At 36.9% G+C, this 72,089-nt stretch overlaps 4 protein-coding genes across 6 annotated transcripts in view; 3 read left to right on the top strand and 1 right to left on the bottom strand.

Moving 5' to 3' along the window:
* LOC128016181 (sodium channel protein type 2 subunit alpha-like) overlaps positions 1–1,511 on the top strand; it is a 41,142-nt gene extending 39,631 nt beyond the window's left edge. Inside the window, exon 27 of the mRNA XM_052600645.1 lies at positions 1–1,511. This exon is cut by the window's left edge and continues 2,674 nt beyond it. The gene's annotated coding sequence lies outside the window, so the exon portion shown is untranslated.
* Positions 1,512–12,622: 11,111 nt separating this feature from the next.
* Positions 12,623–40,593, top strand: xirp2a (xin actin binding repeat containing 2a). Of its 3 annotated transcripts, none has more exons than XM_052600643.1 (10): positions 12,623–13,148; positions 22,405–22,501; positions 27,771–27,901; positions 28,676–28,810; positions 28,928–28,993; positions 29,116–29,182; positions 29,289–29,392; positions 30,627–39,720; positions 40,185–40,318; positions 40,578–40,593. In XM_052600643.1, the coding sequence occupies exons 1-9, from the start codon at positions 12,963–12,965 to the stop codon at positions 40,277–40,279; spliced, it is 9,975 nt and encodes a 3,324-aa protein (XP_052456603.1). In that variant the 5' UTR covers positions 12,623–12,962; the 3' UTR covers positions 40,280–40,318; positions 40,578–40,593. The 3 variants fall into 3 exon arrangements, with proteins under 3 accessions (XP_052456603.1, XP_052456602.1, XP_052456604.1); XM_052600642.1 differs by having other exon boundaries at positions 12,624–13,148; positions 28,925–28,993; XM_052600644.1 differs by lacking the exons at positions 12,623–13,148; positions 22,405–22,501 and adding an exon at positions 23,674–24,802 and having other exon boundaries at positions 28,925–28,993.
* Positions 40,594–43,530: 2,937 nt separating this feature from the next.
* On the top strand, positions 43,531–51,646 carry LOC128016179 (beta-1,3-galactosyltransferase 1). Its single transcript, XM_052600641.1, has 2 exons — positions 43,531–43,735; positions 48,951–51,646. Exon 2 carries the CDS (start codon positions 49,863–49,865, stop codon positions 50,850–50,852), a length of 990 nt encoding a protein of 329 aa, XP_052456601.1. The 5' UTR covers positions 43,531–43,735; positions 48,951–49,862; the 3' UTR covers positions 50,853–51,646.
* A 316-nt stretch (positions 51,647–51,962) lies between these two features.
* atp7b (ATPase copper transporting beta) lies at positions 51,963–71,671 on the bottom strand. Its single transcript, XM_052600640.1, has 21 exons — positions 71,151–71,671; positions 68,117–68,924; positions 67,239–67,448; positions 66,951–67,114; positions 65,717–65,878; positions 65,524–65,600; positions 65,125–65,308; positions 63,787–64,020; positions 62,955–63,046; positions 61,666–61,793; positions 61,084–61,238; positions 58,182–58,316; positions 57,876–58,070; positions 56,769–56,951; positions 56,338–56,563; positions 55,457–55,594; positions 55,064–55,206; positions 54,268–54,471; positions 54,053–54,170; positions 53,867–53,969; positions 51,963–52,872 (listed from the first exon to the last, which is right to left on the bottom strand). Exons 1-21 carry the CDS (start codon positions 71,328–71,330, stop codon positions 52,626–52,628), a joined length of 4,086 nt encoding a protein of 1,361 aa, XP_052456600.1. The 5' UTR covers positions 71,331–71,671; the 3' UTR covers positions 51,963–52,625.
* Between the last annotated feature and the right edge of the window lie 418 nt (positions 71,672–72,089).

Below are 72,089 nucleotides of genomic sequence, written 5' to 3'. Positions count from 1 at the left end.
TTTACCTGATACCAGGTGCATAACAACATGATTCCGGAATGGCAACAACCAGGAATAATATTGAAAACATATTGAAAGCAAATATGTTTATTTAGGCAACTTTTAAATTGACAGCTCATAGTTTTTTTTCCCCCTTTTACAGAAGATTAAATATAAGTGTTTTATCAAAAAAGCTGTATATCTTGGCTTGTAAAGCCTCCAGATGTTGGCACAGTTTACTTCTTTTGTAAGTGCCTCATTTTAACCTTGATTTTAGCTTATTTAAAGTGTGAGTTGCAATTATTTTCAGTGGTAATCAATATTATGCAACAAATGCTGTTCATTGAACCCTAAATATTCTGTTAAGTTGTACACCCCATATTGAAAGCATATATATATATATATATATATATATATATATATATATATATATATATATATATCTGTTGCTCAATTGGTAGAGCACTGCTTTGGTTGGGGGTTCGATTCCCCGGGAACACATGATATGTAAACATTGATAGCCTGAATGCACTGTAAGTCGCTTTGGATAAAAGCGTCTGCTAAATGCATACATTATAATTTAATATATGAGACGAGACAGATATTGACCCCTTCGTGAGATCACTGTACCATAATGTCAACAGACTTCAGGAAGCCTGAATGTACACTGAACATGATAAGAAAAGGCAATGTAACCCTACTGAATGTCTCTGTAACAGCCACATACAGTATGACTGACCTTCTCATTTTATTTTGAACAAAAAGAGAGAAAGAAAGAAAAAAAAACATGCTTATATATAGGCCTATATATATCTTCCAAATCTAAAACCATTCCATGCATAGGTGCAGGTCAACCTGTCAGTGGACCTCTACTGAAAAACAATTTTCCCTCGTTTTGAAGTTGCCTCGTTGTCTTTCTGTCAGGGCAACACCCTGAGTTTGGCTGAATAATGCGATTATAACATGAGCTCTTCTGTTGATCTTGTGGTGGTGATTTTGTATGTATATAATGGCACGCTATATCTCACCTCTGTACTCGACTCTGTAGAGGAGCACTTTCACACACCACTTAAATTGTCATTTGGATGCATGTGATCGATGTGCGAGAGGTGCGAGTGTGAAAGAGAAAAAGAATATGAGAGCTTATTTATGTGAGAGAGATCTATATGTGTGTTTTGACTGTATGTACTGGGGCCACCATCGATGTGCTTTATTCTCATTCTCTTTATTGTTTATATTGTAAATAGTAGTTTCAAGCTTATATTATTAGTTTTGTTTTGTTGTTGTTTTTTATTTTTAACTAATTTATTTTGTTTACATTTATTTTATTTTTTTTGCACAGTGCTAAATGTGAAGGCCAGGTCCTGGTTTTAAATGTACATAAAAATTTATGAAGCAATCAGTGGTTGTCATATTTCATTAATAGTGTGGTTGTAAACTGCATGCACTATATTAACCGACTACATGGTGACGTTATTTTAAAAGCCAAAAGAATAAAGATCATATTTTTTGTACCAAAGTGAAACTTATAATATTCGTTGATTGCACTTTCTGAAAGTAGGCCTACATCGCTAATATCATTTCGAGAGAGAATCGCAGCAGAGAAGTATACATACTTTTTATTTTATTTTTTACTTGAAAATGCAGATGATTTGCAAATGTGTACTACCTTTTGCTTTGAATGTGCAATATGCGGAGCAGAGTTTTCAGACATTCACTGTAGTTTTCCAAAATAAAGCACATTTTGGGAAGCAAGTAACCAAAAAGCCTAAGACATTTATTTTGGAAATGTTTTTTTGTCAAATATGCAGCATCTGTCTTCGGTCTGTATATCTGTGCCATTCAATAATTAATCAATTATACAAACATAACAAATAGCTAGCAGTCAATATAACCTCTGCTGGAAAAAAAAGGAGAAGATAAATAGAAGGAGGTGTAAAAGAGAGGTAAGAACCTCCCAAACAGCAGAAGGTCTAAATTTAGTATGTTCGGTGAGACTTCTGCAGTCATTTTTCTAGTGGCCTTACTGCTAGACTCTCATTTCAACAGACCCAAGACTGAATGTGAGTGGGTGTGTACTTGAGAAACACTCTGTGATCAGGAGTGACCCTGCTGGAGTGCTTTTCTTCCTGTTGCCTGGCAACCTGACATGACGGTACACCCTTCAGTGACTGAGCACACGGCGTTTACCCATAATGCTCTGAGGTTTTCAGCAGGCTTTCCCCAACCAACACCAGCATCTCTCATCCCCTCTCCCACTCTCACTCATTCATGCTTTCTGTTCAGTCACAGAGAGAGACCGGCTCGCCTTTGTTCCTGAGGGATTCCCTTTGAAAGGAGCTGTTTGATTTACTGTCTTTTATGGCGAGGTCTGTCTGGTGAAGGAGATAAGTGTGCGTGTTTATGTATGAACTGATAAGGTTTAAAGAAAAGGAGTCAACATAAATTTTTGTATCAAATAAAAAAAACAAGAATAATAATAAAAACAGAAAAATAATAAATGGTACCATCACAGATGAGCAGATTAAAATCTTGACCTATTCATAGAAAATACAGGGTGGGGTTGGTGAGCGATCCTGGTACCAGTGCCATTTTAATAAAGTCTCATTCTAAGTAGTCCCAGGCGCCCTCTTGTGGTTGAAAGAGGGATACACGTGCTGTATGATAGACGTTTGCCCTTCACCGGCAGCGGGCGTTGTACCACATGACCAGGAACAGCGTTTCTAATTATTTCTTCTTAAAGTGACCATAGCCTACACTTTTACCATGTTGTGTTTACTAAAGTAATACAATTCTATTATCAGTCAAACAAGGTGCTTCAGAAATTGTTGATGGTCAACCTGTGCTGATGGTTGATGAGTTACACTATTTAAGTTTCCCCATTCTTTTTTTTTTTCAATCATGGGTTCCAAAAATATAAGGCAAACTGCTAAGCATTATGTTTTTTGGTAATTCACTTTGTCACAAAGATTTATTTTTATTTTTATTTGTTCAATACAGTATAAAAGGTGGAAATTGTGTGGTCTACACTCACAATTTTGTGTTGATGTGTTTAAAACAAATTTATTGGTATGTAATTATACAGTATGTTAGATGATGTCTAGTATTTACAATTTTCTGAATCTAAGGTTTTAAGATATTTTGGTATGTTTTTATTATTATTATTATTATTTTTACCTAAAGCTTTAAATAATTAATAAACCTATAATATTTAGCTATAGTTAAAGCTCAGCACACATTTCTGAAATCCTAACTTTTATGTGCCTAGTACTTGAACCTATAATGTTGTGGCCATGTTATGGTGCACATCACGGAATGGCAACATGACTGTCATGTAACATGACACTTCAGATTAGGAAACATAGTCACAGAGTTATCCCTCAGTAAACATATGTTTAAAAATAAAACGTACCTTTTATTTATTTTCTATAAAAGCTGAGTATTGATTGTAAGGTAGTTGTTGTAGTATTTATGCTTAGGTATTGGGTAGGGTAAAGGGATCAAGAATATGGTAATGTAGAAAAATGCATTAATATGTGCTCTATAAATACTAATAAACAGCCAATATGCTAGTAATATGTATGATGATAAGCGACTAGTTAATAGTGTTCCCTAATCTGAAGTGTTAACATTTTTTACTGTGTTTGTGTGTACATGTGTTTCTGAGTCATGTGTTACATTTTCCACCAAGTAAAATGTAGGGAAATAAAATAAAAAGCATGATGATGTTAAAAAATAAATTGAAAAAAAAAAACAAGTGGGAAAAACCATCTCACCATCTGCATTTGTGTTAAAGGAAAGTACGGGCATTTTACCAAACTCAACAAGCTGGAATAGAGTGTAGAATTTTTCCTCTTCGTTACACATAGCTAAATGTGTTCCTAAAAGTTCAAGTTCACTGTTTAGCAAGTCCCATGAGAGAGAAAAAAATATACAAGTGTGGCATAGTATTGCATTAAAAGAACCATGCATCTAACTCTTTGAGCTGTGAATTTCACATTGCAAGAAGTATAGTGACTAAGTAGGTCAAGTCAAGTGTGGAGAGAGACTGTAAAGAGAGAAATAGAGAAAGACAACCTAATTCCACAAACACTGCTCTTTACTGGTGAGAAGCAGCAGTCTTATCTCTGTTCTGTAAATGCCTTGACTTTGATGAACTGAGATGACATAGATTCAAAATATGCAATATTTTACACTACTATGTTAAGAAATAGGAACATTTCCAGTCATTGTATTGCATTTATGTTACATTTACATTAAGTCATAGCAGATGCTTTTGCATGACAATGCCTGAACACCAATAGATATTTAAATGCAATTTAAAATGGTTCCAAACACAAGAGCACAGTTTTGTCAGGAACTCATCGTCACAGCCACCCCAATCATCACCAGCACCTGACTGTCATCAAGCACAATCCCAATCACCGGAGTACTGATCACCTGCACCTGCACCTGGTAATCACTCACCAGGATAAAGACACCTTGAACTCAGTACTCCAGTGTCCGGTCTACCATTCACTACCCATTGAACTAGTGCCCGATCCCTTTCTACTAACCTGTCTTTGCTATGTCCTCAGATATCCTCACGATGATCTCCTGTGAACTACATACGCTGACTCTCCATATGATTATCTTATCATCTGGTGTGGATTTGAGAGTTGTATGAGTGGAAGACAGCATTCATCCCTCCTTCGGGACACCATGAGTACTGGGTGCTACCTTTTGGCCTGACAAATGCCCCAGCTGTCTTCTAGGCCCTGGTTAATTATGTATTGAAAGACATGGTTAATTAAGCCTAATTAATCCGCATTTTGCCAGCTCAGTTACATCCGTTGCAGTGCCGGAAGCAGTTTCTTCTATTGGCGTTAACTGTGGAGACATTGCAGCAAAAGTTGATATTTTAAATTTACTTTTTTAGAGAGTTTCCCAGGATTACTATGAAGCAGTCAGCTGTCACTCCTAACAGCAAGTTTTGAGTTACAACAGCACTTTGAGGGTGCGTATTATCATGCTATCAAATCTAGTTAAGACCTAATTTCTTACAGTTCATGATGGTGCTTGTCTTTTCATTATTTGTTTTTAATCTATGTAGATAATGTGCATACTTAAATACTTAATGTATTTTGTGCTTGTTTGTGCGATTTAGATGATTGGACTATGAATATTAACTGAATAATTTCTCAATTTCCAGCAGGAATCAGGTTACTGTCAATGCAAGACGTGGATTCAGTTTGCAGGTGCCAAAAATCAGATTATTAAACCGTCTTGAAGCTCAAAAAGGAAAACAAAACACAAAAAACAATCTAGGTACAGGGCAACCAGGAACACATCCAAGTGCCTCCTGGATGATGAATTCCAATAGGGAAAATCCACCAAAGCAACGCTGAGACAAACTGACAGAGAGATTGTTTGGAGCATAACATGACAATCTGACAAAAAAACACACACACAAAGAGACTAAATAGGGAAGGAGTGATTAACAATGCAAAGCATGTAATGGCGTGGACCAATAATAAGATAAATAATGGAACAATAGGGAGGGGAAGGACATCACAATGACACAGAAGCACATGGTATGTGAAACAACAAGACACAAAAAAATTAAGGGAAGAACAGACAGATCAGCCCAGGGGCATAACATTACCCCCCTCCCCAGGAGCATCCCCTGGCGCAACAGGGAAGGACCTTCCATGCTGCCGGTAGAAGTCCTCGATCAGTGACAGATCCACAATATCCCAAGCTGGGACCCAACTCCTCTCCTCTGGACCATATCCCTCCCAGTCCACCAGACATCCAGCAACCTCCTGACAGTGAATGATGGGGAACCATCCACTAGATGGGGAGGGGAAGGTGTAGGGGCAGAAACAGATTAGTTAAGGTGAGAATGAAACACAGGCTTGCCCCAAGAAACATGAAAGACTGGGTGTACCTGACCAAGTGATCAAGGTAAATCGAGCTTTACTGCTACCAAACTCAACACCTTGGTGATCTGATATGACCCAAAAGAACCTGTTGGATAACTTGCAAGAGGTCACCCAGAGAGGAAGGTCCTTGTTTGACAGCCATACTCTGACCACATACGTAGCGGAGACCAGGAATTTGGTGACGGTCAGCCGCTGCTGTAGTTTGTCTAGAAACCCGAGCCAAGGCTTCCTCAGCCTTCCTCCAGGTGTGGCGCCACTGGTGGACAAAGGCTAAGGCTGACAGAACACAGCTGAGAGCTTGTTCCAGATCCTGGTTTTTCCACTCGGATTGCCAATTGGTCTGAGCATGAAAACCTGACGACAGACTTGTAGTGGCCCCGATCTTCCGACAGAATTCTTTCCAGAACCGGGAGACAAACTGTGGCCCTGTATTGGAGACCACATCCAACGAAAGATCATGAATCCGGAAGATGTGATCTAACACCACTTGAGCAGTCTCCTTGGCTAAAGGCAATTTTGGAATGGGGATGAAATGGGCTGCCTTAGAGAAGTGGTCGACCACCGTCAAAACTACGGTGTTACCCCTCGATGGTGGAAGACCAGTGACAAAGTCAAGGTCTGTGTGTGGCAGGGGCAGGAGAGGATGGGCAAAGGGTGAAGCAGACCAACAGATTTGAACTCATGTTCTTGGCACAAACTGAGCAGGCAAACACAAACCGCCTCACATCCTGGGCCATTGATATCCACCAGAATCACTGGTGGATGGGATAAAGGGATAATGGTTCCAACTGATGCCCCCATCCTCTAAAGTTTAAAAAAGTTTTTTGGAGCTTGGATGATATGAGAGAGAGAAGTTGAACCGGCCAAAGAAGAGTGCCCATTGGGCATGGCATGAACTCAACCTCTTTACTGAACAGACATATTCCAAATTCTTATGGTCCATCCACTCCAAGAAGGGCTGTGCTGACCCCTCCAAGCAGTGATGCCACTCACCCAAGGCCAGCCTGACCACCAACAGATCCCAATTCCCTACATCATAATTCCATTCTGCTGGGCTCAGGCGGTGAGAGTAGTGGGAACAGGGATGTCCCCATCTCTAGGGGACAGCTGAGAAAGGGCCGCACCAATTCCAATCTTAGAAGCATTCATCTCCACAATTAACTGATGTTCAGGGTCTGGAAATGAAAGAACATGAGCAGAAATGAATCAGGACTTGAGGCCATCAAAGGCCCCCTGAGCTTTAAAATTCCACCTAAATGGGCACATCTCCTTCTGGGCATATCAGCGAGGCTGTAAAGCAAAGACTAAGGAGCACTGGGACAGGAAGGCTCTGGAGGAGTTGGGATTCCCAGGAAGTGGGTTGTTAGCATGAAATTTAGGGTCATGACGGAAAGAGGAAAAACAAGTGGTGTCCTCAGTTCTATTACCATAATTCTCCCTGAAAAGTTTATGGAGCCGGGCTCCATTTGAGCAATTAGAAACTCAACCTACTGGAATGTGGATATTAGGTGGGGGGCATGCTGGCCCAGGAGAATGCCCAGCTGGGTAACTGCTGATCTAAGGGGATCTCCATCTGCACCTCCACCTGAGTCCATAATTGGTCAGATCAATCAGTCAATGCGAGATGTGGACTCAGTTTCAAAAATTAGTTTATTAAACAGTCTTGAAGCTCAAAAAAAGAAACAACAACAACAACAAAAAAACAATCCAGGTACAGGGCAGCCAGGAACAGATCCAACAGTGCCTTCTGGATGATGAATTCCAATAGGGAATTTCCACCAAAGCAAGGCCAAGACAAATTGGTCCGACAGAGAGGCTACTGTTCCAGTGTCAAGCCCAGAGAGGGCTTCTGTTCTCTAGTTGAGCCCATAAGGGGCCAGTGATCCTGAATCTGGCCCAGAGAGCGCTTCTGTTCCAATGTATAGCCCAGAGAGGGCCTCTGTTCCTGAGTCAAGCCCAGAAAGAGCTCCTTTTCCCAAGTCAAGCCTAGAGAGTGCTCCTGTTCCCACGTCAAGCCCAGAGAGGGCATCTTTTCCTGAGTCAGGCCTAGAAAGAGCTCCTATTCTCACGTCGAGCCCAGAGAGGGCTTCTGCTCCTACCTCTGGCCCAGGGAGGGCCTTTAATCTTGAGTTTGGCCCAAAGAAGGCTCCTGCTCCCAAGTCTAGCCTAGAGAGGGCCACTGATTCCAAGTCTAGCCCAAGAGAAGACCTCTGATCCCGAGTCAAGACCCGAGAGGGTCTTGTCCCCAATTCTAGCCCAGTGCAGGCTCCAGCCACTGACCAGGGTCCAGTGTAGGCTACATCCCCTGACCAGAGTCCAGTGCAAGCTCCAGCCCCTAAGCAGAGTCCAGGCTCCAGCCCCTGACTAGAGTTTAGTGCAGACTCTAGCCCCTTTCCAAGGTCTGCTCCTCCAGAGCTTCCTTCAGCGTTCCCAACTCAGCCTGGATCTGGCTTTTGTCACAGAGATAAGCCAGGAGTGCTATCCAGTTCCTACATCTCCTACTGCCCCTGTCCCAGTTCAGGAATACATTACAAGGAATGCTGTCCCTAAACCTGTTCCAGATAATGAGACTCAGCTCTGGAAAAGGCAGACCTTAAATTCTCTCCTGTGAGTCAAGAGCTTGCTTTAGCCCCAGACCAGAGTCTAACGCCTGACCGTAGTCTGCGAATATTTCAGGTCTACAGTCTAGCACAGGGTGGGCTTATTTTTCCGAACACCTGGGCACAGTTCAGTGCTGACTTCAGCCTCAGAACACAGACTTATGTCAGCTTTCATCCCACAGCTCAGCCAAGATCCCGCTCTCAGTAATGAACTCAGCCAATCTCCTGATCTTGCCATAAAGTTAAGCCAAGAATTCACTGTCCGTGAATCTGCTTAAGAACTTGTTCCAGTTCACAAGTTATTTCTAATGAGCTTCCTCCTGAAGGCCAAGGGGGCCATTCCGGAACCAATTGTATATCTTACCATGGCCAGGGAGGCCATCTGTGAAACCGCTCCCTGCCCTGTTGCAGTTGTAGTATCCATTGGTGATCTGTCTGTGCACTATGTTCCAGTTGTGCCTGCTCCTCCCTGGTGGATCTTGGCTCTGTCTGCTCCGCCCTAGTGGATGTCAGTTCCACCCTGATTGGCTTCATTTGCTCCACCCTAGCTAGATTCCTACTCTGCTGGCTCTCCCTTCATCCCCTGGATCTTCATTGCATGGACCTGGCCCTCCAGTCCCCCCGGTTCTGTCTCTGCTCCACCTGTCTGTTTTTTGTTGTTGGAGCATCTGTATGCTGCTCCTTTGGTGGAAAGTCACCAAGTGAGACAGCTCTGCAATACATTTCCTAGCACTGCTCTTGCCACTCACCTGCATTCCCTGGTCAGTCACTCACATCTGACATCTATCAATGAATCGTCCTCACCTGTTGTTGTCAATCAAGCACCCAATAAGAGAACACTCACTCCACATGCTTTTTTCTGTTCTCGAACTTCCAATGCATTACTCACCTACCTACGTTTATTTACTTACTTGACAGTTTTGTAGTGATTGACTTCATGCTCTCCAGCGCTCCTACAATCTTCTGCTCTAGCATTCCCAATTGGAAGAAAGGAAAGGACACGTAAATCCACCAATCTAAGCTACTCTACTCTATCCGCTACCTGGATTCTTCCCATCTTGCTGGTGTTTTGTCTTCTCCTGATGTTCAGGAAATGTTTAGCTCTTTATTAAGTTACTTATATATACATGTTACATTTCCATAGTTGAGGTAAGTCGTTGAAGTCATGGCCTAATGGTTAGAGAGTTGGACTCGTAATCCAAAGGTTGCGATTTTGAGTCTCGGGCCGACAGGAATTGTAGCCGGGGGAAGTGAATGTACAGTGCCCTCTCCACTCTCAATATCACAACTGAGGTGCCCTTGAGAAAGGCACTGAACCCCCAACTGCTCACCAGGAGCTGCTGCATAATTGGCTGCCCACTGCTCTAGGTGTGTGTTCATGTTGTGTATGTTTTCATGCTGTGTGTGTGTCCACTTTGGATGGGTTAAATGCAGAGCATGAATTCAGAGTATAGGTCACCATACTTGGCTGTATGTCACTTTCATTTTCTTCACCACAGTGCAGATAAAAAAAGTCATTTATATTTACATGTTTACACAACTGCAGTGCAGGTAAAACTGTATCAAAGTTGTTTATGTTTATGTTCACATTACCACCCTGCTGATAACGCCAAAGTATCAAGGTTCATAATATTTACATGTTTACATTATTCAATCTTTTAATTAATTTCAATTAAATGATTATTATAATTTAAATTTTCTTTTAGATTTCAATTACAATTCTTAAATCTTAAATAATTTGAAAAACAACAATTAGTTTTGAAAAAAAAAAATTTGAGAGTTTGCAAAGGACTGTCTTGTCAATCATTTATTCACCCTCATGTCATTCCAAACTTTCTTTATTCCATGGAACACAAAATAAGACATTTTAAAGAATGTTGGCAACCAAACTGTTTTTATGACTTCCATTGTATAGACTAAAATTCACACAGACATTTCTTAAAATCTCTGAAATCCACTGACGAAAGAAAGTCATACAGGTTTGGAATTACATTAAGATGAGTAAATGATAATTCTATATTCTAATAATAATAATTTTCATTTTTGGGTGAACTATCCTTTTATGTTTTATTGTTAAGTTTGCATTTAGATGACTGCTTATAATTGTTATTTTATGGTAATGTTTGTGTTCCATTAAACCATGAATGAGTTACCTTTAGCTGGTTGTTTCTGTCTCTGTACTGTAGTGTGAGTGTATTATGTAAGATGAGTGGACAGGTCTGTAAGTGAGCTGTGTTTCTGTGGGTTGAATAATGCATTTCTGTGAGATTCTCATCCTCTCTCTCCTTACAGCCATGTCTTAATTCTCTTATCATTAGTTTACATTAACTTGACCCCATCATTCCCTCTCTTTCATTATCTCTCCTGATCTTTACTTGCAGTCTCCTTTTCACCTTACCAACCATTCCTACAGTCTCCTCTGTGAACTACAAGCATCCACTTGTCATATGTTTTCACCTGCCTGTGATCCATGTTTCAGCCGTCTGAACATGTCCTGCCTGGAATTAATTTACTAAAGAAATGCTGGTCACAAAATCCTCCCCCAAGTTTAAGTTTTTGTTTGTTTGTTTTTAAACAATTTCCTTAATTTATCCGTCTGTCTGCAGCCATTTCCTGTCAGATAATTCAGTCTTGCATAAATAAAAATGAGTTTACAGTACAGCATCAGGCTAATTTTGCTGCTTACAAGTTCAACTATATCAACAGCATCTATGGTATGCTGTTGATTGCCACGGGAAATAATTTCAAATGTTTGTAAAAACAAACTGAAATATGCATGACAGTAATACAATGTCCTAACCAGGCACAACATGATATGATGTCAAGAGATAAAAGTTCTCTCTTCCATGAACATTTTTTTTTTTTGTTATATCTAGCTTCGACCATGACAGGACACTTTGTACTTTGTCCATGTGTCCATGTCTATAATGTCGAGTTAAGGCTGCCGACTGTGAAACCTAATTGGTCTAAATTCAGCTTATAATTAATGTTTTTACAATTGAACTGTTTTCTATTTTAATATATGATTAAATCCCATTTATTCCTGTCATGGCGAAGCTGAATTTTCAGCAGTCATTATTACAGTCTTAAGTGTCACATGATCCTTCAGAGATAAGCTGATTTTCTATTTTATGCTGATTATCTTAATAATAATAATAAAATATTATCAGTTAAAAACAGTTGTGCTGCTTAATTTTTTTCCAGAAATATTTTATGAATAGAAAGTTCAAAAGAATGTCATGTATTTTAAATATATATATTTTTTACATTATATATGTCTATACCTGCCACATTTGATCAGTTAATATGCCCTCATTGAATAAAAGTAAAACATTTTAAATACATAAATAAATAAATAAAACATATCTTACTGACCCTAAACTTATAAACTGCAGTAACTATATTATAAAAAAAAATATTGTAGCTGGTAACTTTTCTGTCATGCCTGGTCAGGACACAGTACAGTCGTTGTGTCTTAGACATCAAATTATTTCATAATAATATAATTAATAATAATATAATAAAATTTAATATTGTGGTTATTGTGTACAGGTATTGTTTATATAGCTTGTATGTAACTTAAAATATTCCTCAACATGCAAGGATGAATTACATTATGAGTCACTGCAATAATAAAATAAAATAAACTGGTATAAATGCAGAACTATATTTCAACTTTATAAGCAACTAAATGAGCCCAAGTTGCATAATAGAAAGTTTAAAGTAAAATGTGTAATTTGGAGATATGAAATTGTGATTCTAATATAACATTTCTGCAGCTGTTAAATGTTATGTGTCAAGCACAATATGTACAATACACCTTTTATTATTATTATTCTCTTAACTCTCAGGCAAAAACCATGTGTTTCCCCCAGATTCCCCTTGGCCTCATCTCCTAGAACCTTAATCTGTGCTTGTTTAAGTATATGGCTTTGTGTGTGTGTGTGTGGAAATTTATGGCTGTGTGCAGGATACAGTCTCAGGGTGGGTTTCTTTTTAGGAAATGTGTGTGTGTTGAAAGGAAAGGGTGTTGGTGTCGAAACCATGAGGGGGCTGTGGTCAAGTTTCCATGATTTGTTCAGGAGTGATGTACATTTCCTGTTGGCAGGAGTGTGTGTGATTATGTTTTACTCAACTGCAGTGCTTACGAAACCATTAACTTTGGCATTCTGAGTGTGCGTATGAAGATAGTGTTTACTGGAAGGAAATTCATAGCATGAGTTCACAGAGACCTTTTTTTCTTTTCTTTCTTTTTCTCCTCCTTCAAGGCTGTCCTCGGTTTGTCCGTCTGGTTCGGCCTCCCAGACACCACAACTGTGCCACGCACTTCTTCTTCCACAACCCTCTCTCGCTCTCTTTTCCTCTCTCTCACACCGTGTTTCTCTTCCTCTGTCCAGTCTCTCAGTAGTGGTCCTCTCTGCTCTCGTGGAGAAGGCTGCACTATCTGGTTTCTTAAACAATGGAAATTCAATCAGGAAATGAACCCGAGGTGTTGAAAGAAGGAGAGTACACTCGTTCGTCTCCTCTCACCCTGCGGCCTGCGGACGCTAAAGAGGACCTGGGGGAGAACAGGCAAATTGAGAAGTTTGATATCCCACTCAACAGCCTGAAGCAAATGTTTGAGAAATCACCGGCACAACATGGGGTGAGTCTTAGAGTGAAAGAGAAAGAATGAAAGAATGAGAATGAAAAGAAGGCCAATTGAGTTCTTGAGTCTGTCTGTTGATGCAGAAAGATAATGTGCGCTTTTTCGGATATTTTGCTGGTGGCTGCAACATGAATAAAGAATAAACAGATGGAGAAAGAGGAGAGAGAGAGAGAAAGAGAAAATAAAAACATTCCTGAGACATTCACATCTTATATCTCAAGCATTAAAAATATAATTTGAAGATTTGTATCACTGATATTTATTGAGGGTCTATTTGTTTCCCCTTATCATTCTTTGTTTTGTTTTTTTGTCCTTTTTGTTTTAAGTATTTATATGCAGTAACAGATAATTCATTGAAAAATGTAAAATGGTTGGCCAGATTAATTAGGGATATTTTTGAATAAACTCAGGATTGTGAGTTCCCTGAAGCATACATCAGGTTAGAGAGCTATTAAAAAGTTTGAGGTCTGCAAGATTTGTTTACCCTTTTAAAAGTCTTCACCATGGCATTTATTTGATCAAAAACAAAGTGAAAACGGTAATATTGTGAAATAGAATGCATTCCTTTGATGGCAAAGGTGAATTTTCAGCAGCCTTTACTCCAGCCTTCAGTGCCACATGATGCTGAAATAAGTTTTTGCAACTTGCAAAAACTTGGGATTTTGTTCTTTTAAAGCATACTAACGCATTAATCAGCTATGTTATCAGAGCAACATATCCACTTTCTCAAACCTGATCATTGGCAGAATAATTTGCTCAAAAGACCAGTTTAAGCTTTCACGCTGCTTATGTTGAAAAATTTATGTTGGTCTTTTCAGGAGGGTAAACTATTCAAGGGGATCCAAGTGTTACTGTAAGTTACCATACTTATACCAAAGAAGGGGTTTGAAAGATTAGTGTTTAACAGTCACAGTTCAGTGAAGTGACTGATGGCTGAGAATTAAAAAACAAATTGAGACAGGGATGAGAAATAAAGAATGAGAACTGAAACAGCAGACATGAAAGGGGTCAAATATCATTTAAGAGAGACAGTATATTAAGAGAGATGATCAGTTTAAATGATGCGTTTCATAGTTTGGCAGATTGCTTTGTGCTGGAAAGCTCTTCTTTTGCTGGCTTTTTACATAGGAACATTTAATCCATTAAATTAAATTGTTGTGAGGTCACAGAGACAGAGAGAGAGAAAAGTCACAATCTGGGAATGCAGAGAACTTGCATCAGTGCACACACACACACACACACACACACACACACAACAACAACAACAACAACAAAGCTACATACATCCACAACAGAAGCAGCTACTGGCAATAAACTTGTGGGAAGCAGAGAAACTGTGTGTTGACATGCTCTCTCACACACACACACACACACACACACACCAACAAACAAACACGTTTCACAATGTTATTTAAAACTTATTTTGAGAGATCTTTCCGCAACACTGGCTTTCGTATAAATAACCCTATCATTTGCATGTGGGTAGTGTGTGTGTGTGGGGGGTGGGGGGGGGGGGGGCTTTAGAATAAAGCCAACAGAAGAAAATGAGAGAGATATAGAGATAAACATATAAAGAAAGAAACAATTAAATAATTAGTTCAGCATGGTTTGGTTTTACTCATTCTTGCAGGAACACACACACACACACACACAAAAACAAAAGTTTTGAGTCAAAAAAGAAGAGGTTACAAGTTATGTTAAGTTGTGGTGATGACCATCATATTATTTGGAAACTAGGCCAGTTAGGTTTAGTTGTATTGTTGTAAAATCTCACTGTGTATTATCTGTAATGAACAAAGTCACATGGAATATGCAATGGTAGAATTGCAATACCCACACCATTCACAAAGTTCCGCTCTTTCACTCCCCATTGCTTGTTCATTTATTTAAACATGCTAGTTTAATATCAGCTACCACTATGAGTGTAGCAGCCCAAGTTTAGTTTAGAGTTTAGAACACATTTCACCCTGTGAAGAATATCCATGCATTTCATTCTAAAAGGAGGTTTTCCCCAAGATTTCCCCACTTTTGGTTTCCCCAAAAACCTTTCACTGAATAGTTATTGTTTTCTTTGTGTAAAGAACTTTTGAGAGCACATCTCAAAGAACCATTTTTAACCATAAAGAGCCTTCTGTGCAATGAAAAGCTTCCATTGATATTAAAGGTTCTTCATGGAACCACAGATGCCAATGAAGAACCTTATTCATTATTTTCCCTGAAAATGCTTTATAGTATAGATTCTAATTAGCTCAGGAATAATTAATCACTCTATTATTAGTGCTCAGATACTTTCATAATTGCAAAATACATTGAGATATAATGGCACAGGTATTCAGATATTCTTTCATGTACATGTACATCAGAGTAAAATGGATTATCAAAAAGAAAAAAAAAGTAGGCTGAGTGATTCTGTGCATGCAGTAGGTTGTTAATTGGATTTTAAGCTTGTAGTCATTTGTAAGGACGGGGCAGGGTTTATGCAGGGAATAACATTTTGATAAAAAAGATGTCAAGGTCCATAAAAAGGATAAAAAAATACCAAAGTTACTAAAGTGATCTATAATCTATAATACTAAAATGACACTTATTGTCACAAACTACTCTTCCATTGTGGATGGCTGATATCAGTTTGAAAAAAAAAAATCATACAAAGATGCACAGCATTACTGCATTATGAATCTATGATAAATAGATAATAATAATAAAAAAAAATCCTTACCTCACTCACTATTTAAAGGGGGGGTGAAATGCTATTTCATGCATACTGAGTTTTTTACACTGTTAAAGAGTTGGATTCCCATGCTAAACATGGACAAAGTTTCAAAAATTAAGTTGTACATTTGAAGGAGTATTTCTGTTCCAAAAATACTCCTTCCGGTTTGTCACAAGTTTCGGAAAGTTTTTTTCGAGTATGGGTCTGTGTGACGTTAGATGGAGCTGAATTTCCTTATATGGGTCCTGAGGGCACGTCTGCCGGAAGAGCGCGTGCTCCCGTATTGAAGAGCAGAGAGAGCACAACAGACTTCACTGATCAGAGCGAGAGCGTCGCAAAATGTCACAAAAGGAATGTGCACACACTACCAAAGAAAAAACAGCATTAAGGGACCAGTGGATGGAGTTTATTTTTACAGAGCATCAACGGAGTTGTGCAAGTGTTTGTGTTTGTTCCCTGCATTTCTAAAATGCTTGTTTTACAAACAAGGCCCAGTTTGACGACGGATTTACGTATCGTTTATTTCTTAAAGATGATGCAATCCCAACGAAAAAGGGTCACGATTGTGTGTTGGAACCACAGGCGGTGAGTAAAACTGCTTCAAATATCTCTGCCTCCTTGTTAGTGCGTCCGCCTCCCATCGGAGACCCGGGTTCGAGCCCCGCTCGGAGCGAGTCCTTGCTGCTGCTGCTTTCGTTCAGTTTCAGCCTTCACAGCTGTCACAGCTTCCAAACACTCTCAACGCAACTGGCGCTCGTGATTCTTTAGCTCCGCCCACACGTCACGCCTCCAGGCGCTCGTGTTTTTCCGGGAAAAATCGGCACAGACTATCTTTCTCTTATGAATATAATAAAACTAAATACTTTTTGGAGTTATGAAGGATGCAGTACTACTCTATAGGTACTCAAGATTAACAGGATGTTGAGTGAAAACGAGCATTTCACCCCCCCTTTAAGATAGATAATAGGCAAATTGAGATTGTTTCTTTAATAAAAATGTAAGAATTTGGTGTTAGCCATCGTGGTTACCTTGAAAGGAAATAAATGGCATGTATTTTTATGGTTCCACTAACTACCAACTATGGTATTTTGATGTCTACTCATTTGTAATGGAAAGCTTGTGCCTAACAGAGAACAGACGTAATCTAGGATCCTAGTATGTGACTAAGGTGTAGATTTTGTCATCCTGGTTTGAAACACATGCCTGGCCCTCTGATCAGATGCTTGAGTCTTGATTGAGGGGATTTTTGGACAAGAGCTGAGCAGAATGAGTGACTGGTGTTCCTGATTGAGTGACTAATTATTGGCTAGATAAACACAGGAAGCTAGAGATCCATCTATTGTTTCTATCTGAAACATGACCTTTCCACCCCACAGGGGTTATTAATATTTCATGATCCCTTTGCAAAGGCACACACAATCACACTCTTTCTCTCTGTCTCTCTCATTCATTATTACTTACTTAAGGTGTACAATCATGATTAAAGGCTATCAGAATGAGACTGAGAAACTTTCGTTCCAGACATGAAATCCTTCTGCTGTTATTCATTAGCCACTTTAAAACAGAAAGAAATACAAATCCTCACATCCGGTTTAAAGTCTAGCTGGAATTTAATTAAGGTTCATCCAAGGTTTACGTGACAATCACTGTTGTTTCGCATTCTGTCCAGGAGATGTCACTATAAGCAAATGTAAGGCTGTAAACGTCTCTTCATAATGAACAAAAAATCTGGTGTTTGCACTTATAATACATTTAAACAAAAATATATTTTAATTTAAATTGCAATTAACACTCTGTACTTCAGTATATTATGTACATAATAAGTACTCTCAAGTGTGCTGAAGTGTACTTCCTTTTAATCATTAGAGATGTTAACATGAGATCAATGTGATAAAACTGCTTACTGAACTTGTCTATGCAACATTACATCCATGTTTTCCTGTCATGTCGATGTAAAGCTGGTACATGTAACTGTAGCATGACGTGCAATGATGCAGGGATTAAATAACTGTGAGAAAAATCCATCCACAGGAATTGGTTGGTAAAACTTAATTACACATTCATCTACCTAAAATTGCAGTCCCACAGCTACAATAAATTATGAATTACTATGTATACTACTTTCCATTGTAAATCTATTACTGCAGTTTTGTTTGTGTTTATGAACTGAGTTCCAAGTCTGAATGATTTTTTGTAGTAATCAACAGCAGTGTCAAACCTCAGTACAACTTGAACCAGCAACCTTTCTTTACATTTAGTTTTAAATAGACATGAACTCATGCTACAGGCTAAAGCTAGCTGAGCGTTACTCACTGCCCTGCTACTGCTAAATATACCCTACAAACACAGTAACTATAGCGCTAAAAGTGTAGAAAGGCATCAGATGCTGTCATCTCACTCTTTTATAGTTATCCCTGTGCAATGTGTAGCGTTCAGGCTAAAAGCAGCTCCTTGTGACTGTTTTTGGCTGCCTTTAATGTTTAAAAAAAAAGAAAAGAAAACAGAACTGTCGGTCAAGGCCTGGGGACAATAACTCAGATATTTAGACATTTGGATGTTCACGCACTGTCACAGGATGTTCGGTATGTGTTTTTGTGTCATCTCATGTGTGCATAGTAATCATACCATGTCTTCACTTTATGTAGATTAACCTGCAACCTTGCTCAGACTACAAACCCTGTCACCCTCCATCATTCATCTCCTGTGTGTGCATGAAAAAAATTGTTTGGAAAATAGTTTGTGTTAGCAAGAAATATGGCTATGTATCTGTTGTGTGTGTGTGTGTGTGTGTGTGTGTGAGTGAGTGAGTGAGAGAGAGAGAGCTGCCCTGCTGCCTTGTTATTCTAACTCCGGGTCAGTGACTCGTGTTTAAATATGTCCACTTATCACAGAGACAGGAGAGTAATGGGATACTCTCAGTGGTGCTTACAAAAACAGGAAATCCCCTTACACACACAAACACACGAAGGTGACCAGATTTCTGAAATGAAAACCAAGGACATATCTGGTTAAGCAGTTCAGCATATTGAATTTTAAGTTGTACAATGATGAGCTAGGACCCTGTCATACTACTAAAAATTACATTTAGTCATCAGCATACACTTAAAGACTGTTAGAGTGTTTATAGGTACTTACTACAAGTTTTATTTTAGTGTAATTCATATACTATTATAGGTTATTATAGTATTATATTTTCAATGTCATTTTAGTATTTTATTAGATTTTATCTATTTCTTCAACTTAGTTCTTAACAACTTGTTTTAGTTGCCTTATAGTTACCCTGTATGTTATTCTCTAACTTTGTTCATTAACATCTGTTTTCTTATGTTTAATAAGCTCATTAGATAATATTTCACTTTATAGGCCACACATAAATGGCAACCTCTAAAACACACAAGTTACAGTAATACCATGCTGTTGCCATTTTGGACAGTATTATCAGTTTTTTTTAAACTACCATGATGGTAGTACCATGGTATTCTCTGAAATAGTTTGAAATACAATGGTTGGTGACTTTGGTATTAATTAGTACCAAAATGTATCCAAGTACTGTGCCATGGTATGGCCATCTGATACCATGTCACATTACTTTTTGTAAGGACAAAAGAAAGATTTGATTTGTCAATCCCTTTTTTAATTGGCATTAAGTTTTAATTGGCATTAACTGTCAACATGAGAAACCTATTAGAATTCATTTACAGAAGCTAGCCTTTAATTTACTTGCAGTGTAACTGATAAAGTGAAACTACACCTTTCAGTGTGTGTAAATGAAACCACCTGTTCTGTTGGCCAGGGTGAACTTTGACCTCCTTGCTCAGTATTCCCCAGACTCTGTGTGGGTGTCTTATGCCAGATGGGCTAAATAGTGAAATATGACTCCACAGGACACAATCAATGTGTGAGTGTCTGCGTGTGCACTAGCATGTGTGGAATAATGTTGATTTTCCCTTCCTGATGTCCTGAACTGTCTTTCACAGCTGCATGAGTACTTTATGGAACATCTGATAGGGGAGGATTTGATTTGCAAATTGTTTTATGAAGCAAAACAGACAGAGAGGGTGCTAGAGGGTGAAAATAGCATTTTATATATATATATATATATATATATATATATATATATATGCATATTTATACCCCAGTTCAAAAGTTTGGGATCAGTAAGTTTTTTTATGTTTTTTGAAGAAGTCTCTTCTGAAATATAATAAATAAAAATAAAATACAGAAAATAAACATATAAACAATATTTTGAAATATTATGGCAATTTAAAATAAAAGTTTTTATAATTTATTACAGTCTTAATTGTCCCCTGATCTTTCAGAAATCAATCTGATTTATTATCAATATACTAATCAACGTTATATTGTTACAAAAAATATATATATTTTAAATAAATGCTGTACATTGTTTGTTTTGTTTTTTGTTTTAATACCAAAAAAATATCACAGTTTCCAAATATATATATATATTATAAAGCTGTTTTGAACATAGAAAAAGATCAGCATATTAGAAGGATTTATAAAGGATCATGTGACACTGAGGTCTGGAGTAATGATGCTGAAAATTCAGATTTGCATCACAGGAATAATTAAAACTTTAAAGTATAATAAAATATTTATATTTAATCATTTAGAAGATGCTTTTATCCAAAGTGACTTACAAATGAGAGTAACAGAAGCAATCAAAACAACAAAAGCGCAATAATATATGTGTTCTACAAATCTTGGTTGTAAACCATTATTTAAAAATTTCATTTTCAAAAATGAAGATATATGTATGTAGATATATATTATGTGTGTGTTTGTGTGTGTATATATATTTCCCCTAAGTTAATGGAATAGTTATCCACATAATGAAAACCATCATTTACTCATCCTCATGTTAATTTAAACATTTTTTTTCCACCTGTGGAATACAAAAGGAGTTATGTTCCATACATTGAAAGTAAATGGGGACCACACAAAGCTGTCATATTTCAAGACTTGAATTATAGAGCATTAGTCAGATTAACTACTTTTATAATGCTTTTATATGCCTTGTTTGTCCTTTTTGGAGTTTCTGGTCCCCATCTACTTTCAGTGGGAAAAAAAGCAGAACAGACAGACATTCTGCTCAATTTCTCCTTTTGTGTTCCATGGAAGAAAGAAAACTTGAAACAACAAATGAGGTTTAGTAAATAATTACAGAATTTCTATTCAGTCTTATTTCCTCAGAAACTCTGCGGATATCAATACATTACCTGACGTAGCAACATTAAGTCAACATCCTGAATCTATGGAAGCCAATTTCTGCCAAAAAAAAAAAATAATAATAATGTTTTTTTTTTATCTCACAATTCTGACAAACAAACAAACAAACAAACAGACCTTTAAGATGTAAAGCCATAATTCTGAGAATTCTTTTATTTTCTTGCAGCTCTGACTTTTCTTCTCTGAATTGCAAGTTTAAATCTGGTAATTTTGAGACATAATTAAATTTTTATTCTATGGCAGAAACAGGCTTCCATATGAACTAATGTGAAAGCTGGACACCTTTACATGTTTTTTTTTTTATTTATTTATTTATTTTATTTTATTATTATTATTATTTGTCATGATTTTTCAAGAGCATAGCCAATGATGATGATTAGAAATGCTGAGCTCTTTTTACTTCACAGACTATGCAAATTTAACAGCTTTGAACGGTTAAGATACTTGCAACAAAAATGAATAAATAATAATAAAATAAATAAATAAAAATAAATAAAAATAAAATATTCTAAAAAATAAAAATAAAAATAAATAAAATATTCTAACACTACATTCTAATGTTCATATAAATACAGCCCAATGTATTGTGTTAATATTAAACAATTTTCTTCATTGATTTTTCACATGCACTTATTGAATTATGCACTGAATTGTGTTGTGTTTTAGGTTTGAGGAAAATGTCAATAAACTTACCGGAAAATATACTAGTAATTTTCTGCCAGAACATTACCTGTATTTCTCTATTTTTTACAGTGTAACTCTTCATTTAAAATACTACAACTTATGCACTGTTGATTGTATTTTATGTTGATTGTATTTTTTTATGTGTTTAATGTGTTATGGCAGAATATGTTTGCTTTTGTCGCATGTCTAATGATAGTAATATTCAAAATACATCTATACTGAAAATAAACTTAAATTTTATAAATACATTTCCTGTTTTTGTATGTAAATTGTTGGTCGTTTATTTCAGTGTTTTCAGCATCCTCCCCCTTTATGTTTCTCTTTCAAGGGAATTACTTTAGACTTGTCGACAGCTTTCAAGCTTCAGGTGAACTCTAGCTTATATAACACAAAACTGGGTCTTGTTGATATACTGGTAATGATAAATAGACAAAACAAACACGCACGTGTGGTTAATGTAATACAGTCTCTATTTCCAAACTTTGGTTCGAAGTCTCGTGAAACTGCCGAATGCAAATGAAACAGACTAGAAAGTGTTCTCTAACCACACCTGCCTCTCTCTCTCTCTCTCTCTCTCTCTTTCTCTTTCCTTTTTTTCTATCTCTCTAGGAAGCGAATAGTTCATTTTCATCAAGTGGGAGAGTTGCAGAGAAATATAGCGGTGTAGGAGAAAAGATGTCGAATCAGGACTCAAACTTTGGTGGATGTGAGTATCTTTTGGCTTATAATACTTCTAATACAGTAACAGTTTCGATTCAATTGAAAACACCGTAAGTTTGTTATTCACCATAAAGATGTTTATGTTGGGCTATTTAAAGACTGATTCAGGAAATTTGAAACTGTACTGTTTGCAATCTCTTCATTTTTTCACATGATTTACACGTTTGTGGAAAGTCAGTGTGTGTGTGTGTGTGTGTGTGTGTGTATAAAGGTGACATGATTAAAGACTCCACACATTGCTGTCTAGCATGATGACAACTGTGATGACAGACTTCAGCTTTAGTGTGTGTGTATATGTGTACTGTATGTACATGAGGTTTCTGCTGCAAACTTGTTCTTAAGGCATGCACTTGTTTCTGTCTTTTTGAGTTTAATCAGATAATAGTCTTAAAAGTACCCCTATTAGACCCAAACCTGACTTTACAAATCTTTAACCCGTTTTAAAATATATGCAGTGGCAATCGTATGCTAGTGGGGGGCCTGTGTAATTTAATAGGTGTGTTTTGACAGGTGAGTTGATTTGTGTATGGTCAGTGTCTGTGTGTGTCTGTCTTTGGATATCCCTCTTTCATTCTTTAAATCGGGCTATCAGCTCGTCTTTTAAATAGACAACCTTGTATACGACCAGTCCACACAAATAAACATACATTCACACATGCATATCCTCCTTCACTGGATATGTTGATGTTCATCGCTCAAGTGTGTTGCATTCTCTTGAGTGTTTGTGTCTGACATCATGTGATGCATGGCTTTAATGCCATCCAGGAGAATTAAAAGAAATTTGATATTTGATATGCTTGTATATTTCCTCCTCTGTCCCCTCACATTTTTTTTTCTCTTAACTTTTTGTATTTACTTTTATAAGGGCTAAAGCTACCTAGATTTTTTAATTTTATAAGAGAATATTTTTTACAACATAAAAAGCACAGAGCCCCAATTTATGTCCAATCGTTCAATTTCATCATATCAGGGTTATTAGTTTACTAAAACAAAAAATAAACAAAAGCATAAACAAAAATAAATCAATAAAATTAAACTATAAAAAACAAGTATAAAATAAAATGAGAACATAAAAACGTGTTGCTTATAATAAATATGGTTAATTTTATCACTTATGATAAAATAAACATGTAAATAAAGAAAAATATATGTATTAAAAAAAACTTTCTTATTTTTATTTAATTTAACTTGACTAAATAACTCAAACTAATAAATAAAACTGAAGTCCTGACTTATTTCTGACTCTTACGCCAACACATACAAACAAATGTAAGATCTTTCTGGAAGTGCTTTATATTAATTAGAGCTTTGTAGTAGCTGTCACCTCCTCTTTAAATGGAGAAAGTTCTGTTGAAAATTGTGTTTATCCTTATTTATTCACCCTCGTATTGTTCCAGGTTTGTATGTTGTTTTTTCCATGCAACACAAAAGGAAAACATTTTGAAGAATTTTCCAGACAACCAGTTTCCATGTCTGTTTAGTTACAAAAACATAATAGGCACCACCGCGGTAGACCATATGACTTCTGTGCTACAAGTCTTCTAAAGCTACACCGTAGCTTTCTATAATGAACAGACTGGAATATAATCCATTATTTATATTATTTATTTATAAATCAGTATTTATTGAGATTAATAGTCACGTTTTAGAGCTGTTCCTCACACAAAGCTGATTACTTCAAAGACTTGGAATATAGCAAACGCAATGTATGGACTACTTTTATGATACATTTATGTATTTTTGTGTGATTTGTGGAGCTGTGGTCACTATGAACTGTCACTGTATGAAAAAGATTTACGTGGTGATTTTACCAAATATTACTCCATGAGGGTAATGACTGAATCTTCTTTTTTTGGGTAACTATTCTTTTAATTATTTAAAAAGATGCTAACTTTTTTAAAATTTATTAAAGCCAAGGATGAATGACCCTAAAATCTCTCAGACAGAAGGGTGCCTCGCCCCCTCAGTGTCTGTCTGTCATTCTGTCTGTCTGTGACTTCAGGTTAAGGGCATGCTGAGCAGCTTATCTAAAAAAAGGCCTAGCAGACTGGCAGTCTTTTAAAGAGGAGGAGGGTAATGTTGGGGCCTCTGAAATACAACCAGCTGTCCCTGCCTTCCATGACTCAGAGGTGAACCGGACAGTAGACTGGAGCTGGTCTCCAAACATACACTCACACTTTTACACAAGGACGCTGGGTGGGATAGGGATCTCCAGGTGGGATCTAGATTGTCCAGGTGACACTATAGCAACATTGAAGAACATAGAGGAAACTTCAGACCTCTGTAGGTGAGTGCGCTTCAATGGAAGTGGTTTCTGATGTTTCAGATGTCTGTTGTTCTTCTTTACTATATCACTGGAGAGGAAGTTTTATTTGGAAAATGCGTGGCTTATAATTTAACCAGTTTGATGAAGAATTATAGTAATCAGTGCTACTCATTAACTCATTATTTAATAATAATCTCATAAAACATTGATTCTGAGCCTTTTTTTTATTAAAATTATAAAATAGGTTAACTTTATACATTTGCAGTATTAAAGTGCAAAAGGCCAGTGGTCTATGCGCACGTGTTCAGGAGTGCTCATTAAGATTGCATGAAGAGGACACATGGCATATTGTTACTTCCTAATGGAGTTAAGCAAAATGAATATTGATGAGTATTATTTATATAAACAGAAAGAGTTCTTTTGTTAAACCAAAGACTTTCAGATTTTCCAACACCAGTTGTTTACTTGGCTATTTCAGCCAGACAATAACTCTCAAGTTTTAGGTTTTAGTTATTCAAAACGTATTATGCTTTTCATTTAACAATGACAATGCGCTACAGTTGAAGTGAGTAGTAGCAGTTGGTTCCAAGAATTAAAAGTTGTATGAACGATTATAAGGACAATGTGAAGAAAACTTGAAAATGAGATGAGTCAGACAGACATGTGAACTCATCTAATGTGCATTGTGGTTGCTGTGTGGCAGTGAGTGTAATAAATGTTGGTTAGGTCCATGAGTGTCTTAGAATAGAGTCCCAAAGACCGGGCTTTCTGCATTTAGCCTGTAAGCTACTGCTGCATTCCATAGACTAGTCTAGAATATTACAGGCCTGCTGACATAATGCTTACACAGATTAATCACACATTTAGCAGATGTCTAATACTGCTAATACTGACAAAGTAAACCAAAACCAGAGCAGTAATTTATCCAAATAACAAATAAATGAAATAAAACAATCAATATACACTACTTCCTATTTTTGTTAGTCATTAGTGACATAAAACGTCAGAACTGTGGCAGATAATGTTATTAGAGAAGCAGAAATCTGAATGATAGGCAAGTGACTGGTTTAAAGATTGCTATGGTTTTGTATTTTAGCACATCACTCTTCCTGGGCACCTCATACTCTTTCTCCCTCTGAAATATGAATCTAACTGCCTTGATTTAAATAAGTCTTCTTTAATTGCTGTGGTTACTTCACGTCATGGTATTGGACAAAAGTCTAGAAAGCCGCCAAACCCCTGCGGTTCTAGATACTTGGAGGTTTTCTGGAATGTTCATCATCCCTCTTGCCTGCTGATGTCTTTCTCTTCTCATCATGACAAACGAGTGTGTGATCCCTCTGTCTCCACATTCCCTTGTCTGTGTGTTTGAAAAGTGTCAGATGCCCTCAGGTATATAGTTTCTGTTCAACAGCTACTAAAGCCTGCTTATTCTGGATGTGAATCATCTCTATCCCTCTCATAGCTGGGCTAGTTTTACACTGGCATGCTCTGAATAACTGCTCTGCTAAAATTAACGGTTCAGGGAACATATCTTGGTCACATGGTGATATGGTCATGCTTTACTGATGCAAGAAAAGCAATGTGGGTGTATGACACAGTACAGAGATCTGGCTTGAAATCATCAGTGAATAGCATTGCAGTGCATCCTCCATAGGCTCTTATCTTTGTGAGTGATGGACCGAATTCAAATGTTTAATCAATGAAGAATTTTAAATGTGCAATTATTCAAAAAGCTACTGTAGCATGCATCTGACAATAATGTTTTGCTATTTTATTTTGAATCATATAGTTTTATGTTTATTTTGTTTTCATAGTAATGTCTTTAAAGTTATTTAACAAACATTTAATATTAAAGCACTTGGAATTCATGCTACTGAAGCTCGTTTCAGCCATGTAGTAAAAATTTCTAAATTTTGAGTTTACATATATATATATATATATATATATATATATATATATATATATATATATATATATATATATATATATATATATATATATATATATATTATTTTATTTTTTTTCACCACTGAATAAAAAATAAAAAAGGCAACTGCAATTTTGCCCTCACAATTCTGAGGTTAGTTGTGAACTGTGAGATATAAACTCTGAATTGCAAGAAAAAATTCATTTGATAGATTAAAATTAATATCTAAAATTATTTTTTTATTCCTTAGTCAAAACAAGTTTCCATAGTATTACCTAGATAATTATTATAGTATTAATCATAGTACAATAATTACATTGTCATTATAAAACAACTTTTTACATCAGCCACTTCATTTCTGGCTAATACTGATAAGCCAATAATTATTTGATAAGCCATTATAATTATACATGTTATGGCTGATAATCCGCCAGTGACCAATAAGATGATGTTAAAAAAAAGTTTTAAGCTAAATTTTTTGCTAATAATGATATGTAACAGTGTTATTAAATTCTTGACGTTATAAAAAGTGTTTTAAATGTAAATATATTATCACAATCATTTTATTATTGATAATACTAATACATTAAAAAAGAAACTCTTATATTGTTACTGACAGATATGGTAAAATTATATGTTGCATCCTCATAACGCCCATGTAATGTATGTAAATTACCTTATATGTGTTCAACCCTTACCAGAGCTGGTAGTGGTGTTGGCTTGGGTGATCCAACTTTGAAAATAGTGATTGATGAAAACGACGTGCATGCTTTATGACATCATTTGTCATCTTGTCTTTAGAGCCATCTATAGACTGGGAGACACAGAGAGAGAGTCAGCATTAGCTGTCACAATCTATCCCTGTTGGCAGTTTGACTTTGTCTGGCTAAATTTACTCTTGAAAATAGACAGATGAGGTGATCTCTAATCTAACATTAATTTCCCATGAACCAATAAAGAGACCTGAGTCAGGTTGAAGAAATGCATTTATTTATGGAACAGTTTCAGGTTTAATGATGCACACCCTGCGACCTGACTGTGTCTCTGTGTGGATTTCAGCTGCGGGCAGTGCAGGTGTTTCATCGTCTAAAGAGAGACCAGCCGACGGTGAGGTTGAGACTGTGCCTCTCAAGCAGAGACTGGCCTTATACCAAGCTGCCACTACCAAGGAAGAGAGAAGCCCATCTGTGGTATTTACCAGCATGGACATGCATGAACATACGCTAGCCCACACTATCATATTACCTGTAGTGAAGCAAAAAGAGGCACATATTTCTTTCTTCTTGTCTAAGGCCTTCCACCTCCTATTTAATATTTGCTAAATTAAAAAAAAAACATTTCAGCCCATATAAGCATGCAGTACTTAATGACTGTGTAATGCATAATAGATGCTTAAATTACACATTAAATCGATTTGCACTTTAGTGATCCCATGTGGACATTTTGGGTGCATTAAATAATTTGAGATGGCAGTTACTGAATGAGGATTACACAGTGTTCTAAACAATTTGTGCTTGTATATCAACAAGTTACAACCATGGAAGTACATTTTGTCGGATGCTTAGTTTTTATAGGGCTTTTTCATTGTTAATGATATACATTGATATAAGTTTTAGAAATGTTATTGTGTGTTGTTGTCATTTTCATTATATTTTTGTTGTTTTGTAATGTCAAAATATTGCCTTGGCAACTGAAATAAGTTTAAGTTGTTTTATATTTCTGGTTATAGTAATGAAAATCATCATTCCGTAATGACGCCAATTTGTAGACTAGGATTAACAATAATGAATACTGATATAATTTATCAAAAGATACTGTGTATTTGGTTCTGAGTAAAAGAGCAAATCAAAGACTTTGTTTGGTTTTTTTAACCGTGTAGTGCCCCCTAGAGGAGAATCATATGTCTCATGTATACCGTATGTATATTTATGAATGTGCATTACCATTTTATTTTGTATTTTAAGGTCATGGACAGCTCTGAGCCGTGCTCTCTGCCAGGGGGACTGGCCAGTGTCAAGAAACAGTTTGAAAGCCAAGAGTTCAGTTCCTCTTCTGCATCCCAAAGCACTGTTACACAATACCACCAACAACAGAGACAGGTACTGCAGCTGAATACAAAAGCGACCCACAATACTAACTCGATTCCACAAAAAATTAATACCTAATACACTAAACTTAATACACCTAACAACAGGTGTTCTCTGTCTTGATAGCAGGTAGTGAGTTCATCAGAGGTGACGGAACGAAGCAGTGTTAAAGAAAGCAGTACCTCAAATGCCCAGGTATACCCACATAAGATCTGCGATGCCCAGTAAAAAAATCTGTTGTAATTTACTCAATAAAGATTACTAAAACCTATTTTGTTGGAAGACATTCTTTTTTATAAAGTGTTATTTCATGTTAGGTTTTCCTGGACCAGAATGTTCATCAGAGTGTTGCCTCAAGTTTTGGGGATCATTATGATGAGAAAGGTACTGGTCAAAAGCAGCTTTCTTTTTTTTCTTTTCTTTTTTATAACAAATTACCTCATAATTTATTTTTGTTCTCACTTTCATTCCATATTTTTACCTGTTAAAGTGCTGGTAATTGGAGAACAGAATTTGCCAAAAATTTCTACTCAAGTCCTGAAACAGCAGCATGAAAAAAGTATTGAGGAGGCCACTCCACCCAAACATATCAAGGTAAAAAATGATGTATACTGACGAAGACAGTAATATGTTCTATCTGCAGTTAAAATAAAAAGATTCAAATTTAATCAATTTAATTATAAAAATGAAAAACAGATCAACAATTTCATTATAGAATACGGCATGCAAAATATTTGCCAAAATTTAAAATGAAACTATTTAATTTTCATATAAATTTTTTTTTACTGTGACAATGCATCATCCATGGGAAATTGAAAAATAAAATGCAGTTGGTTATTTGATATTTCATTTTAACTGCAATCTCGAGGCAAGACTTCCAATATTAAAATGAAAAGTTTAACGTGAAAGAAAAAAAATGCAAATACAGTTTTTACAAAACTTTTTATTAATGCACACTCAATAATAGTGAAAAAGTTCAAATTAAAATATAAAGTTTGGTAAATAACTTTGGGGTAAAAATTGCTTTATTACCAATTTCCATGTTAGCAGGGATGTCTATGAAAACCAGGAAATTTGGCTGGAATTTTGTCTTCCCCCGAGATTAAATATCAAATCACCAACTGCATTTTTCTTTTCTAATTTGACATGCACAATGCATTGTCAAAGAGAAAATGAAATCATTCCATTTTTAATTTTGACATATTTTGCGTGCAGTTTTCTATAATTAAATTTGTATCTGTTTTTCATTTTTATAATTGAATTGATTTATTTAAAATTACATACCATCCATATCTAGGTGCTTAACTATGAAATTTAATATAAGAAATATATCTCATAATATATATCATAATGTGAAAAATTAAGCTAAAAATTATGTAAAAAGCATGTAAAAAATGCACAAGACATAATGCAAGATATGAAACAAATGTTTAAAACCTTATTTTCAGAATCATGTTAAACAATAAATAATTTGAGATGTGGTGAAAATGAAACAAATAAATAACAGAACTCTTCTGCAATGCATATCTCCACTGTTCGCACATGAATAAAAAAAAAAATTTTAATAAGAGTGTAAAAAATGTTTTTTAAGTCCACAGGGCCAAAAGTGCCCATATTTGAAGAAACACCAAAATGTAACCTGTATAAAACACCTGTATGTAATTGAGCATAAATCAACTTTTCTACACTGACTATCCCATTCAAGCATATTTCTTTCTATCAATCCTTTTCCCTGCTTATACATAAAAATAAAAGTAGAACATATTTTATGCACAAGATGATGTATTGATAAAAGATTATGCTTGTTTTTTCATCTATACCAACAAAGATTGATCTTGATTACAACCAGTTTCCTTGGGCCCCAGTAAATGTTTCTTCAAAGACTACTGCCACAGGTAGCTATGAGACCACGTCCGTCACTAAAACAATGCAAGAGGCCTCTACCTCCTCTGTGGCTTCCTCACAATATGAGGCCGTGGAGCATTTCTCAACACCAGTATCTGGCACACATCAGTTTCAAATTACTTCCCAAGTCCCAGAACATTGTCCTTCCCCGAAGCCAACAGATGCACCTACTTCAGCCAAATATGCTGTCAATAAAGAGCAGTACTCAAAGCAGAGGAACCTCTATGAACTTAAGCGTCTCTACAAGCACATTCACCCAGAAGTGCGTAAAAACCTGGAGTGTGACTTCTTAACTGAAGTGACCGACACCGAGCAAACTTATGTGGACAGTGATGAGGAGGTGAGCAGAGACATTCAGCAAGCACGCTATGTTTTTGAAAACAGTGGAAGTACCAGTCCTGGCAAGTGCATAAGTCCGGAGAGAGAGTATTTGGAGTGGGATGAGATCCTGAGAGGCGAGGTGCAGTCAATGCGCTGGATGTTTGAGAACAAGCCCCTAGATTCCATTAAAGATGGCACACCAGATGAGGATGAGGGAAAGAACATAGCCCAACAAGAAATCATCGCTGGAAAAGATGTGAAGTATACTGCATGGGTGTTTGAAACACAGCCCATGGATGCTCTAGGTACAGAAAAAACGGACTCAGCAGAGCACAGTGGAAAACGAGATCTAGCCAGGGGAGATGTCCAGACTGCAACATGGCTGTTTGAGACACAACCGCTGGACTCACTCAACAGAATTTACCAAGAGGATGAGCAAGAGACACAGGTGATGTATACTAAAGACATTGCTGGGGGTGATGTGAAAACTGCTAGGTACTTGTTTGAAACACAGCACCTGGACACACTTGGACACACTGAGACTATCGATGAAAGTCACTTCCTGCAGCTGAAATCAGAGCTAGAAGAAGTCAAGGGTGAGGTTAAGAAAACAACCAAGATGTTCGAAACACAACCCATGTGTGTCATCCGCGGTGACTCTGGAGAGATGCTGGAGATTACCAAGGTGCGACGCGAAGAAACCGAGAAAGGTGATGTCAGGACATCACGATGGCTCTTTGAAACTCAGCCTCTGGACCTGATCAGCAAGGATCCAAGCAAAGTAAAATTAATCTGTGGAGTCTCCATGGAGGAAAATTACCAGGGTGAGGTGAACAGAGGAAGATGGCTGTTTGAGACAAAGACACTCGATCAAATCAAAGAGGAAGAATGGGATAGCACAAAGATTCAGAAGGAGGAGATCTTAGGTGCCGATGTGAGGAGACACTGCAAGATCTTTGAAACACAGCCAATGGATAACCTTAAAGATAATACCAATGCAAGACCAACGGAGCCAGAAGACATTATAGGTGGTGATGTTACTTCTGCTAGGCATTTGTTTGAAACAGTGCCCATGGAGAATCTGAAAGAGTTTCCAGAAGTTGGCAAGCTACAAAAGGTGCTAGCATCAGAAGAAGAGAAAGGCGATGTGAGACACCAGAGGTGGTTGTTTGAAAGCAAACCTCTTGAGCAGATCAGAGAGGAGAAGAAAGAGATCACACGCACTATTAATTTAGAGGACCTTGAAAAGGGTGATGTCACAAATTACAAGGAAATATTTGAGACCATGGACCTGAGCAAATGTACAGATGCACAAAAAATACAAGTGGAGGGTGTCACCAGTGGCTCAGTAAAAACAAATAAAGTATTATTTGAGTCAACACCCTTGTATGCTGTACAAGACAGCTCAGGACACTACCATGAAGTTAAAACCGTGCGCAGAGAGGAAGTTGTAAAAGGAGATGTGAGAAGCTGCAAGTGGATGTTTGAAACTTGTCCCATTGATCAGTTTGATGAGAGCATCACTAAGTTCCAGATAATCAAAGGAATATCTAAAGAAGAAATCCAATCAGGTGATGTCAAAACTGCTAAATGGCTTTTTGAAACTCAGCCTCTTGACGGCATTAAATACTTCAACTTAGAAGAAGAGGACAACAAGAAAAATGAGAGCATTGAGATCCAAAGAGGTGATGTTAAAACATGCAGATGGTTGTTTGAAACCCAGCCAATGGATGTCTTGTATGAGAAAGTAGAGACAAAGACTGAGGACACCACTGACATCCAGAAAGGAGATGTTAAAACCTGTACATGGCTTTTTGAGACTCAGACTCTTGACAGCATCAAGGATGAGTCCGAGACAATCCTGAAAACTTGCACAGTAAAGCAAAATGATGTAAAAGGTAAAGATGTACGTCTAGTGCGTTTCCTATTTGAGACTGAAAACCTAGAAAACATCACTGACGACAAGGATCACGGTAGCTTTAAGCGAGTCACTGAGATTGACATTCACTCTGGAGATGTATCACGAATGAAGTACATCTTTGAGAATCAGTCATCTGATATCATGACTTCTACATCTGAGGAGACCATGCAGAAACTTAAATGCTGTCAAGCAGAGGAAATTCAGAAAGGAAATGTGGTGAACTGTACCTGGATGTTTGAAAACCAACCAATTGATTCCATCAGGGAAAATTCTGAAGAATTGAAGGAGACACGCACAGTAACAGATATTCAGGGAGGTAATGTTGATAAAGGTCGTTTCATTTTTGAGACATACTCATTAGATACGATTCAGGAGGAGGCATCTGATACTGAGATCAGCAAACTTCAAAGCATCATACACAAGGAGATTGAGAAAGGGGATGTAAAAAACTACACCATGATGTTTGAGACCCAACCACTGTATGCTATCAGGGACAAAGAAGGACACTATCATGAGGTTACTACAGTCACAAAAGAAGAGATTCTGCGAGGAGATGTGGTTGGGGCAAGATGGTTGTTTGAGACAAAGCCCCTTGACTCAATAAGAGACACAGAAGAGGTGTATGTCATCAAAGCTGTTACTGAAGAAGACATCCAAAAAGGAGATGTCAGCACGGCCAGGTGGAAGTTTGAAACTCAGCCTCTAGATGAGATTGCAGAGGATATGAAAGTTGCTGTTAAAACAGTAGCAGACATCCAAGGGGGGGATGTGAAAACAAACAAACAGCATTTTGAAATGGATGACCTATCAAAGAAATATGTGAAAACCGTTAGTGTCAGTGAGATTCAAAGAGGTAACGTGAGGAGCTCCACATGGATGTTTGAAACACGTACTATTGACAAGATCCGTGGTGAAGGTTCGGAGTATGATGAGATGGAAAAGGTGACACGCGAAGAAGTGGTAAAAGGTGATGTTAAGCAGTCCGTGTGGCTCTTTGAAAAGGAACCACTTGATCGCATTAAGGAAGTTGATGAAACAGATACTGTAATTTCTCATGAAGAAATCCCAAAAGCCGATGTTAAAACAACGACATGGTTGTTTGAAACCACCCCCCTAACCGATTTCAATGAGAGCAGTGTGGAGAGAAAAGAGATTGTTGGTAAGAGCATCAAGGCAACCCTAGAAGAGCTGTATACTCAGAAAATGGTTGAATCACAAGGTATTCTAATTGAGGCAGATGAGATTGGAGATGTCAGAATGGCTAAATACAAACTTCTAAACCAGGACACTCCAGAGATCCAGAGAGAAGAGGTAATACATGGAGACCTGAACAACATTATGATGAACCTTCTTAACAGACGTGAGACAAAAGAGAGGGTAATCACCATAGACAGGGAGGAAAGAGGAAATATAAACTCAACTGTCCAACAGCTCTTTAATCAGAATAAGAGTGATAATGTTGAGAAAGAGCAAATTATCAGAGGAGATATCCAAGAGGCAATTAATAACTTGCTGAAGCAAGAAGGATCTTCCAAACGTGGAATTCTGATTCAAGAAGATGAGAAAGGAGATGTGAAAATGACCATATACTCACTCCTCAATAAAGAAAGTGAGAGCAATGTTGAGAAAGAGGATATAGTTAGAGGAAATATTCGTGGAACACTACATCAGCTACTGGGTAGTGCTGATGCAAAGGACTTGTCCTCTAAGATAACTGTGGGAGAAGCAGAGAGAGGAAATGTCAGTTTTTATTCTACGTGTATTGAGTCTGGGGCAATGGACTACCTCAGGCAACTTCAGGTGGAGACTGATGAAATTGTTGACGAAATAGTGAAAGAAAAGATCATTGGAGGTGATGTAGAACAAACTAAACAGATTTTAAGAAACAGCCAGCAAACTATAGGACGAACTGTTACTGAAGATGACATTGTACCTGGTGATGTAAATAACACAGTACAGGTGTTTATGATGGAACCTGTATTATCCCTACATAATATGCAGAAAGTGGAAATAGTAAAGGGAGACTTGAGAGCAGCTCTTGACTCTCTCGCACAAGCTGTAAACCAAAGTGTTGTCATAGAAAAAGAAGAGATAGTCAAAGGAGATATCTGCACAACACTTAGGTCCCTTGAGGAGGCTCAAAACCAACTGAAAGAAATAGACAAGCCTGAAATTGTCCCTGGAAACATCAAGGGTGCATTAGAATCTCTTGAAAAATCATCATCTGCAAAGACTGAGGTAATAATTGAAGATGTGGTCCCAGGGGATATTAGAGGTACCTTGAAATCCCTGGAGGAGGCAAAGCAGGTGGTGAAAGAGGTTGAGAAAGAGAAGATTGTTAAAGGTGACATTCAGACTGCTCTCCTTAGTCTTCAAGAGGCTTCAACTGAAAAGAGGGTGTTCCAGCACCAAGTAAGTGAACAGGGTGATGTGAAAGGTACAATTCAGCTTTTCATGGAGCCAACCTCATCCCCACATATGCAGAGGAGGCCAAGCACAGAGGGCGACATAAAATCCTCTATCAAATCACTTTATGAGCAGGAGCACGGGCAAATTGAGAAAGAAGAGGTGATTAAGGGAGATGTTCAGGGCAAAATTAAATCCCTGATGAACAAGAAGGAGCAATCAAGACACAAATCAAAAATGAATCCTCACAAGAAAGCTAAAGCTCTCATTAAGAATCCAGTTCCCCCTCAGCAAGCAGCCCGTGAATGCCCAGCTGGAGCTAAAACTGAGGAAAAGCCAACAAATCCACCTCCAGTGAGAAACATGCAGCAGGGCAGCACACAAATAACATCTGATCAGATCAAATCTTCAGAAACTCAGACTTCTTCTGAGGAACATCATTCTACTACTAAACAAATGACAACAGCTGTTCGTTCACAAGAGTCCTCTCAAAGCTCTCAAAAGATAAATGTCAAGGAACAACATATCAAACAAAAACAGAACACACCTAGTACAGTGCTAATAAAGAAAAAGAATGTTGGAGGTCAAACTAGTGTGAAGAAATCTGAAATTGACGCTGTGTGTTCAGCAACAAGTGCAGCAATGGAGGCATCACAAACTAATATTAGCATGAAGCAAACTGAGGAGACAAAGTCAGCCACGCAGGTTCAGATGACTGTGACAACAGAACAAACCACTGTAATCCAGAACCAGAACATCAAAAATGTTAAATCAGAAAAAAATGTTAAGAGCCTGAACCGCAATCTCAATCCCAAAGGAATGATAAAAAAAGTGAAACCACAGCCAGAGATTCACTTTCCACCACCTCCAAGTTCTCCTCCACCCCCCTCTGAATCAGAGCTCTCTCTGCCGCCTCCTCCCTCACCTGTGGCAGAAAGTGATGTCCAGCCAGCCCTTTTACCACACCCTCCTCTGGTCATGAGACAGGACAGTGACCTTCCTCCTCCACCACCTCCACCCCCTTTAATGGAGTCAGACACAGAATTCTTTCCACCACCTCCTCCACCCCAAGACTTCCTCCCTCCACCTCCATCTCAACAGGAACTCAGCTCTGTTGCCCAACCTGAAAAGCCAAAAGGCCGAACTTTATTTAAGGTGCCCAAACCTGAGCCTCCAAAGCAACCACAGCCCAAAACATTTAAATGGCAGAAAAAACAAACGGCGCCTATTCCACCAACTCCACCTCCCCCATCAATTGCAAAGCAAAGTGAAACTATTGCATCAAACATAACCACGGTTACAGATATTGAAGAGAACATCAACAAGCAAAAGGGATTGGTTCAAATGATTGAACCTCCAGCTCCAAATATTACCAAAATGTCATCAGCAATGCCTGTGCTACAACCAGCAACTGAGGAACCACCACGCCCTAAAAAGGTAGTTGTTCCCACAATGAAACTTCCACCTCCCCCTGAACTTTCTGCTCAAAAACCAAGACCTGCAAGTAAATTCAAAACACCACTCATGCTTGCAGAGGAAAGATATCGCAAACAAAGAGAGGAGGCTGAAGAGAACAAGGAAGAAACTACTCCAACCTCACCCCCATCTACTAAACCATTTAATGTCAGTGAAATGAAGGTTGAAGCAGAGTTGAGCACACAGAAAGCTGAACAGCCTCAAATTACTGTTAAGACACAGCAAGAAACATCTAAAGAACCAGAGGCTAAAGAGAAGCCAGCCATGATTCCCAAAGAAACAGCAGAAAAACGTGCCCCTCCAAAAAGTCCACAGACTCCACCAAAGCAAAAGCCACCTGCAAATTTGCAGATAAGTAAACCATCATTTCAAAAAGTTGGTAAGAAAACAACCACAGAATTATCTAGCAGTGTATTAGATAAAAAGCAAGCATCTACCACTGCTGCCTTAGAAATTAAAAGCCATCCAGCCCATGCAGTTCATCCACTCTCTGTTGCAGAGCAAGTTGAGAAAACAAAAGCTCAATCTGTAAAACAAGAGAGCCTCCAGGCCACACAAAATACTCAAAATCAGATAACTGCATCTGCTAAAGCAGAAGAGATCAAGATCATAGAGACTTGTGTGACTCAAGAAGTCAAGAAGGTTCCTTCACAGACCACAAAGATCCCAAAAGTGACCCCTAGCTTTAAGGTGAAAACATTTAAGGTGCCTAAGGTAGAGAAGCCAGAGAACCAAGAAGAGGGAAAGGACAAACAAACAACCAGCACTGAGCAAGCAGTCACAGAAACAGGAAAAAAATATGTATCTCAAATATGCATGGGTCAGGAGGGCCTCCAAAAATCCACCAGTGCTGAAGTGAAAGTTGAGAAAAAGGAGGAAATGAGACAAACCAAGCAAGACATCAAAATGGAGGTTCAGTTAAAGAAGCAAAGAGAAACATCAGTTAAGCAGCCGCCACCTGTGGCACCAAGACCATCAGTTGAGATACATCAAATACAACCAGCAATATCAACAGAGGTACATAAAGGACAAGGGCAGACATCTGTCATTCAGTCCCATCAAGCAGTGAGAGAGGAACATGTCCAGATTCATGAAGAGAAGATGGTCATTCAGAGCACAGTTCAACAACAGAGCACTCAACAAAAAAGTAAATTCCAGATCAAGAAGCAGGTAAAGCCTCCACTGCGGCCTCCAAGCAGAGAGGAGGCCATAAAACAGTCAATGCAGAAAGAGGAGCAGAACAAAACAGCGATTACAAAAGCAGCAGAATCTGAAAAGAGTGCACCAATGACAACTGAAAGTTATGCACAAAAATGTGAAGAGATTCTAAAATTGTTGAGTTATATTAAGGAGTTCGAAGGACCTCCTGCAAAACTGAATCCAAAGTCATTACAGACAATGCTGAGTGTCATTCCTGATTGGCTAGTTGGTTCTGAAGAGAAGGCTGATTTAAGTCGTACTCAGAACAACAAGCAAAAAATGAGAGAGGTCATAATCTATGTGCAGAACCTTGCCCTGGCTAAACTACATTTTTTAGAGGGAAATTTGTCTGTTTCAGAGATGGCAAAAAGTGAGTCATCACAGGAGAAAAAAATAGTAGGTGGAGCCATACAGAAAATATCTAAGATTACTATTGGCTCAGCAAAAATAGAGACTCGAAAGAAAGTAGTGGAGGAGAAGAAGACAGAGTGCCAGAGTGAATCAAAGATATCAGAGCTTAAAATGCCACCTGAGCTAAGAATGCGGACACCGTCCCCTACATTCATCTGTATTGAGTCCGCCAAGAGGACAGACTCTCCCTTGAGAGTGACACCATCACCCCCTCCCTCTTACAGGTCGGGCACCACACCAACACCTCCATCTCGCTGGTCTGAAACACCAACACGTCAGAAACAATCCACACCTTCCCCTACAATGAGTCGCTCTGAGAAGCTAGCTAAACTAAGAGATACCACAGCCAAATTCTCACAAGGCATGACTCCACCACCCATGCCTTTACCAGAGTACATGATAAAGGCCCAAACAGATTTGGAAGGGTCTCGCTCATCCAGCTGTTCAGAGATTACGGTTGAGACTCATAAAATGGAATCATCCCTGATAGATGTCACAGATGTCCATGGAGACTCCACGATGACTGTAAAAGACAAGCGTGAGTTCTTTGAAGAGGCTCAGAAAGCAGAGGTCAGTCGTACATATGTACGCAAAGATCCTATTGACATCCCAGACCGTCTTGAACCAGACACAGAAGGTAATGAGCCAGAGATCCTAAAAACGACTGATTCCCATGAGAAAATGTTAGAGGACTTGCCCAGGGTTGACCTGTCCAGGCTTGTTAACAAATTTGAGACACCCCAGACTAAAGTTTATGTTCGGAAGGAGCCTGTTGTGATTACTGAAAGACTTGGAAGTGACACAGAAGATGTTGATCCTGAGAAGAAGACATATTTGGTGGAGGACATACCCAGTTTTGATGTTAAAGCCCTCAAAACTGTCTTCGAAATGGGTGAGCAAGCCCATCAGTACCTAAGGGAAGAGAGAAAGAATCTTGAGAAACAAGAGGAAGCACCTGAAGGATTCTCTCAAACTAAATCTGTGAAAGAACACTTCTCCACTGTAGATGAGTTTGGAAACACTGTAATAGGTTCAAAGTCTGAAACAACCTCCCAGTCTCGGAGTGTGACAACCCGTGGTGATCCACCAACTTATGCAGATGTAGTAAGAGGGAATGTTCCTGTCCTGGATGTTCCACCGGAGGCCTCAGCAGAGGAGTTACTAAAGAACTTCCAGCAGACATGGGCAGAGAGTGAAAATGTCTTCAAAAATCTGGGCTTCACTGTGTCTGAGCAGCACAGATCACAGACTGTTTCCCACCAGCACCAGACTGTTGTCACCGGTAAAACTATCTGATGAGCATGGAAAGGTTAACAAGAGTGCAGAGTGATGACTAAAACAGTGATGGTGTGTTTGCATTTGACAAATAGTGATGCTTTAGGAATTCCTTCTGTCTGTATTTTTATTTTGATCGTTTTGTGTTCATAATTGATTGCTGCTAAACCAGATATCACAGTCAAAGTGAATATTGATATTATTTTGTGATTATTGACTGAATATTTGACATAATGGCATTTATATGTAATGAGACTGTGCTGAGGTCCAGATTTTGCATTTGTATTGCACCTCCCTAAATGCATGTGGTGCTTAAATGTTTTAATTCTAACAACTGCAGTATACTAACAAATTTTAAAAACTCCAATCTCTGCTCATAAAAGTATAATGGAACTGTCTGGTGCCTGTCCATGAGGGTCTGTGCTGACTGATTTAAAAGCATTTTCTGATGCTAGTCTCTTTCTCTGACAGAAAATACGGGTGCCAGAGTCCGAACTGTGTCGGGTATGTCGGAAGAGGGTGTATCCCATGGAGTCGCTCATAGCAGACAAGCAAAACTTCCATAAAAGCTGTTTTAGATGTGCCCACTGCAGCAACCAGCTAAGGTAAGTGCTTCTTTTTACACTAATCCAAGATGTTTTCAACATTTTAATGTGTAAATGCAAGGAACAAGAAGGAAAAAAGTTGATATGCAACATGATTCCATGCAGGTTCAGAAGCTTATTTGATTGGGGAGTTATGAGTATGTGAGCTGTTTTTGCTGTAATGACAGAATACACTACAGAACAATCTAGTTTTTATCAGATTCAAAACTGATATTTGTGCATGACTGATTTCTCACACTTGTGTGTATCTCTGCTTCAGTCTTGGAAATTATGCTTCTCTCCATGGACGAATGTACTGCAAGCCACACTACAAACAACTTTTCAAGTCTAAAGGCAACTATGATGAAGGATTTGGAGAAAGGCCCCACAAAGAACTTTGGAGTACAAAGAATCTGAACAACTCGTCAGAGACAACTTACACAAAAAACAACCCTCTTGTTGATTTTAATGTCAAAGTAACTCAGAGCCCACAAGAAAATTACCCCAAGACCATAGAGAGGATGATTCAAGGAAAGATGAATGATGAAATTAAGAAGCCAGCAAATAAAATGGCAGTGGTATGGCCACCCCTCAGCGATTCTCCAAAAAAGTTGTTTAATTTGGAGGATGAAATAAAGGTAGTCAAACCTGCCTGGCCCCCTCAAGTTGAATCAGAACTCTCGGGTAAAGAAAATAATGAACCAGCAGTAAATAAGAGGCAAACTGCAATTACAAGTGGAAACTCGGCAGAAAACGTCCCCATAGAAAATGGTGGAGGGCTTATGTCACCCATAAATATGCCAGAAAAATCATCTACAGACGCTAAAATAACTCAAGAGACAGAGCAACCAGCACCAGAACCTGAAACAGCTGAGGAGGGACAGGACGCCAGTGAAGTAGGCAAAGCCATTGAGCCCTCCAGCAAAAGCCAGCAGACCACAGAGCAGAGAAATAATGAGACAACTCAAGCAACCGAGACAAAAGAAGGAAGTGAGATATATTGTCAAAAAGAGGATGAGTTAGAGAATGCAGCTGTAGAAGGATCTAAGATTGATGAGGAGAGTGTCAATGCAAATAATACGGATGAAAATGGTACTAAGGAAAGTGAAAAACTGCAAAGTGAAGTAAATGAGGGAGAAGAGGAAACAGTGATAGATGGTGAAATACCAAATGGCCAAACAGCCAATGGTAGGGCAAACAACAATAATAACAGCAGTAACCTAATATTGCACAACAAGGCTAGTTTGACAGGAATGAATGAAATTAAAGAAGAACCAAAGCTGCTGGACTTCTCTTCAGGGCCACTTACTGCTCAGGATCCATTTAAAAAAGAAATCAACAGTGTGATGAGAGATTCTGACATTTTCCAACAACTTCAAGGAGACAGCTCTGTCTTATCACGTGCCAAAAACTCACATGACATTAAAGAGTCAGAAAAAGAACAGCCCACTACCAAAACATTGGTTTGTACTGAGACAGATGACAACCCAAATGTTAGTGCCTCATGTTTCCTAGATGACACATGTGCAGGTTTTGATGACAATTCGAATTTGTTTCCTGAATTTAAGGATGACATTTATAGCAAAGAATCAGCTTCATCTCAGTTGGATGAGCTTTTGGATTTTGGAATAGAATCAACAGGGGAGATGGGCCAAAACACTGAGGCAGAAATGAGGAAGAATCCACTCGATAAAAATGACACCAAAGATGCTGGGCTGCTGAGTGAAGCCAGCAGCCTCTGGCAGCATGAAAATGACTTCTTGTCCGCAGAGGATCAAATTAAACAGAACCGATATTATGATGATGATTGAAGAAAAAAATTATAATTAACACAATTTAATCTGCCATACACTAATTTATACACAATCAAAGCTTCTGTTAACATCCTTTAGAGCAGTATCAAAGCTCTGTTCATGGAGAGATTAATGTTAGCATGCTCATATTGTATTTTATACTCAGCTTGCTGCAGACAGCACATTTAACCACAACCTGAACCTTTTAAAAAGCTTTATTTAAAGCACCTGGCGTGCAAGATAAATTGGGGAAATACGAAAATTGTGTTTTTTCTTTTTTGCTGTAAACATTTAATTCAGAATTCATGTATCTTTGCCTGTGTCTGTTTTCCAATGCCTGTTTGCAGATATTCTTTTAATTTCTTTATTGATCATGCATAGGGGGTTATGATTTCTGTTTTTGTTTGATAGAATTTTCGACAGATTGACTGTCTTAAGTTGGTTAGAATGACTGTTTCTATTATACTGCTACTACATTGACAATTAATAAAAACATGTTTCTGGAATAATGAGTATTATCTTTTGTGTTTCATCAGCATCATGTTCTGTCTTTATAAATATACGATCCATGTATAGCCAAAAAAACATTATGCAAAATTAATTTGTAAATGAGTTGAAAGCTAACCCATAATTCAGTGGTCAACTAGATCAAAATGCTGAAGCGAATTTTTTCAGATAACACTTTATAATTAGTCATCATTAGTTACTGTTGCAAGGTTTCGGTGGTTTAAAGTGTTTGAGTAAACGTAATTAGTCATTGTACTTGAATATCTTTTTGGCTACTTTGTTTTTGAATAAGTATATGTACTCTAATACATTTGTGATGAGTAATGGGATTACTCCCTCACACTAACGTTGTAAAAATGGCAGATGATGCAGATCAGAATCAAGACCAATCAATCAATCACAATTCATTGAACATCAGCAATAGCCACTGTGCTATTGTGAACCCTGTAGGCTACTATCGACACAACTACGCTGAAATTAGCTATTTACCTGTGTCTGCTATGGTAATTTGGGAATGTGTGGAGACATCAAGTTTAATCAACAGCATGTACTTCTTTAGTAGAAAAAATAAAGCTTGTATCCTCTCTGGGAACATTACAAAACAAATATCGATCGGGCTGCAAGCGTAGAATAAGTCAGAATTGATTTTAAAGGGGCCTTAGTGAATGGCCGGTTATATCACAAGCCTTCTTAATATAGATAAGGATAGTTTTATAGAATGCATTTATATAAGCTACAATCTAATAGTTAGAACAGTTATAAAACGTATATATTTTATATAAAGTAGCCTATCTCGATATTTTTATTTGTTATAGGTAGCCTATTTTACAGTTTACAGTGAAATGAATGCAGTTATCAACCTTGCCTTATCAAAAGCAGGCGTAATCTTGACCTGTGCTTTGCAGAAAGAGGTTGCAGTACGAAAGTGGAGAGAGAAGGTTAGGTTGGTTTAAGGGGTAGGCTAGCACTGATTCGCCTTCTGCGGGCGGGCTGCTGATTGGACAGCTCTCTATAACCCGCTGCAGCGCAGTAAGCGCACCACCTCGCAACCGCTCGTTCACTACGACGACGTCCTTTCGCACTGTGCTCTGAAGAAAACTGGCAGGATTTCATCAGTGCAGATAATCTGACCGAAAAGGTATGTTCACAAGGCTTTGCCTCGTTCTCGTTTGCCGCGTATGTCGACCATCTGCGTTTGTTGAGCGTCCTGTTATTTGAGGCGACACGAGCAGCGCCACAAAGAGTCATGTGATGCTATGTTCGGGTTTTGGGGTAAAAGGAGCGATGCATATAGCATTCTTTGCGTATATTTTGGATCTATTGCCAGGAGACGAGCATACATCCGCTTTCATCCGTAAATATTGTAAAACATAAACACTGTGATAGCCAATAAATATTATAATATGAAGTTCAACCAGGGCGTTTTTTACATTTGTTTCTTTGAAAAACGTTATTGTTAATTCATTGGGATTCAGTTTCAAGAGACTAGTATTTCTTTTACACTGGTAGCTCTATTCATTAGTTACTGGTAGTAATTAATTAAATACAAAGCTACTTATTCCTTTGCTAGTCACTGTCTCTATAGCAGAAAATATTTATTCCATTGTCACTGGTAGTAAGCAGTTGTTGCTGGTACCTATTACAATTTTACTGGTTATTTCTAAATTTTTGGTTAGACTGGATCTTTGTTGACTTGTTAAATGGAAATGGCAATACCTTCTCATGAATGACAACTATAGGCCGCGTTTGACTTGTTTAAATCCAGTGTATTACATTCTTCGTCTTCATGTTCTCTAAACATTGTTTTAAACCTTAAAAATCATTGTCTTGCTTCAGATTCCATCTACAGGAACATATGATTTAACCTTGTAAAAAAAGTTTTGGTTTTTGATGAAAGGGATAGTTTACTCAAAATGGGAAAGTCCATCAATGTCAGTCCAAACCAGAAAGAATGTTTCCAGTGTTTTGACAATAAAGTCAGGCCCCACTGGCAACACATTGTCATTGTAATCATAAAGACAAATTTGATGCAAAGTACTTGATTTGGAGCTTTTTGATATCAGTACTACTACTGCTATGTGTAATGCATTTTGAAAGAAGACTGACCTCTGTCAGTCTGCTACTTTTTGTCTTGTGGAGAGAGATTATTCTTTCAAGAGGCTATTGGCTCCCTGTGTCAGCTATATTTTTGGCCATGATTTGGATGATTGACGTGCTTTTGATTATGTTCTTTTGTAAATTAATTCTGCTGAGCTAGCAATTACACCATCCTGCATAATCAGGAAACTTTTGAGGGTACTTTAAAGTTGTATTGTGTTTTAAGCTCTCTTGTCCATGTGATCCAACACATGATATGACATTTCAGAAGGTATGCAAGATCATGCCTTAATGTTGACTTTCCCATTAAATAGTTATGACCTTTAATAGCGCATGGGCCTCACCCTGAGACCCTGATATAAATTGTATGTCTTGTATGACTGCATGTTTATAGAACAGTGTGATTCATGCATTATTGAGAGTGGTACTTTAAAATTACAGCACCACATATGCATATTTCTTTGCCCTGAATGAGTTTACCGCAGTGCTGGTAATATAATGTCATTTTATTAGTGTGTGTGTGTGTGTGATTTCTGTGTAAGCAGCTTCTCTCAGAGCTGAGGAAGAACAAACCCACTTGCATACCAATCACATTTTCTTGTTTAAGCATTTCTTATTCACATAAATATTTAAATAGTATCTGGTTTATATATAAAGCGTTTATTAGACAGAATCCAACCAGTCTACCATAAATGTAGAAGACATTTAAATATTATTGAGACAGAATGAAACCGTTTCTGACCTTAAAACGTTTGTCTTTGTTATACCTATTATATCTTTGATAAACTTGAGCTTTGTGGAAATGTGAATGTGGGATTCAAACTAATTGACTTTGGGGCTAATGGATTCATTTCCATTCTATATTCTCTGAGGTCATTGTGTATTATCTAATATGCTAAACATACAGGGTTCAAAACCCCCAGTAAACACTTTGTATTTGACTCCTGTTTTATGAGAAGTCCTTTTAAAAACATGATAACTATATATAAACACATAAATGTGTCAGCAGTTATTGATAGAGTTTATTCATATTCATAACTGATTGTTATTTTGGTATACTGTAGCTTTATTTGTCGTGCAAGAACCAGATAATTTGGAAACTGAACTGAGTTCCTTTTCAATATAAATAAGTTAGAATTTAGGCTGAATTTAAAATTATGTGGAGAACAGGATGCAAAGTAGTAATTCACAGTTTATGGCAATAGTATTAAAAAGACAATACAATTCAGAATAATTAATTTAGCTGCTTTAAGTGTAGTTACTACAATTCATTTTTCATTATGAATTACCCCAAAATATGTCATTGTACAGACATAATTGTTTCCAGAAACATTAAATAATGTTAATAATCAATATTGTTTGCAATACCACATATACATAAAGGTTATCTTTGGTATTTAATTTGTGTACGTGTCATTAAACTTTTTGTAAAACAATTTGAAGGAGTCTTAAAAGTTTCTGAAACTTATGTAGCAGTCCTTATATGACAGCTTGTTAGCTGCATTCAGATTCACATTTTTAAGGATGACTGCGTCTATACGTACTGTAATGGACAACAGTCATTCCAAAATCCCACTGGAAATTCCATGGAATATTAGCCTTCCAGGTTTGGACTACAAACAGATGCCATGACTGTACACCTCCATTACTATTAAACATCCTGTGGCACATCAATTGAAACTCATCAACTTAATTGAATAATCCTGGAAAGAACATCTTTTTGATTTGAAACAGCTGAATTTGAAAGGGTTTAGACTTTTAAGGGTTTCATTTATGTAATTATATAATTTTACTTATTTTACTGTTTGGTATTTTAAATCCAGTGCTAGGAAGGATCATGCATGCACACACTGCCGCAAGATTTATCATTAGTGAAAGAAGCCGTTCCAGCCATCTGAATATTGATCAGTAAATCACAGAAAGACTTGCGTTAGAAAACACAATCATGCTCTTGACAAATATGCAGCCATTGAACCAAGAAATATGGTTTAGACTCTGGTAGACATCATTTACTTTATTCATTACAGATTGAGTCAGAGAAAGAGAAGAGAGCTAGACGATACTGACCATGACTGAGTTGTTTTAATGTTTATACTGTATTTCATTTATATATACACTATATATATATATATATATATATATATATATATATATACACTCATATACATTGTGTGTGTGTGTGTGTATATACACACATATATACACACCCATATATATATATATATATATATATATATATTGTGTGTGTGTGTATGTATATATATATATATATATATATATATATATATATATATATATATATATATATATATATATATATATGCACACATATTGTGGTATTAAGCTATGAAAATGCTATGGATAGGTTTTTTTTTTTTTTTTGCATATGCAAAGAGACACACACATGCACACATTAACAGAGGTGATGCTCTACTTCGTTTTGGCTAAGTAAAATGCTGAAGGTTAATCACTGCACTCAGAACTGTTTGACTGCGTGCCCCACGGCAACAGCAGAGTATCCCATAGCATCTGAAGCCAGATGCTGTATTTCAAAAAAAGAAAATGGTGCCATCCCTTGGAAACATAATCGCCCAACAAAAGACTGGAACATCAAGATGGAGGTTGCATATAATTGTGACTGACAAAACTGAAAAGAGTGAAAGTTTAAAGGTGTGCATGTCACATGTGTGATCATCTATTAAACACACACACACACACACACACAAACCTTTATTCCACGGGGAACAAAAATACAGGCTAACTAAATCAGCTTTATCACTCCAGAGGTTGTTATTTAGCTTCCATACTGTGACATTTGCAGTATTTGCATGTATCTGAGCTTTTTAAAGGAAAGGAAAGGAAAAGGAGGCTGGTGTTGATCTGATGCAAAGAAGGGGGAATCAAGATAGATAAGAGAATAGATTATGTTTGTTTAGTAGAGACTCTTGATTAGCTTTATTTTTTTTAGGGACAAAACCCCATCATTCTCTATCTTAACCAATCTCTCTCCTCCCTCTCTCTCCCCTAAGGTCCTCTGCTATTTTGCTATTTACATTTGATACACCTAGGGATGGCAATATGACCAAAATCTTATTTCACGGTATGAGAAATGTTATTTCACTATAACAATATGTACGGTGATATAGCTATTTTTATTTTATTGTTAATAAAATTAATTAATTACAAGCTGAACCTAACAAATAAGTATTAAATACAATTTTACTTTATTTAGCTACAGTAGTTTTGGTTTATTTTAAATGTAGTAAGAAATATTAGACAGATTTAATAAAGTGTATTAAAAAATACTGCATAGTCTTCACTGTATCAATCAAACATGATTAACATTAATAATGACAGACAGCAGGAGGTAATTAAGGCTCCTGTCCCTTTAAGACTGACTGCACGGATCCAAAATATACTGAAACTCATCTGGTTTTCACCTAAATGTTTTACATTTATTTAAAATAGAACTGTGCCTACTTGAATACTCCACGTTATGGGTATTATGACATAACTGTGTGCGTATTTGACCATTCAAGCACAATGAAACACGAAAGAGATCTGTTCTCTCGATCGTGTGCTGTCGAGATAGGGGTTTTCAGTGCGTGTGTTTCGGCTGTGTCAGTCAGTGCAAGCACTGCATTGAGTTCTTTTTCACTGCTAATTGCACCTAATAACCAATTGTGTCCCACTCTATAAAACCTGAAAATATTAAATATAAAAATAAATAAATAAATAAATCATGTTCAAATAACATTGGTGTGGCAAATTATGCCTGGTCTGTTATGTGTTGAAGATGCTTTATACTGACTTACTCTTGGATCTAAGGTTAATAGAGGTTCATAGAAACAAAATCAACAGGCCAGAAAAAAGGAGTGAGTCACTTTTCTCTCCCACGTGAAGTTCTGAGGGAGCCGAGGTCGTCACAAATCGCCTCTGGCTCCGGTGTTGGAATACTTCCCAGACAATTGCTGCTGATATTTGTTTGTCATCTTTTGTCTTCAGGTGCAAATATTCTGCTGAAGTGCTATTTTATAATAGAGACATATAGATATTTTCACCAGGTCTGCCTTTAGTTTACATTCCCACCTGTAATCATAATCTAATCATTCTGATGCAATAAGGTAACTGGAGAACCCAACACACTGAGAGGGATAAATATAGAAGGATGATCATGTGATATCAGTAGAGCATATGTGTGTTTTAGAGTACACACAACATTTAGAAACATTCACATCTGTGTTTTTCTATTTTAGGTTCGCATACAGCCTAAAAGTGAGATCTGGGAAGAAAACAAACACCCCTCATATGCAAAGAGCACATCTCGGCTTTCTGTGACCTACACACAAAGACATTCTGCAGAACCTGAACCGAGGAGCATCTCTGTCCACTCCACCCTATATATTTTTTTAATGATGTCAGATCAGACGCAATGCAGTGATGACCCACAGCGATAGCAATATGTCAATCACTGGAAAGTGGATGCAAATCTCAGCACAATCAGAAGAGTGTAGAAGCTTCCAGAAACATCTAGAACGGAGGTTCTCAGCTATTTTTACTCAAAAGCCCAAAGGTGCCTAAGCTAGGATATTTTGGCTAGTATTTCTGCTATAATTATGAAAAAGATTGCTTGTTTTTAATCTTTTATAAACCTAAATTGGGAAAGTAGCAGAAATAGTAAAAATAAATATGATTTCCTCATTTTATGTATTTCAAGCATTTTAATAAAGTTTGAATTCATTAATAATATGATTAATATCAGTTAAATAAATAATCATATATTAAACTGAATTATTTTAAGTCATCCTGCGGCCTCTTTTCTTTTTTTCTCAGAAGTTTTCTGAGGGCCCTAGTGGGTCTCATGCCCTGTTTGAGAACTACTGTTCTAGAATGCGAATATGATTAAAGAGAAACAGTCCTTTTTCTGTAACTGCATGCGAAAGAGGATATTACTATTTAAATAGAAATGATTGGTGGCATTTGGTCCATGAGGGATATGCTAAGTAATGTTTTTGTTTAAAGAATGCTACTACACTAAACTAAACCAGCACTGACATCAAAAGATGGAAGGGTTATGCTCAATTGAACAATGTATTCCAAATAACTACACGTGATTGGCCCCGTGGGCTGAATGCGTGTGATTGACAGGTGATCCAGCCACTGACGACATGCCATCCAAGGTGTCATGCTTGTATTTGCTGACTGTGGTTTGCTGGGCCAGTGCACTGTGGTATCTCAGTGGCTCTCGGCCCTCAACCGCCTATGTGGGTCAGATGAACTTCACTCCTCGCAAACCGCTTCCAAGGCTCTCAAAGAACGACACGTTCAGCAATATCCGCACACGTACTCTGAACCCACACGATTTCAAGTTCCTCATAAACGAGCCCAACAAATGCAAAAGCACAACGCCCTTTCTTGTCCTCCTCATAAGCACCAACCACAAGGAGTTTGACGCCCGCCAGGCGATCCGCGAGACGTGGGGAGATGAGAACACGTTCGGCGACATTAAAATTTTGACGCTGTTTCTTCTTGGGTACAACACTGAACCGGTCCTCAACCAGATGGTGGAACAAGAGAGCCAGATCTTCCATGACATCCTAGTCGAGGACTTTGTGGATTCCTACCACAATTTGACCCTAAAGACTCTCATGGGCATGCGATGGGTGACCTCATTCTGCCCAAATGCACAATACATCATGAAAACAGACAGTGATATATTTGTCAACATGGACAATTTAGTGTTTAACCTTCTGAGACCCAACGCCAAACCAAGGCGACGCTTTTTCACTGGTCACGTGATAAACGGAGGACCCATACGAGACGTTCGCAGCAAGTGGTTCATGTCCAGAGATCTCTACCCTGATAGCAGGTACCCACCCTTTTGCTCTGGCACTGGATACGTCTTCTCTGGAGACATTGCTGAGCTGATTTATAAGACCTCCCTCCATACAAGACTCCTACATCTGGAGGATGTGTACGTGGGACTGTGCCTGCGGAAACTTGGCATCCGCCCTTTTCAGAACGGTGGATTCAATCACTGGAAAATGTCCTACAGTCTCTGCCGCTACCGAAAAGTGTTAACTGTACATCAGATCTCACCAGAGGAGATCCTGAGAATATGGAACGACATGTCCAATAAGAAACATCTCAAATGCTAGCACATGCGTGATGGTTGCGGAATAATGTGATATTGAAAATCTACTACTGGACTGTTTGTGACCCTCCAGGTCTGGGATACAGCAATACAGTTTGTATACTTGCAACACAGACCACACTCATGAAGTCGATGTCAGTCTGTAGAGCAATATGCAGAGGGACAAACTGGATTCACAAGGTATCTGCAAATGGTTATAAGGGTTTAAACTGGTGTTTTTGGCCTTACATACTTAACATTATTCATATACCAGGCCGCTGTGAATTGCTTTATATAAATAATACCAACTATCAAAAGAACACCGTATTATATGAGAAATAGCTGTGCAGTATTTACTATCCCAAATGTCTGCCATAAACGTAAATTTATTCTGTATATTGCTCTTAAAATGAATGATATATAGATCACCCATCACGATGCATATTTATGTGTATTTCAAGCCTTTGCAAAGCAGTAGAGCTCCGCTTTATAACTGTGGGTCGGAAAAAGAAATGATTGTGCTTTTTTTAGGTTACAATTAAATAATGAATGCAAAAATAGATGGTATACAGATACACAGACACACACTTTAATTATGCATGCAGTACTCACATTTTTTTATTTAAATTGTATATTTTATTATATTATTTTTATATAATATTTTTGTAAATATTTACCCATTTTTTTCCCTGGAGGTTTTTCTCCAAAATTTAGTTTGTGACTATTTTCCAGTCTCTCTTTTACCTTTAATTCAATATTCTTAGTTACAATGTTTTCATAGTACAATTAACATTTTATACAAAAAATTAAAAAAAAGAATATTGAATTGCTCATGATGATCTCTTTAACACAGGGAGCTAAGCATAATACTCCAAGCAATCTGGCTAAATTTGAGAAACATGCTTATACCCAAGCATACTGTAACCCCGTAATATCACTGGGACAAAAATGTTAACTTTCACTTTTACGAGTAGTAGGTACTTTGCACTTTTGACAACCATTTTGAGTGATTGTGTGCTGTATTATTACTGTATATTTAGCCGTTCTATTTGTACTGCTAATGGATGAATGAAACAGGACGGGGATTCAATCTGTTATATATTGTAATGATATTACACAAATGACATACAGCAGATATGATAAGGCCATGTTGGGACCTTGCACTTTATAATTTTTTTTTTATCTGAAAACTCATGGACAGGCTCATTTACACTGCTAACTGTATATTTAATAAACATATATACTTTTTCTAAAATAAATGTGTCCCTGTGAAGGTGCCTCTGCATTCATTCTGACACTTCTTTTATCCTTAAACATGTAATGTGGAAGCAAACTTTAAGATGATTTTATGGGTCCACTATGAAGCTAATGTCAGATCAAAGTCAAATCAATTCATTTCTACAGACTTTACCTATCTTATTGTTTTACCAGTGGCATTAGTTACTATCCAGTCAAAACTGTTCAGCATTACTGACACCTGTTGGCCAAGACACGCCAAATCAACCTTGAACTGTACAAAGAGATCCCTTCATTTTCCAAACCACAAGAGAGCAATGTCAAATGATCTGATGCAGTAATACTCTTCTGTTAGAGATTGTTGCCACAGTTTTACAAATATTTGGGTTCTTACTGAATTCATTATTGGACACTGATTCTTCTAGATTCTGCTATTAGAAAAAAAAAGGGTAAGCTTCTCTTAAAGATATAAAAAAAAATTATACACTTCCTCAGAGTCGTTGTTCCATGATAAAAACATTTCCAGCCAACTGTCATCAAGTCTGCTCATAGCTAGGTTGCTTTACACAATGTTCCTTCCTGAGGTGCTGTATGGTTGTGTGGTGGTGGGGTGGGAGGAGTTTAATTTCAGGAAGGAGGAGCCTGGGCCTGAGCCGCTCCGTCTGTGTCTGTCCAAGCCCCGGTTGAATGAACGAGGGCTGCAGCGGCGGGTTTCCAGTCCTACATGGGTGCTGACCTGAGACGGACTCAGACTGAGCCTATGACTCTGAGCTCTGGACTCATATTCTTCTACTGATGTCTTCTTGTAGCTAAGAGAGAAACAAAGAAATACATTTTTAGAGTGTCAAGGAAAGGCTAAGAAAGATGAAGAACTCTGTTTCAAAACTCTCTAAGCACAACATGGGCAACCACCCTCCAATACCTAACCATACCTTATGATAGTCCATTCCTAACCAAAATGGAGCATCATAAGCTACAGCATTTGAATTGGGTTTAATCATGTGAAGTGCATAGTTGTTTACAATCCACTTTTTTTTCAATTGGTAAGCTATTTTCTGTGAATGTGGAAGACTTATGATTCATTAGCCACTATAAGTATATAACTAGAAGAATAGTGACGCGTAGTAAACAATAAAACTTTGTGTGAATACTAAATAAAAATTTGCAACATCAAACAGCACAACAAGCTTACATAACTAAGCAGTGGATACTTGAAGTCTTGAACATGGCTGCACTCACTTTTACATTCAAAATAAGGTGAAAAACGTCAGTGTGTTAGCATGCTGCTAAGCTAGCAACTCATGTTATCCATCTTTACTGATTGTGTGTCCATTACTATATATTAATCATGTACTGCAGATTAACTATCTACTATTACAATGGTGTTACGCATACAAGTTTAAAATGGCTGTTCTCACTTTTATATTAAATATAGGCTAAGGTGGAAAAAAGACTGGTGTTAGCATGCTGCTGAGCTAACAACTTGTGCCAAAAAACATCACAACTCTTAAAAAAAAAATCATAGTAAATAATACATTTGAAAAAAAAAAAACAGATGTTAATTTAGATGTTATTACATTAAGCACATTTTGGGTGATCTAACACCTAAACATTTATATTCAGTTCATTTTGTAAGTAAGTATTATCTCCTTCCCACTGTTTAAAACAGACATTGTGTAAGGACATCTATGATGTCGAAAAGGCCTAAATGGGCCATTCTCTGGTTTTGAAACAGGGCTATAAAGTGATGCATGTGGGTAGAATGCAAAGACTTCATCACAGTATAGTGTAGTGGACACTCACAGTCGCAGCAGCAGCGAGGAGCACACAACAGAGACAGATGAAGCTGCCATCGCAGCAGAGCCCATCCACGGCTGCAGAACCAGCCCAACCGGCATGAACACACCTGACAATCAGACTCAAACCTGTAAACCCACAGTACTTGCTAATATATATATATATAAAAACTGAATGCTTGGTTCTGTTTACCTGCTGCAATTGGGATGCCAACCAAGTTATAAATGAGAGCAAACACAAAGTTTATCCGGATTCTCTGCACTGTCTTTTTAGAGAGCTCGATACTGGCCACCACATCCATCAAATCATTCTGCATCGACAAAAACACATAATGAAGAGCTGAACTTTTTAATTTCTGTTATTTTATAGAATCTCACCTTTGTTTCCTGGTAAATAAATTGACTCACCCGTATAAGAACAATATCTGCTGCTTCAATGGCAACATCTGTGCCCGTTCCTATGGCTATGCCCAGATCAGCATGGGCAAGAGCGGGCGAATCATTGACCCCATCACCCACCATTGCAACTTTCAGACCTTTTTCCTGCAATTCCTGGACTTTTGCCACTTTATGGGAGGGCAAGACTTCCGCAAACACCTTTTTGATGCCCACCTGTATGAAAAAACAGTGTACTCAGATTTAAATACAAATACAAAAGCACAAAATGTAAATTGGATGTCAGAAATATGGCTTTTCCATTAGTGAAATTTTGGTGAAAATTTTGTCCACTGTCAATAGTGTAACGATGTATGAAGCTTTCAAACCACACAGATTTCTATTGGTCAACGCGGCATATCAACGTGACCAAACACAAATCACTGGCAAACAATAGTAAATGTGTGGTAACACTAGTGAAATTTAAGCAAAATTTAGCATGGGAAAAAATCAAAGGAGATGTATGAATCACTGCTTGTAGAGAGGTTGTGAATTTTTTTGAATGTTGGGAATTTTTTAGCCTTCATGTGAAACTTCCAAAAGCACAGATTCCTACTAGAATGACTAGATTCCGCCCAAGAACTAAATCTTTAAAATGACTGCACCTTAACAAACATATTTTAATATTCTGCACTGTGCTGCTTATTTTAAATCCAGCTTGTGATATCTGACATTATTTTGTGTTATTATATGATATGATTTAAATGGTACTTGGCAAAGTGCATTTTGGTACTAGGAAAAATGCAAATGTGCATGTATGCATATGGACCTGTGTGGCGATGGCCCGGGCTGTGCGTCTGTTGTCTCCAGTGATCATGAAGACCTCTATTCCCATACTGCTCAGGGTGTGAATAGCTAGAGCCGACTCTTCCTTCACTGTGTCTGCTACAGCTAACATAGCACACAGCACACCTAAGAAACGGAGACAGAGAACTGGGAAGATAAAAAGTGCTCTTGATCTTTTGAAATAAAAGGCTTAAAAAAATCAATAGTTTAACTAATAATAACAAAACTAAAATATGACATCATACTAACATTATAATGTATGTCGACCTCAGGGGACAAATGATACTACTCTTTTAATGTTAGATACACTGTCAAGTTCTTTTGCTATATATAAAAAACGTAATAATATTGCCTTTTTAGACAAAACATAATGTACCGTCGATGGCCACAAGTATGGCCGTTTGTCCTTTAGTCTCATGGCTGCTCATGGCATCATCCACATCAGCTGTGACCTCCAAACCGTTCCTCATCATCCACTGTCTGTTCCCGATCAAAACGGAGTATGAAGGGCTATCTGGTAAAACCCATATACATATATCTGTACTGTAAATCTGTCTTCATACATAAAGAGTTTAATTAATTTAAGGAAATTTAAGCAACAAACATATGCAAATAAATAAAGGGGATATATAACATAAAGCGCAATTTTCCTTGCTCTTTTGAAATAAATTAAGAAAACATGCAAGTAGATCTTCTCTAGCATTCACAACATAAAGCTTTATGCTGTAAAACTACATAAACTCTGTTATGTTAATATTATATATATATAACTGTATATATTGTTTAAATTATAAATTGTAATATTGTGAAATATTATTACAATTTAAAATAAATGTTTTCTGTTTTAATGTATTTTGAAATGTAATTTATTCCTGTAATGCAAAGCTAAATTTCCAGCATCATTGCTCTAATCTGGTTTCTGAAGGACCGTGTGACACTGAAGACCGAAATAATGGCTGCTGATAATTCAGTTTTATCATCACAGGAATAATTTACATTTTTAAATATATTAAAGTAGAATACTAATATTTTAATATTTTAAATTTAAATAATATTTCTGAATATCATTTTTATTGTATTTTAATCAAATAAATACAGTACTGGTAGCGTATAAAGCAAGTTCAATTTATGGAATTCTTAATTTAATAATATATGAAAAAATAAAATGCAACCGAAGATTAGAAAAGGCTCTGAAAATACATAGAGTAATACTCAAAACTCACACTAGGAGGCAGCAAAAACCCAGATTTACCTTACCTGACCCTGAATTAGTCTCTGTGTCTGCCACCAGGCTGCTCTCATCTGTGGTGGCTCCTTGGAGGGTGACAAGAAGTGGTGTTTGCTTTGCTGCGGATGTGTTTGTTTCTTGTGTCTCTGGGCTGTTCTGCAGCAGATCCTCAATGCTGGAGACTTTACAGCTGATTCCACAACCGGGAACAGCCTGGAAGTCATGGCAGTAGCCCAGAGTTTCTGCTCCCAACTCCTACAGCGAGACAGGTTTAGAAGCAGACAACCAGACTTAGAAACCTCCTTTAACACCTAAGATTAGTTTAATTTATAATAACAGATGGTTTAATCAGAAGTGGATGGGAATCTCAAGGACATTTGTATGTATGGCACGTAATGCCTAGACGCTGCATCATACAAAACTGTACTGACGTTTGTTGTGTCTACTTCTTTTCCCAAACCTCTTTGCAGTGTTTGGCGACGGCCAAGCCTAGCGGGTGTTCACTGCTGGCCTCAGCGGTGCCCACCACAGCCAGAACCTTCCGAAGAGGAAGCCTTGCTCGGTCCCACAGGACCAGTACTCGGGTCACCTGCGGCACACCATTAGTGATGGTGCCCGTCTTATCAAACATAACAGCCCCAACCTGCAGGAACGGCAGGAAAGAGAGTCAAATTACAACAGACTATCCAGTAAATCCTAAAAGAATCGGAACATTTTTGAGCATTTCTGAGCTGTATTTATGACCGCAGCCTATCACTCTGTATAGGAATACAGATAATACAGTTTTGGGCAATATTAATATATTTATATACTGTATGTATATATCCTGTATATTTATATATATATATAGAGAGAGAGAGAGAGAGAGAGAGAGAGAGAGAGATTTTCTCACACAAACACAATACTATAAATGATCAGTTTAGACATAATACATAATGCTATATTTTTATATAAATAACATTTCTGTTACTTTGTTGACTGAAATAGTTTGTAGTTTAGTAGGAAGTAGGATTTTTTATGTTTCAGTTTCTTGAAAGAAGAACAAAAGTCTTCTATGCTCATCAAGGCTACGATATGATCAAAACAGTAAAAACAAAAACAAAACTATATTGTGAAATTTATAGAAATTTAAAAGAGAACTACTTTTTTTTAATGTAATATATTTTAACAAGTAATTTATTTATGTAATGACAAAGCTTTACAGCATCATTACTTCAGTCTGCATTGCCAAATGATCCTTTAGAAATCATTATAGAATGCCAATATCAAAGAAAAAGGTTTTCTTACTATCCACTTTAAAAGCTACTCAATTTGTGGAAAACAGAATATTCAAAAGAACAGCATTTATTTGGAAATATATATTTTTTAATAACAATGTAAAAATGTTTACTGTAATTTTTATCAATGTAATGCATCCTTGTTGAATAAAAGTGTTTTTCTTTTACTTTGGCAGGTAGTGTATATACAGTAGATAAACAATAAATAAATACGCAGGAAAATTCCTACAGATACCACTGCAACTGGGATGTCAGCCTAATAAATACAGACTTAAAAGAAAGAGCATTGCCTTGTGGGCCATCTCCAGAGGTTCTCCTCCCTTTATGAGAATGCCATTCTGAGCGCCCACCCCTGTGCCCACCATAACAGCGGTAGGGGTCGCCAGACCCAGAGAGCAGGGGCACGCAATGGACAGAACCGTGATGGAGGCCTGGAAGGCAAAGCGAACGATCACCTCTGTCCGGGGAATGTTTTGGTTGAAACCCTGTGAAGATCAACCTCAGGTTAGAGTTGTTTCTTGTTTTTTTCCTCACACACAGATCTGTTTGTGATGAATACTGCGTTTACACACAGTTCATGAATTACTGTAACTCACGGGGAAATACTTTGCCACGACATCAAAGTCCAGAAAGCCAATGATAAGCCATGCGATCACTGTCAGCACGGAGATCACCACTATGAAGGGAACAAAATAGCCACTCAGTTTGTCAGCTAACTGTTGAATCGGTGCCTACCAAGAGAAAGGGACAGCAACATCACAATTATAACATGATTTTTAATCAAAAACTAAAGGGGAAATATGAATATGAACAAAATTAGTGTTGTCAAAGTCCACATGTGGCCAGATGTTATTGATTATGTGTTTCATTTTTTTCTATCCTCACAAATTTCCAAAAATAATAATTAGACATAAGCCTATAGCTATGCATATTGTTTAAGCTATGTGAACGGGCACCCATAACAAATAATTATAGCATACATGCATGACCAAAAAATATATACTATAATTATTTTTTCATAAATGAAATTTAAACTACAATGTGACATTTATTTCTTAAGGCAAAACGAACAAAGACTCTATTGCTAATGGAAATACTTCATTTTAAAGAAACGGTTTTCTAAAAAATGACCATTTGCTGAGAAAATTAGGGTTCAAATAGCTGATAAAAACATCACTATTCACATCACTATCAATATTCCACAAGTCTTCCTCACGGCTCCTGTCCATTATTTCATGTCGGCATGTTTGTTTGTATGGACTCGTATTTTGGTACATATAAAGTTACTTAACAATGGATTCATTACATACACATAGATTTTCACTTCACAAGATGGAATGAAAAATGGAATTGAGGTGTGTTGATTGCTTTTGTGGATTATTGTGAGGTTTTATCAGCTGTTTGGACTCTCAATCTGATGGCACCCATTCACTGCAGAAGACCTGTTGGTGAGCAAATGATGTAATGCTAAATTTCTCCAACTCTAATCCAATGAATAATCAACCTCATCTCCATCTTGGATGGCCTGAAGGTGAGAACCAACTATCACTAAGTTACAGTACAAATATTTATGTCCTAATTCTTTAAGGGATAGTCCACCCATGAATGCATTCTAGGTGTATATGACTTTCTTCTTTCAGACGAATAATTTTGCAGTTATATAAAAAATGTACTGGCTCTTCCAAGCTAAGGATATTTTTGGGGCCTGGCGAAGTTTTGTCATGTCCTGACATTTGTGCTTTTATCAGTTACTTACTGTATAAACATCTAATGGCTAAAGTCTAATCTCACTGTAATCAGCACAAACTGGGCTATAATAATATGTGAGCAGCATGTATGTACATGATTGTGTTTTTAAGGGAAAAAATGTTATGCATGGTTAGTGAAAACATAAAAATGTTAAATCACTTGAATAAGGCCATAAAACACATACAGTACATTGGTTCCCAGGACTTTTGAGAACTGCTTGTAGCCTAGAATTTTTCTTTCTAAATTATGTTAAAATCATCTTGTTTACTCACTCACAGAAAACAATAAAACAAATGATTTAAATTTTAATTTTGAAATTTTCTAAGACACTTTTTGTTTGTAAAATTCATATGTGAGTAGGCATCAACTATCATGGATATCATTGTGATTTACACCTGAGAAGACAAACGCCTGCATAATGAGCTGCATAATGAGCCTTTCAGTCAGCTGTGTGTCACTGAGAGGGAGGAGTTACAAGAAAGAATGTAAGGACAAAATAAATCTATATCATTTTATGTTTGTAGTTTATTTAGAATAGATTTAATTATCCCACAACATAATTGAATATTTTATTATTAATCTTAATATTGAAAAGAGCTGAGAATATTTTTTCACTTTTTTGGTGGGAAAAAATTGAAAGAACAGCATTGTTTGTTACATTTGTTACATTTACATTTATTTGTTACATTTATATTATTTACATCAAGCTTTTGAATGGTATAGTACTGTATATTGTTATTGAAAGTTCATAATGTTTCACCTGATTATACATTTAGTCAGGAATTATAGTTTGGAAAAAGTCTAACCAGTAATATGTTTACACGTTATGTGAAAACTAGTACAAGTACATACATAAATAAAAAGAGACTTACTCGTGTTTATGATCTCTGCTGAATAAAGCACTTCATTCTTTTTTTCTGAGGAAATCCAAATCTCTAATCCTGAGCTAATCCACATCACATCTTTTTGGGGTGAATTATGTCTTATTCCTCTCATCGCGAAGCAAAGAGTAAAAATAAAAAAAAACCTTAAAGAACAGTCTCGCTGCTTTGTCTTATGTTGTATGGGCGTAGATATATCTCTCATGTCTCTTCATTGAGTATTCACCGTGTTAAAGTTCATTTTAAAGACGCATTTCTAAATGAAGATCACTGCAGACCAAGGCTGCAGACAACACACCTTGTTTGTTATATTTATTTTATAAATGCACAAAGGTTTTGTTGTTATTATGTCTGTATACAAAAAAAAGCCTTTGCAGATTTGATTGATGTATTGCGCTTATCTGTACGATCAAAACTGAAAGTGTAATTTAAGTTCTTTTCAGGATTATCAGGAGAAAATGACTCATAACGCAGGTACACGTTAATCGACTCGAAAGGGTTAACGTCAAATTCTCATCTACTGTAAAGTAGAGAGGGAGTTCATGAGAAGCAGTGTTTACTGTGAATTGAGGCATTCTGAAAAATGCTATTATAAGCTGCATGTGTGTAAATGAACACAGTACAGCTCTTCACTCTGAAGCCCTCAGCACAACTGACTATATGCTTCTTTAATTAAATCTTAGCCTTTGATTTGACAATCACATTTTGAAAAGAAGACCCTTTTTTATGTTACATTCAATATAATTGATTAGCTTTTAATCAACCCACGAACCCCCTGCAGTTCCCTCACTAACCCCCATTTGGGAGACCCTGCTCTAAATGGTTTGTTTGTTCATATGTGTGTGTTTTATGTTTGTGCACGAGTTACCTTTGATGTCTGGGCCTCTTCCACTAGTTTGACTATCTGGCTGAGCGTGGTCTCTGCCCCTACATGTGTGGCTTCCACTAGAAGAGCTCCATGAGCATTAATAGAGCCTGCAATCACACAACTGCCTGGTTTCTTAATGACCGGCATTGGCTCCCCTGGAATGACAAATAGACTTTCAGTTTCAGGATTTCAGATTCGTATCGATCAGGCAGCTTTGGACCTTTGGGCCAGTATAATGCAAGTGTAACTAATGAACATGATAGATCACTAGGAAAAAGCAGAACAACAAAAAGAGAAGGTGAAGCCAGAAACCAAAAAATCATACTTTGAAATGGAGCAGACACAGTAATCACTCTATATGAAAAATAAACTTTTCAACAAAAGTGATTGTGTAATTTTTACTCCTTTCTGCTATTCCAGCTTAATATGCGCACTGCACCTTTAAATGAAAACCAACATGATGCTCTCCTTTTCAAAGCAAATCACTGGGAAAACCCACAAAGCATGTACTATGACACTGTTTACAAATGTAGGCAAATATATCATCCTAAACCACACAAACCCCCACTGACTGAGTCTTACCAGTGATAAGGGACTCATCTGCCATAGTCGTGCCTTCAATGACCTTCCCGTCAACAGGGAACTTTCCCCCTGGTGCCACCTTTACTACGTCGCCTCTCTGCACCAGCTCCACAGAAACCTGCTCTTCTCTGACACATGACAGCAAATTGACAGTTTAGTCTTTAGATAAGTTTCATCCAACACAACACACACATCAATCAACACCATTCAGTATTCTGAGGTTCTACTAGATCTAATGAAAGTCATTTATGCCAAGGGTGCTCAATCCTGCTCTTTTGAGAGTCAAACTCTATTCCAGAGGTCAACTACTGAAGTAGGCATCCATACGTACTGCTATATTCAAATGAACCATCAACAGCGGTGCTGTTGCAATAAATCAGTTTATTCCATTTTTTATTTTTTTGCCTTTGCCCTATTAATAATTATTTGTAAATTATGAAGTAATTTTAGTGTAGTATTTGATTATTATTGTATATATATATATATATATATTTTTTTTTTTTTTATTGCAAAGACACATTTAATTGATTTAAAGTGACAGTAAAAAGCATTGATAAATAATTCAAATTAATGTTTCTCTAGCCCAACATCATCATATTAGCATGAGGTATTGTAATTGCATTATTTTTATTTTATTTTATTTTTTTAATTTTTGTACTATTTCTAGCCAGGGTGAAAAGAGACTTCTTTCAAAAATATTTTTAAAGGTTAACTTTGTGTTATACTAGTGTAAATAATCAATTTTGCTTGAATTCATTTATTTTATAAATGTAAATGTTTATATTACAAATAAAATACATTTTGAATCTGTTTTAAAATGCTTAATATTGTTTGATAATAATTAAAGGTGCAATGTCCCTAATGCCTGGCATATGACATTGAAATAAGTGTCCTGGGAAATCATAACTGTCTCTGTGACAGCCATCTGTTAAATAAAAAAAAGGAGTAGTAGAAGCAGTACTTATTTTTGTCAGAAATGCTCTCTGCCTGTCAGTCATTGTGTGTGCTCGGGTTTGCTTCCATGTTCTTGGAGGATATGGTTTTGGAGAGAGAAACTTATCTCAGGAGGAGTCAATGTGTTCATTCTGATACAGTAACACTACATTTGATACATATAAATAAGAAGGGTAATATCAAAATATTGTATCATGAAGTTAGAAATGGAACATCATGTCAAAAAGTGTCTAATATTAGTTCACTCATGAGCTTGAGCATCCCTGAAAAATATTCAAACTGCTAGTTTCTAGCTAACAGCTCACATAATGACTTCTGTATAGAGTGAAGAGAACCTGATGATGGTGTTGTTTCTGCCCAGGGACACTATAGTGGCATCTGTGGCCTGAAGTGACATGAGCTTAGCCAGAGCTTCAGATGTTTTACTCTGCAAGGACAAAAAAAATCATTTATTAATCAAGTTTTACTCATCCAGGCAAGACCAATGCTCAAATGGCAAGCGCACAGACACAGTCCAGTCTTATGACCACATAATTTTGCTTACAAAGACTGCTGCATCATTATTTGAATTCACTGATTTTTGCTGTTTTAACAGAATTTTAGTTTGTTTTCCTGTTCCTGTGTTTCCTCTTTGACCTAGTTCCCCATGCTCCCTTTATTAGTTCATTTTGTTCACCTGTGTTGATTTAACTAGTGCGGCGATACATGGCCTTATCAGCTTGCTATGAATAAGACTATATGAGAAATTTCAAGATAAATGGATGTTAAATATGGATATGGTTCATTCTTAAGGTAACATCTAAATTAACTGGCTTTATTCTAATCACTTTATTTAATATGACTGATGCAAAATATGTTACAATTACCAATCTATAACAGATTACATATATAATATAACAGTTTAGGTAATCTAACTGCTGGTTAATATCTCAAAATACACATTTACTATTATAATATATAGGCTCATACAGCATGATGTTTCCTAATTTTATGTAAACTAATAAAAAAAAACCATCAAACATTACCCAAGCTGACCCTCAAGTTATTATAACACATGGTCAGAAACAGCATTTTGTCACTGTCTGGATAAGCTAATAATAGAGAGAGAGACAGATGCCCCCTGAGCCATAAGTCCTGTATATTTGAGAGTTTTTGATGTTTCTTTACCTTAGCAACATGCTCCAACCAGCGTCCTAGAGCAATGAACACAAAAAGCATTGGAGGAGTGTCAAAAAATGTCAGGGGACTCTGTTTGGCTCCTTCAATCATGGCTACGATCAGCACTATGAATGAATACACGTATGCAATGGTGGTCGCCATGATGATGAGCACATCCATGTTGGCTACACCATGTCTTAGTGAACGGAACGCCTGTATGTAGAAGTAACGGCCACCTAGAAACTGAATGGGAATAAAGGAGAATCAGAGAAAGAGAGAATTACTATATTATTGGTTTTTTGTTGGTTTTCAATCAAACCATAATGCATGATCTCAATGTGACACACTAATATAAGTAAATATTGAAATCAGTAATGGCTATTAAACCTGATTAATTGCAGATTCATTCTGGAATTAAACTAATGAGTCATTAAATCATTTACTCAACCAATATGCTTCAAAACTTTGGATGGAATAATTTTTATTGGCAAAGGGGCAAAAAAAAGAAACTGGCAATATTGTGTTTATTGTTTATTTAACTGCTGTATCAAAGCACATTAATAATTTTATTTAAAATAAATGCTGTTCTTTTGAACTTTCTATTCATCAAAGAATCCTGAAAAACACAACTGTTTTTAGCATTGATAATAATGAGAAATGTTTCTTGAGCACCAAATAATCATGTCAGAATGACTTCTGAGGGATCATGTAACACTGAAGACTGGAGTAATGATGCTGAAAATTCAGCTTTGCCATCACAGGAATACATTACATACAATTCTTATATATTTATATTCTTCTTAATCATTATTTTAACTTAACTACTTAAAGTGACACTACACTAAATCCTTCTTCAGAGTAACAAAAACTACCAGAATAAAAAACATGAAAAAATAAATACTGGAATACTAAATGTGCGCTTTTGTCTAGAAGAAAAACTGTTGAAAATTTAGCATGAGATCCTTCTATGATCACATAAAAATAGTCAACTATTAAAGCAGCACTATGTAACTTTTGGAGCATTAGCGGTTAATAAACAGAACTGCACGCATCCCGCAGAAGAATATTTTAACCAGAGTTTATGTCTATGGCAATACACGCAGGTAAGTGTTACTCCACAGCGGTGACGACCCGACCAGGCTACAATAGTCTAAATATAAGCACTTATTATAAGTGTACAGTAGTGATTCGAGATAAGACAAAATGCGGTTTGGAAGATGAATTCATTGTGTACTCGCTCATTATAAACATTTTGCCAGTTTTGAACACAGAACAAGTGCTGTGTACTTACATAGTGCTGCTTTAATGAATGGGACCGTTTGTTCTTATAACCTGCAGTGGAAATACCTGAACAGGTGTGCAGAGCAAGAAGAAGGCCAAGTTAATTATGGAGAGACCAGGTAGGATGTTCTGGTCCACAGGCATGGAACCACCATGCTCCTTGTGTTGACTGTCCATTACCATCATGTAGATCATCAGACCCATCACTGGGATCCCAAACACCAGGCTAAACAGAAACGAATGCTTCCATCTAGAGCAGTCAAGATAGATAGATAGATAGATAGATAGATAGATAGATAGATAGATAGATAGATAGATAGATAGATAGATAGATAGATAGATAGATAGATAGATAGATAGATAGATAGATAGATAGATAGATAGATAGATAGCAATGCATAAACTTACACTCGCTCTGATACACACAGAAGTAAGTGAGCTTAAATTTGAAAAAAAGATACTTGCTGCTGAATTTCCTCTTGGTGGTCCAGTGTGTTGTTCAATCCCTCATTTTTTATTAAAGACACACCAAAACCCAAACCCTAGAGAATAGAGATACAATAAATAGACAAATGAAATGAGAGATTAGGAATAATAACAATACAACAATGAAATAACATTAACCTAATCCTTCGAAATAATCTAAATTTAATTGTACCTCAATAATTCGGACGATATCTCTAGAGCCTACCAAATCCGAGTTGAATTTCACATGAGCTTTGTTTGTCGCCAATGCAACAGAGGCTTCCAGTATTCCTTTTGTCCTCAGAAGTTTGCTTTCGATGTTATGGACACAGGAAGCACATGTCATACCTGTGACCTGATAAAATATAGGCGCCAAGACTGAAATCCATAAGACGATACAAACTCAGAACTTATAAATTGCTCACATCAAACCATTCTTTTATTGAATTCTACATTAGACCTTTTTAAGGATTTCCATCTCATCTCTCTTGCCGTTGTTTTTTTTTTTTTACGATATATAAAAATGTATTGCATTATGTAAAGATCATGTACCGTATTTTCCGCACTATAAGGCGCACCAGATTATAAGGTGCACCTTCAATGAATGGCCTATTTTAGAACAGTTTTCATGTAGGGCGCACCGGATTATAAAGCGTGTAGAATATTAGATACTGCAGTCAAGCGTTTTACTGGGTTTGCGTTATGCATCCACTAGATTTAGCTGTGCTAAAGAGAATGTCAACATTTCGACAGAGCGCCTTGATCCATATATAAAGCGCTCCGGATTGTAAGGCGCACTGTCGTTTTTTGAGAGGCTTTTAAGTGCGCCTTATAGTGCGGAAAATACGGTATCCCCTAAAAACAAGCACTTTTCAGTCCAAGCAGTGAATATTTTTACTTAAATAACATATAAATAACATATTGTTTAACACAGTTACTGGGGAAAGAGAATCAGTCATGAGTTGGCAGATATAAAGGGGAGAAAAAAAACGTAGACTTCCATAGACGTACCCTTTAGTTTAAATTTGTCTAATTATATTGTTATGAATATTGTTAACATGATGATGATATTATTATTTATTGTCTAAATGTATGTTATCACAACTTCATTACTGCCACAATAAAAAACAAAACAAAAAAACAATCAAATTCATTTCAATTTTTTTTGGGGGGGGGGTTTCTTCTGTAATAAATTTCAAAATAATGTAATATTTTTAAAATAATATTAAAAGTAATATTTAAAAATAAATACAATATAATAAATTATTACTAATTTGTTGGTACATTTTTGAGAAAACATTAATATTAATTACAAAACAATGACCAATATCAGTCATGAAAATATCACCTAATAAAATGGCTAGAACATACAGTATGATTTTTTTGGTTGTAGTTAGAGAATCACCCACAAATGCACCCACACTCACAGAAAGCTCCAAGACCCCGTCCTGGACTGTAGTTTCTTCCATCACTGAGGCACCAAACCCTAAACGAGAGATGAGCTGGACGATCTGTGGTGGGTCTAGAAGTCCTGGATCATACTTCACCTCTGCCTTCCCAGCCATCAGAGCGACTAATACTGATTTAATACCTAGAAAAACATCAACACACAAACAAATCTGACCCTCGATCTACTTCTATATATATGACATTTGATTAAAATAGCAACTTAAATATAGTTTTAAAAAGTACTTAATCCTGAATGCCATTTTTACCTTTGTGTTTCAACAGATTTTTCTCAATGTTGGTCACACAAGATGCACAGGTCATCCCTGTCACATGAACAAAACATTTGCATATCTCTCTGTCCTCTGAACCAGAGGGCTTGTCATTGGTGATTTCACTTGCTGAAGATTTGGATGTGTGGCTTGGTTTCAGAGCCCTTGACATCTGACTACTTGATGAAACTTCATAAATTCCAGAATCTTTGAAAGGGAGAAAAAAAAGTGTAAAAGAGAAACAATTATGAAAGACTTGCAATGCTTATATTATTATTTTTAATACTGTACATATTTATAGCTTGTTATAATAATTGTGATATTTCTACAGTCTATATATTTTGGCTTCACGTTTAGTTAGGATCACAGTTAAAAAGTTCTGAACATTTCGAATATGAGTGAGAGAACAGTCTGCCTAAAGCCTCTTTAATCCGATTAACTCTCCCTCTTTGCCTTTTAAAGTTTGCCATGTCTGGGTTTTGAGTCATTCAAGAGCACTTCATGTTATTCTAGAATGGCAACCAGTGTGGTAACCAAGGAAACCATTGTTCTGGATAGGTTTTGCTGGCAGAGTTGAAGCCACTGTATAGAAAAGATTAAGATTTTGCCATTTTGTGATATCTACTTGGTTTTACAGTCACTAAATATTAGATGCCTAGTTTTAAAGTAGGGCATCTCTAAACATTTAGTATACATATATGGCAATGTTTCAAAAAATGCTTAAATTAGCAAGATGCTATTTAGTAAACAGCAAGCTTTGTGAGTTCACTTAACAGGTATATATATATATATAGAGAGAGAGTATCGATTTCCAGTCCCTGTAAGATAGATGATCTTCACTGTGTAAGATGTGTATTCTGATATGTATTCACAACCTTGATGCAGCCACGCTTCAAATCCCATGTCCTCAATTGCCGCCCGCAGTTCTTCTGGACAAGTCCCACTGGAGTCAAATGTTACAATTCCCTTCTTTTCCTGTAAGTAAACGTTTATGGCATAAACTCCGGCTCTTTGGGACACCATTCCCTCTATGGCTTGAACACAAGAGCTGCATGTCATTCCTTCTATTCTGAAGGTCACAGTCTGGGGTGGAATACTGGCAGAATTCAATCTAGAATTCCAACCAGGAATGGAAACCCTAAAATTCCCTGGTGGAATCTCCTCTAAGAGCCCTTTAACTGTCTCCAGGGTTAGCAGCAATGGGTCGAATCTAAGGTCCACAGTTTCTTTTTCCAATGAAACGAATACAGAGTTGACACCTATTACCCCCGACAAGGTCTCTGTTATGTCCTTCACACATGACCCGCAATGCATCCCTTCTACACCTAGGGTTACATCAGACCAATCAGTCACCGACGGCTGCAGTTGACTTGGCAAGGCTGGAAGTGAAGCATCAAACCCCATATCCTCAATATGTTTTCTTAAAATTTCTGGTGTTACTGTTGCAGGGTTAAACCTCAAAGAGGCTTCTTTATCGCTCAAACACACCTTGACACCAACAACACCTTCAAGACTTCCAATCCGCTCTTCAATAGATCTGACACATGATTGACAGGTCATTCCCTGCACCCGAATCTTCACCTCGCTCTCCTTGACCACTAGTTTGTGGCCCTCTGGCTCATAGGCAAGATTATCAAAAGCATGTTTTTCAGACGTCCAGCTTTCCTGTGCACTTCCGTTTTCCTAATCAAATAGGGGGAAAAAAAATGCATAAACATATTGCTTACATGTTGTGAAACTTAATGTAGTTCAACTTTGTATTATTGACGCTATCCTGCAAGGCACTGTAAACATTCAGGAACATATGCACTCAACTGAACCCAATAAATTTGCTTTGAATCTGAGGCACTACAAAGCACTCGCTAATCACACACAGAAGTATTAGCACAAATTTTCCCATTATACAGCATCACAAATCAGATTAGTAAAGGTGGTCCGACTGAACAATCACATGACTTGGAATTTACTATTTTACTTAGTGTTGATCACATTGGATCCAAAGTGCCATTTTTATTTGTGCTTAACTTTACATTAGTGTTTAGACACTTATTTACTCCTATGCATTAGGCTTTGATTAAAAGAGCTAAAGTTTCTCTGTGGCCAGAATATCAAAGACTGAAACAACATTTTAAAGGGACAATGATTGTTGTCATTCATTATACTTGACAACTGTAATTATATAAATGTCATTGAATTTGACATTTAACCTTCTAACTGAAGGTATATATATATATATATATATATATATATATATATATATATATATATATATATATATATATATATATATATATATATATATATATATATAGACTTTTTATCTCTGCTGTTGAAACAAAATGTTCCCAAATTATCCATACTAAATATATTATCCCTGTAAGCTGCACTTTAAGCTCTGATAAGAAAATGTTGATATTCTGTTTATTATGAGCAAAACTTATCGTAGCTTGTCATTGGAAAAACATAGAAAGTCCTCAATTTAAACAATTGTCTCATTGCTTGGCTTTGGAAAAACTTGCATATATTGTTAAGGGAAAGCCTGAAAAGTTTTTCAAAATATGGAATCCCTTTATGGGTGATTCTCTAATATGGTACTTTTCTGTCCTTGACAGATATTTAAAAAACTAAAAAATATTTCCACTTTTTTTCCCCCACACTTACTACATGTATAGGGGAACCTATAATGATTATAATAATTGTTCAATTATGTTGTTTTATATAAAAATTTAAAACAGATATATAAATTTATATATATAAATTTAAACAGAAAATATGTATTATAACCCAAATTCATTCAAATCTGATATTTTTTGTATATTTCTTTTCAATTTGACATATTTTAAACATGTTGAACACTTGTCCCTTGGGTTCAATGTCATTTCCACACCTTACCTTAAAAAGTGTTGATTATTTAGCAGTTAAGGGTAAAGTATATGTATATGAGTTGAAAAATATCAGATTTAAAAATGTCAGAAATATAAATGAGGTTTCAGTGGCTTAGTGTTAAGTGGTTTTTGGTGTTAACTTTGTAAATTCTTAACAGTTGCATTTCAGAGAAATAAATCAATTCAAAATTTGGAAAGATACAAGTGTGATATGTTACCCAATATATTAATAAATATTTCAAAATTTTCGGTTGAAAACACATTTTTTTGTTCGGTTGAAATGACAATTTATTTTGCGATGTCTGGAAAAAAGGTAAAAAAAAAAAAAAAAAAAAAAAAAAATTATATATATATATATATATATATATAGCAACTTCAGGGCAGGTATCTAGGCATACTGGGGAAACAAATTATGGCAGTAATATTTTAATAATAAATTTTTCATTTTCTGAAAAATGTCCAGGTCCAAAAAGTACCATATATTGGAGAATCACCCTAATAGGATTTTTTAAAGAAGCTGATCCAAAACCTATTTTCTGTGTAACTTTGCTTAACATGCATCACCTCATGATATTAATGTACCATTATTTTAACATGTATATGTATTGTATGTATATGTACATATATGTATGTCCATTTTCTTTTTCATTTTAAATTTTTCTAAAAATCAACAAAAACACGGTTGAAAAAGAAAGAAAAGAATTGTCACTTTGAGCACAAGTGCATAACACGTCTGCGTCTGTTTTGAATACCTGAACTTCAGGACAACTGACTTCATACAACCACAAAACTATTGTGAGAACAAGTAGTAATGGCCCAAAAGAAGTTACTTCTGAGAAAAGTTCCAGCACTTTGATAATTTTATCTAATGAAATAGCAATACGCCGAGTATCTGTAGAAAAGCAACACAAGATTTTTTTTATTTTTATTTTATTTTATGAAACTTCTGAAATCTTATGGTGAACTTTTTTTTTAATGAAACGTTAGGCTACATTCTTTTCAAATTGGTAGGAATGAAACAAACCTTATATTCCTTGAGTCCATCTTTACTATTTTGTGAGCAAGGACAAACGCATGGGTCCGGCCCGCAGCGGCACAGAGGTTTGCAGTCTTCCATGCAGAGCTGCTCCCCGCTGACTGGCCCATTGTCAGACGACTTTGAGATAAACTTGGCAAGATTACTGAGAGGACCGAGTTTACTCATTGTACCGGTATCCCGTAGACACAAGTCTGCAGTTTAGTTTACCCTTTCTTAACCAACACTCAAAAATCGCTGGTTGGTGTCATACCGCTGCTGTTAAATAAAAGGATTGTCCCGTGGCGTGACAGTCCTCGCGCATTTAAATCGCTGCAGGTTTTGCGCTCCGCGTGTCTTCGCTCATCTGCCGCTGTGGATTTTGCACTCGTCACCGCCGGGGAAACTTTTTTCGCGTCACGTTTTCTGTCAATGATTAAACTAATGATGTTACCGAGCGCAAAACTTAAACAAATAAAGGTTGTAAATCAGTTCCGAGCAAACCATACAGCTAAATGACTCTGTCTTTCCAGCGTTAATTCATCTTTCAGGCTTCTACAGCAAACACTGGAAGAAGAAAAAAAACCGACATGCACTGCTGGGACCTCCCAACGCGCCAAACGAGGACAAACAAAAATCAAGATTTCTGTAAAGGGTGGGATCAGGGTTTACCTTATTATTAAAAATAACATGAAAAGTCAACTTCTTTCTTTCTCATTTCCCAACAAATCCCCTGGAGCACAACCCAGATAGCATAGACCTATGTAGAACGGGGTAATCGTGATGATATTTAATAGCCCTAATAAGTTATAAAATTTTGGAGATGCAACAAGTACAGACATATTTCACAAATGCGTTGTGAGTAAATTAGTTAGTGTGTTATGTTAGTATCATTCCCAACCAATCTATTCCCTACAAAATTATAGAAATAAATTGGAGCTCTTTTGC

This window comes from Carassius gibelio, chromosome A6 (assembly GCF_023724105.1).
Source record: "Carassius gibelio isolate Cgi1373 ecotype wild population from Czech Republic chromosome A6, carGib1.2-hapl.c, whole genome shotgun sequence".
Classification (NCBI taxonomy): domain Eukaryota; kingdom Metazoa; phylum Chordata; class Actinopteri; order Cypriniformes; family Cyprinidae; genus Carassius; species Carassius gibelio.
This window is presented reverse-complemented; position numbering and strand designations above follow the sequence as displayed.

Excerpts from the sequence above, each read along its gene's own strand:
- xirp2a (XM_052600642.1), top strand. The coding sequence starts at position 12,963 with ATGGAAATTCAATCAGGAAATGAACCCGAGGTGTTGAAAGAAGGAGAG. Across the intron at positions 28,994-29,115 it reads GCAGTACCTCAAATGCCCAG|GTTTTCCTGGACCAGAATGT; the intron begins GTATACCCACAT and ends ATTTCATGTTAG. Across the intron at positions 29,393-30,626 it reads CTCCACCCAAACATATCAAG|ATTGATCTTGATTACAACCA; the intron begins GTAAAAAATGAT and ends ATACCAACAAAG.
- atp7b (XM_052600640.1), bottom strand. The coding sequence starts at position 71,330 with ATGAGTAAACTCGGTCCTCTCAGTAATCTTGCCAAGTTTATCTCAAAG. Across the intron at positions 56,952-57,875 it reads CTCTGGAGATGGCCCACAAG|GTTGGGGCTGTTATGTTTGA; the intron begins GCAATGCTCTTT and ends CCGTTCCTGCAG. Across the intron at positions 54,472-55,063 it reads CCCGGGCCATCGCCACACAG|GTGGGCATCAAAAAGGTGTT; the intron begins GTCCATATGCAT and ends TTTTTCATACAG.
- LOC128016179 (XM_052600641.1), top strand. The coding sequence starts at position 49,863 with ATGCCATCCAAGGTGTCATGCTTGTATTTGCTGACTGTGGTTTGCTGG.